We start from the raw sequence: 72,089 nt of genomic DNA, 5'->3' as shown, positions 1-72,089 counted from the left end.
ATGCCTCTGTTCGCACTTTAGTGCCTCTATTTACACTTTACGATGCCTCTGATTGTACAATCGTACCTCTGTTTGCATTTCAGCGCCTCTATTACGCATTTATGATGCATTTGGTGTGGTGTAGTTACCCGAGTATTTAAGTCAAGTTACTATAGTTCATCAGGCTAAGTGTTAATTGATTTACAGCTTAATTACTTAATATTATTGCATATTTAAGACATTATTAAGTTATGAATGTTGGAATGAAATTCTTGCTTATATATGAGTGTGTGTGTGTGTGTGTGTGTGTGTGTGTGTGTGGACGGTTATATTGAGATAATTTGATTGATGGAATTGATTAATTCTTGGAAATGTGTTATTATGTTATATATGAACATATACTAATAAGGTGTGAACTTGTATCTAGTTATCAGGAGAAAGAAATTATCTTCTTGTTTAACTATCTTGGTTAAGGTAAGTTTAAATGGTGTTTAAACTGTGAACTTATTAAGCTTCTTAAGCTTACTTGTTTGTTTATGGTTCTTTTGTATTTATCATTTTGCTGATTGATCGGACGAATCAGTTTGGAGCTCACACTATCCAGCCATCTCGGTAACTTTTGTTTTCATTTTTGGATGTGGCAAGTATATAGGTGTTTTTTTGTTGATATGTAAATTGTTAAGTTATTTTGGTATATCTATTAATGTACATGGTTTTGGATGTGTACTTGTGTTAAATAGGTTGATCCTAAATGGTATATAATTTTGGTGATGATGTTTTGAAATGGTTGCTTGTTGAGTATACCCATGTTTTGGTCAATTAGATTTGTGGTTTTAGGCATGAATGGTTAATTAATGATTAAGTTTATTCCTTAATTGTAACCCTATTCTTGAATTGAATGGGTGTGTGAGTTGAGGTGCCTTTTGATGGCATATTGGTTAGATATAGGGTGGATGAATATTTGGCATGTATTTGGTGATTTGAATGTGCTTTTAACCATGTAAAATAGGCTAGTTATGGCATGTCTTGTTGTGCAAGATATGTTGCTTGAATTGGCTTGATATAGGGGTTAAAAATGGAGCACACAAGCTGTCACATGCCGTGTGCCACACACGGTCACCCACACAACCGTTTGTCTATATTGTTTTAGGTGTAGGTTTCACACGGTCTAAGACATGACATGCGACGTGGTCGTGTATCTCAAGTCAATTTGTGGCACAGTTTGGCACACGGTCGTGTGACCCTACTTCGAATACACACATGGTTTGGCACACGGTCATCTGGCACTATTTCAAATACCCACATGGGCGGACACACGGGTTGAGACACAGCCGTGTGACCCCTATTTTCAAATTTTTCAAATTTTTCTAAAATTTTCTGATTTGTTTCGATTTGATCCCAGATTGTTTCCAAATAGCTTTTAGGGCCCCGTAGGCTCAATTTAAGGCACATTATTGTATTTTTTCGATGATTAGGTTCAACTGTTATATGTTAGCATTTAATTTATATATTTTTTTCTATTATAAAGAAAATTGTTCTACTTTGATCAGTAATAATCTATAACCCTAATCTAGCAAAGGATATGAGATAAGGGTGTTACATAGTTTTTTTCTGACCAAATCTTATAATATTTTTCCATGGAGAGGCCTTCAGGAATACTTTATCCCTTACTTCAAAGGAAATTTCTTTCCTTTTTAAATCAACATATGATTTCCGCCAACCTTGTGCTTCTTTCAAATGATTGCGAATGATTTTAACGTTTTCCTCAGTTTTGAATACTAGGTCTGGTCCTACAATCTTCCTTTCGTTGAGTTCCGTCCAATAGGTAGGTGTCTTACACCTTTGAACATATAATGCTTCAAATGGAGACATTTTTAAACCAGCGTGATAATTGTTGTTGTAAGTGCATTCGACCAAAGGGATATACTTCTCTCAATTGATCCCAAAATCCATCACAGAGCTTCTTAGCATATCTTCTAACACTTGGATGACTCTTTCAAACTGCCATCAAAATGAGGGAGGAATGCAGTGCTAAATTTTAGTTTTGACCCCAAGGAATTCTATAGTTGATTCCAAAACCTTGAAGTGAATCTTGGATCTTTGTCAGACACTATAGGGAGCGTATTCTGTGTAGGCGTACTATCTCGACGATATACAACTCAGCCAACTTTTTCCAAGGAATAAGTAGTATTTACTGGTAGAAAATGTGTTGACTTTGTAAGCCAATTCACTACTATCCAAATAGGATTTGTCTTGGAGGGACTAAGAGGTAGCCCTGAAACAAAGTCCATAGTGATCCTATCTTATTTCTGTTCTGGAATTTCTAAAGAATATAGTTTTCCTGATGGGTCTTGATGTTTAGCCTTCACCCTTTGACAAGTCAGACACGTTGAAACATAATAGTAGTACGTTGAGCAAATTGCTTAGTGGTAAACTATGACTCAAATTAACATAAAATTGAATATACAAATGCATACACTTAAGTCAAGTTTATTTCATACGAAATTTCATGTCATTCATCTCAACTATTTCAAATTTTTAGTAACATATTCATATTTACTTAATTTCAAATATCATAATAAAAATCTTAGAGTTTATAAGTTCGATCTTGATCTATTAGTCCCCGGGGTTTGTTTTCAACTTAAATCGTATAGCATAGAATTTCATATTTCCAAAACATTTCATTTCATTACCATTTTATGATTCATGTATTTTTAACCCTATTAACCTAACACGAACTTGATGCGGATGCACAGATCCGTCACCAGGGTTTTTCAGCAATGATGACGCTAAAATAATATATACTTCCACTCTGAATTGCCCGATAACAAGGGTTTTTGCTCAACTTGATCAATCTGTCACCCCGGATTACCCGTCAATAATGACTCAAAGCATAACATCTACCACCTCAGATTTTCTAGCAATGATAATTTAACTCAGTACTCTAAACCTATAGCATGCCAACTATATCCGGCACAGTTCGAATAGTTAATAGGGTAACAAATTCCAATTTCATTATTTAATTCAATACATAATTTAACATACTATGGTCATCATCACTTTATCAATTCATACAATATAACAAGTTCCAATTCAATTTCATACCAATTGCATATTTCAAGCAAGACATAAAATTTTCTATTTTATTCAATTCAACCCCTAGTTTGGGATTTAATCCAATTCACATCAATTGTGCTCAAAAGGCCTATAACACCTGAATTTCTAATAACACGAAATTAGGAACAAATAAGGGACTAAATTGAAAGAAACTACAAGCTGGCAACCTAAATTGGAATAAAAAGGAAAGTTGGAAACCAAGTTGGACATGGTTGGGATCCAATTTCAATTCAGTTAAGGTGGAACCAACCGATTCCTTAGTAGGAAGCATAATAATTAGTGATGCATGACTCTTATGAGGTTGGAAGAAGTGCGGGAAGGGTTATAGATAGCTGGGAACGACTTCCCATGGATGATTTTCTTCCCAACCTTGTCTCAATTTCTCCCGTTCTTCATCTTCTTCTATAGCTCGAAGAAGTAGCCATGGAAGCTTCTGTATAAAGCAAACTTCATGAGGATGAAGCTAGAAAAGTAGGGAAAACAATAAGTGGGTAAGGTTCTTCAACTTTCTGTGTACATAAGAGTTAAGAAATGAAGTTATGGATTTCCAAAATTGTCTTAAGGGTTTTACATATTTCTAGAAAAATGGGTTAAGTTGATATATTGAGTATAACTCACGGTTTTTGGTTGGAATGCTTAGCTACTGTTAGGATAATGGAAGCTCTGACATTCAAGAAAGCTAAGTTATGGGAATGATAAGGAATCAGGTGAGTTCTTAAAACTCCAAACCTGTTGTTATGGTTACACTATTAAATATGCCATGTTTTCATGAGGATGATAATATGATAATATGGGCATGCATTACATGTCTGTAGGAAAAACCTTTATTGAATAGATGAAGTTAGGAAGGGAAATGGGGGAGAACCTTTAGTTACCGCCTTGGGCAAAGCTCTGGACCTTGTGAAGGGAACACTACGGTGTTTGAGCATCAAGTTTAGGTGGTGTAAATGAGGTTATTGGAGGAGGATTAAGGAAAGGAAATTATGTAATGGTATTTATAACGTCGGTGATATCAACCAGTCCTTTAAGGCGACACTGTGACGACTATATATGGCGTAATACCGTAGATGAAAGATGCTATGGCAGTCTGGTATGAAGTAAGTAGCGTAAGATCATGGATGAAAGATGTCATGCCGATATGATACACAATAATGATATTTGCATAAGACCATGGATGAAAGACACTATAGTAGCAAGGTAAATGATATAAGGTACGGTGTAAGACTATAGATAAAAAAATGCTATGGCAGCTAAATATGATAAGTAAGACCATTGATGAAAGACTCCATGGCATCCATAGAGAGATGGTGCATCGAGACAGTAAACACGAAACAAAGATAGTCTGCTAGGATAATAAACATAAAACAGAGATAATCTGTTAGGATAATAAACACGAGGTACGTCCACAAGGATACTAAATATGGGTAAGTATGCTGGGATAGGAGGAAAATATATCTATGAAGGGTATAAGTCCATAGTTTGGCTACGGCACCCTGTAAAGTCTGCCAAGACACACACACTAAAAGAAAACCTAGACCTCGAGTGTAGGGTATAAGTCTATACAACTAGTATGATAAACTTCGGAATAGGGGAAAGAGTTAAAAGAAAGTACAAGTAATGGCAAGCGAACTTTGAGGAATTCGCCAAAAGTAATGAAATCCAACAACGCATGACCGAATTCCCATGAGTGATGGGAAAAGATAAGTTATGCGGTAGCTATCCTAATAATGGAAATACAATAGGATAAACTATCCAAGGATCACAAGCAAGGATATGAAATGAAGAGCCACCAAGGAGAGCTCAATGAAGTTGTACATGAGAAGCATATCTCATAGGGATATTGGAGGATGTATTCCCAGGATAAGGGTTCTATCCGAGGGACAGAATGTCTGTTAAGACTATTCCTCATTGAGGAAAATCTAGTGCGGGTACATCACAGAAAAGGTAACTCTATAAGAAGGAAATGAGTAAGTAATAAGGAAGACTTGCATATTGCAAGAACGATAAACTATGGGTGTCCTGGAGGGGTGAGACCTGCTGAAGGTCAACACGTTATGGAAACATCAACAAGTCATTTGGGACTAGTGCATGGAAAGATAGAGTCCACCAACAACTAGTTCGATCATGAAAGTCCGCCAAGATAGGTAAGGCTTATGGATTATTAGGTGGAAAGACAAAATAGAGCTACAATAGAGGTACAAGAGGGGAAAATAGGCACACAGCCAAGTTAGATAAAGGACAACGTGTTGTATATAGTGCCTTAAGTGTAGTCTTTTTGTCAATATACACTTGTAATTTTTTTGAACAGATTGATTAATAAATTCATTAATTAAATTAATATACTTTGTATAATTTCCCTCACATGGTTTTTGCAAGCAAAGTAAAATGGAAGCAAATGTTGCTCATTGGTTGTTTAAATGTTAAACTAATACTAAGCGATATTATATGTTCAGATCATAGTATACAAAGAAAACTTGTATTACTAGACCAACCTAAACATGTCCTTAGTTTAACAAAAAATGAGCAAACCAATTAAAAGACTAATATGTCGTCTATCAAGTCCAATTAGGAGATGCCTTGTCTTGGGCATTAGAGTAAATGACTCCAAGAAGGTAGAGATATAGATGTGACTAAGTAACTAACAGTATGTCAGACAAGACCCAAGCAGAATAGATCCTGAATCTGTTTATGGATTTATTCACTTGTACGTTCACAGTGTGGCATACCTAAATCCTGAGTGGATTGCGGACTACGTATGCATGACTCATACACTTTGATCTATGTAAAAGCTCAAGTACAAATAGATAAGGAACTGAAAGCCAGTATGTTATGTGTACGACTTCTGTAGTATGTAGTGTCATTCAAAATAGTGAAATTCATAGCCCAAAACATGGGAAATGATATCCTCTCATTGGCCTTACATAGTTGATGAAAAGTAAACGTGGCCACAGGTCGTTCATCTTTGTGATGGATGACTTGATCACTGTTTGATAGTGATTGACTTTTCATGAAAGAATATGTAATGGCTACCATGAGATAAAATAGGATCATATTGGGAGAAAGAATATTATCCTAAAGTGTAACACCCTTAACCCGTATTAGTAGTTGGAACAAGGTTACGGAGTATTACCGGAGTTTACATTTCAGAACTATCAAAAATTTTAAAACATTTAATTCATATCATCAATCACATCAAAACCAATCAATATAATACATATTGTCCCTTATACGAGCCCTCAAGGCCCTAGAACCACATTAGAAACAAATCGGGACTAAATTAGAAACATATAGAAATTTTAGGGAAAAGATGAAAATTTACAAACTGCAGGGGTCACACGGCCGTGTGACTCACACGGCCAAGAGACACGCCCGTGTCTTAGGCCGTGTAGGCATTCGAAATAGGGACACACGGTGTAATGGCCTGAATTTTCAGTGATGTCGGAATGGTGATTCGAGATCACTAAATCTGACAAATGAGTAGAAAATATTATTAATTTAGTGAGAATAAGTAAATGTGAAGTTGGGAAAATTTTTGAAATAGTGAATAGTGTACTAGGAATAAATATTAAAATAATTAAAATCAAAAACGAGGTATCGAGACCTCAAAGATTTTAAACCGAGCCATAAGTATTTTTAGAAATATTTTTAGAGTGTCATTGAGTTGGTATTAAAGTTTCGTTAGAAAATTTTAACGTTTGGATAGTCAATTAACTAAAAAGGACTAAATTGAAAATAGTGTAAAATTTGTTAAATTGTGATTAAATAGCTTAAGGGCACGTTTGGTTCGCTGTATTGGATTAGAGGTGTATTGGATTAGAGGTGTAATAGAATAGAGGTGTAATGGAATAGAGGTGTAATAGCAAATCAACTGTTTGGTTGAATGTAATGGAATAGAGGCGTAATAGTAATCTTGTGTTTGGTTGAATGGAATAGAGATGTAATAGCATAATGGAAAAAACTAAAATGACTAGAATACCCTTAGCATAAATTTATTTTGGTAAATGATTATTGTTATTGTTATTTAAATTTTAATAAGATTATTATTATCAATAATAAATAATTTAATCATATTTAAACATAATTATTGTTAAATATATTATAATTAAAATATATAATTTAATAAAATTCTTAATAATCAATATTCTTATATGAATTTACTCAAATCATAATATATGATACTATAAAATATAAATTAACATAATTATTATTAAATATATTATAATTAAAATATATAATTTAATAAAATTCTTATATGAATTTACTCAAATCATAATATTTGATACTATAAAAGATAATTTGAAATAATTAATATTAAATATATTTTAATTAAAATATATGATTTAATAAAATTTAAAATAATTATAACTAATAAATTATCTTATATGAATTTGTATAATTTAAAATAATTATTATTACATATAATTTAATAATAATATATAATTTCATAAAATTCTTGATAATAAATTTTCTTATATGAATTTATATAATTTAAAATAATTAATATTAAATATAATTAATAATGATATATAATTTCATAAAATTGATTCTCTCCTATCCCATAAGTGAGTAAGAATTGAACTCTAAAAATAAATAAAAAACATAACCATATCGAATTATCATCAACAACTCGATTGAATTTACAACAATTACGAATTAAATGGAAGTACTGCCTCAATATCTCACTTCAACTAAAAATATAAAGCATTCAATAGAAGAAATTCAAGCCGATACAATATCTCTTTCACCCTGCTCTCAACTCCAATTGGCCTTCCATGAAACCAATTCTTCACTTCAAACAAAATAGCTCACCAATCTAGCAGGAAACGAATCGTCCAAAGTTGCCATTGAAAATAACCTCCAACTTCATGTGTCCATTCCACAAGTTAAGGGAAAAAGCAATCTCTGCCAATTCTGGATTTATATGATGCATTGATAAATCAGGAAAAAGAAGGCCATGAGGTAAGGTTGCTAAAAAATCACAATGAATCAAAAGTAATTTACCTCTCCATGAAGGCTAAATTACCAAGAGCACATGTTTCCTCTAAAGCACCAAAAACCAGAAGGCATATTTGTTGACAAGTTGCAGTACTGCCTCAAGATCTTAGTTCAACTACAATATAAAGCAAGCATTCAGCAGAAGAAATTAAAAGCTTACTTGTTCCTCGTTTTCTGTATAATGGTCTTTGCAAAGATCTGCCATTTATTCCCTCTACACTCTTTGCAAAGACCTTTGAGTTTTCATACTTGTGGAGTGCTTAGTTGTGGAAGCTGACCTAACTTTTTTTAGTTGATTCTTTCTCTCCAATAAGCTAATATTACATTGAATAAAGGTAGACAGAAATTAAAATCAAAGCATGAAATAGAAGAATAATAAAATTTCTAAGTGGAATGATTTAGAAAATTGAAGGCCTTTCTTATTCAGATCAAGACAGTAATATGACATCTAAGTTAAACAAAAGGCTAAAAACTGGTTTTCTAGAAACAAGCGCCTCATATTTGATGTTCTATACCACAACTATTACAAGTGTGAATGTCTCTTGGGACCACGGCATGCTAGGAAATCGATACAAAATCACTAGACACTAAGCTTGGAGGATAATAGATTGTATACACTAACGCAGCTTTAGAACCCAAATTAATGATTGGAATTAAAAGAAGGTGAACTAGGTAGGAGCCATAAATGACTTATGTCTATAATCACATCACATGGAAGCCATCACACAATCACATAATAATGCTATCTCAGGGCCTCCAATGTACATCCTAAAAGACCCCAGTTCAACAATAATAAATTTGGCAAAGAGAATGTTAAAGTGAAACTATTTAACTTGCAAGTTGTTCTTTTGTTGGCTAAGAGAATGACACCAATAAATAAATCAAAGATAAGAGGGAGATGGAGAATCAAATAGAAAAGGGGGATAGATAAGAATAAGAGATAATAAAAATTATCATAGTTCAACCCAAATTACAACCTTCAAGCATTAAGCATATCCAGATATATTGAAATCACAAGCTAAAAATAAGGGAAAGATCATTCTCACAATGGAACTTCCCAACCCAAATCCTTTTCTAGACAGAACATTTTGGTACTAAGATAATCTAGAAATCATTAAAAGTAAACACGGAAAATGCTTAATCGGGGAAGACTACATAAGAACACATTGTATCAAATAATTTATATGCAACTTGATTAAAGAAATCAAAAACTACTTACTTCTGGTGGTGCTGCACAAAGCATGTAGAAACAGTGATAATTTCTCTCGAGGATCGGACACTTGACAAACACGTGATCTTTCTAATAAGTCCTAATGGCGCCTCCGAAATCCTTCCTCCGGTCAAATTGAATCTCATAAACTTACCAAAACGACTACATCATTCAAAACATGCATGAAGATCCAAAAGGCCACCCAAAATCCCCTTGAACTCGGAGAATGGAACGATCGATGTAGCCCGCCTCTAGAACTTTGGGCGGTTGGTGTGTATGGCTCCAAACCAAATTCACCATTAAATTTGAGGTTCCTCATTAATTTGAATAGTCACGCTTCTCTTCAGCAGATTCGCCCCATACCCCTACATGTATGTAATTGTAACTTCCTCATTACCTTGTCAATACTAAAATGATTTTTCCCACCAACTTCATGCAAAAAGGAAGAAATTATGCATTCCATAAACTCAAAATTGAATATAAATCAAAAAGGAATAGAACATTTCCTTGATTAAAAGGTGATGGCAGCAATTAAAAGTACATTAACCTAAATCAAATTGCATAGAATCATAGAAACAATAGAAACATAAACAAATAAAATACATGTGGTAAATTAAAAGTGGAACAACAAGACTGCATGAGTAGATTAGGAAGGAGACGTTGGTCGATGCCTCAGAGAAGTCAAGGAGAGGCGGATCTCGCAATCCAGCAGATTGCAACCACTGTGCCATAACAAAGATCACCAAAGATCTCCACCCCGGGACCAAGATTGTTGAAGGACCCGCCACCTCCAAAGTGATCGTAAAACGCCGTCGCAGCAAAGATTGCTTTCTTTGATCCGCCACCCGTGTGGCATCTGCGATCGCCTTTATGAGCCAATTTTTAAAATTTGTTTATCAACGCTACCATAAGAAAAGAGATCAAATTTCGTAAATAATAATAACAACAACAAGAATACAAAGAAAATAAGAATATAACTAAAAATTACTTACGAGGTGGAGAAAATCCAAAATTCAAGAAGATGTAAATGTATTTCTTGAAAATGCAATTTCAATAATTCATGAAAATTTCTTAAACCTATCCAAGAAAAAAAATTACTCAAATTCACGCATTAAAATTATATAAAAAACAGTAGAAAAAACAAATAAAATTACCAGATAATGTTGAAAAAAAAAGACAAAAGGAAGACGGCGATTGAAGATCTCCGAACAGATCTGAGAGAGAAATAAAATTATAAAAGCAGAAAATAGTGTTTGATTTTATTTAATTTATTTGCTTTTTCCCTCAAGAAATTAAAAAAAATCAATGAGAACTGAAATCAAATAGAGGGAAAAATTAAGATTCTTTGTATATAAATACCAGTGCCATGCCATGCCCACCACACGTAAAAAAACCTATATAAAAAAGAGAGGTAAAAAAGAGAAGGAGAAGAGGCGATGAGAGTGGAGAAGAAAGCTAGAAGGAAGAAACAGAAGACGTGGATTTTGGGTAAAACAGCAAGCGTGAATGGGAGGGTAAAACAGGGATCAAAACTGAAGCAGCGCCTAAACTGAGCTCAAAGAAGGGATTAGAAATCGGTGGATTTCACCGATTAGATCAGTAATGGTTTAGCCCCGTAATAGCAATACATTGAACCAAACAACGGATTAGAGGCGTAATAAGTGGGGCCCACCGATTAGGGGTGTATTGGCTATGGCAATACACCCAACCAAACATAGTGTAAGTGATTAAAAAGGAGGGATTTAAAAGGCAATTAGGCCCAAACTATATGGTCTGGACGGTTGGGTAAGAAAAATCTGGAAAAGTGATGTAATAAGGGTAAAATTGGAAATTTTGTAAAAGTTAACAAATAAAAATCTCAATTAAAAGAGTTTCTAGGCAATTCTTCATAATTATCAGCCAAAAAAAGGCCATTGAAGAGTCCCTCCAAGCTGGTTTTCATATATTTGAATCATGTAAGTTTAATTCTTGATTATTTCTTCTAATTTTTGTGGTTTTGATACTTTTACAATTAGGTCCAACTAATTGTTTCATTAGTTATTGATCTTATGGATGATTTTGAAAGTTACCATTGATGAGTACTAAATTTTTATGATGAATAAACATGGAATTAAAGCTTTGATTTTGTTATATGACGATTCTATTAAAGTAATTTTGATAGAAATTGATTTTAAGGACCTAATTGTGAAAAAGTTGGGAATTAGGGTTTGGTGTTACGGTTTTGAATATGAAAGGCTATGTAGTAGTCTAAAATAGTTGGAAAAGGTGTTGATTGAGAAAAATTAGATCAATTGAGGGGTTAATTGAGTAGGGACCAAATTCTAAAAACTGTAAATTTTGGGGTAAAAGTGTAATTTCAAAAATTTAAGGGCATAAATTGTGAAATGGATTAGAATAGAATTATATGCTAATGAATGAATAAATTTGTATTTTAGATTGAGAACCCAAAGCAAGCCGAGGAAAAAAAAGTAGTTGATTAGTCCCTGAACTTTTACAAATTCTGCAAATCGACCCAGGTAAGTTCATATGGCTGAAATTTAATGATTAAATGTTAATTTCATGAATTATATAATGTATGATGAAATGTATTTATTGTTGAAATGAGAGTAAAAGAAAAATGCGAAAATCGAATAAATGATCAAATTAAGCGGAACGCCGGATTTGAGTACTTCTGATCAACAAATAAAGTGATAAGTAGTAGCTTTAGCTACACTTATCTGATCAAGTGACAAAGTAATAAGAGCTACACTTATCTGATCAAGAGGCAAAGTGATAAGTGGTAGCTTTAGCTACACTTATCTGATCAAGTGAAAAAGTGATAAGTGATATACTTATCTGATCAAGTGAAAAAGTGATAAGTGGTAGCTTAGCTACACTTATCTGATCAGGGACAAATGATAAGTGACCATACATAAGACCATAGTTATACTATGGCAAAGTGAAAGTGAAGTACTCAATTTTCCGTAACCGTTCCTTAATTTTGATCAAGGATGGTAAGTGACAAATGGGCCCAAAGGAATTATGGTAAAAGAATAAGTAGTAGTGAGTTTATACTAAGGAACTCACCAAAGGTTGTGGTTGACAGGTAAACTTAGTAATGGTGTATATTGTATAAGTGTACAAATGTTTGGTAAGATTTATGTTTTATGCCTATGAACTTCCTAAGCTTTTCTATAAGCTTACATGTGTGTGTTTATTGTTTTTTTTGTAGATTAACGTATTTATACATTCGAAGGATCGGATCTACATCGAGAATCACACTATCCAGATAAACTCCAGTAGATTTTGGTAAACAACGTTTTTGATTTATATGGCATGTATAGGAAATTGAAGTAAAAAAAGTAATAGAATGAATGACTAAGTATGCAAAGTAAATTTGAATGTTATGGTTGTGTTAGATATCGAAATATATACATGTTTTTAGTTTGAAATGGTTGATTGGTTGAACTTCATTAGTATTTAAATGAAGTAGATGAAATCTGGAATTGGTTGTGATTTGAAATTTGCGGGAAGGTTAGACAATTATAAAGGGTTATATTGAATTTTTTAAAATTGCAATGGAGCGATTCTTGGACAAGAAAGATTGATGTAACTTTGAAAAATCACCAAAAATAGTGGAAATAGAATTAGAAGTTGAGTGAGATATGAAATTAAATCTGAAATAGTATAATTTCACATGAAAGCAATATAGTAAGCAAAAGAGTTATATATTTTAGATATTTGAAATTTAGTGAGATAGGGTCGAATGATTTTGAAGTCCCTGTTTTGACTTTAGAAATTAATTAAAAATTGTAAAAAGGAATTATGAGTTATAATTTATATGTTTAAATTCCTTAATGAGTCTATCTTAAGTAGAAATAAGTGAAATCACCATATGAAGTCTTTACAATGATATAATTTAATTTTAGTGACAAGAGGTCAGGATAGTCGATTAGTGAAACGGGGGAGACTTCAACTAATAAACTTTACTAATTGGATAAACCAAAAATTCTGAAAAATTTATGGTGAATAGATATATGAGTCTTATTTCATGAAAAATTTACGGATCTAAATTTCAAGTTTCGTAGCTTGATTTATAATTATTTTAGTGACTTCTGCGCAGGTGGATAGCTTTATTTGTGAATGGTGAAATTAATTTTTAAAGTAAATTTTCATGCCCCGAACTTTTAAGTTAAGTCAAGTAATGCCTCATGCTCGACTCTGGCAACGGTCTCGGGTAAGGGATGTTACATTTTATTGGTATCAAAGCCCAGTTTAGCCGATTCTTGGAATATGTGTGAAGTGTAAAGTGTTTAGAAATACATGCCATATAAATCTGTGATAGTGTGATGTGTATGATCCGATCTAATCTTTGTTATTTTTATAGATATTCTTCGATTATAAAGATGTCAGATATACCTGAACGTGCTGAGCAAGAAGAAGTCAACAGTAGAATACAGAATTCTGAACAAAGAACAATCAGTGATGTTCCGATTTCCCAAATGCGAGAGCAAGAACTAAAGAATATGATTTATGGGATTATGAATCAGTGGTATACTGAAATGAGGCAAGAAAGAAATCAGGCTGAACCACCTCCTCCCCCTACTGCTCCATCGGTGGTACCCCTGGTTGCTCCTCCACCTCCTACAACGATTGAATCTAGTAAGCGTTCTCCATTGGAAATGCTTAGAAACCTTGGAGCCGAAGAATTTCGGGGAAGGATTGATGATGATCCTGTCAAAGCTGAATATTGGTTATAGAGTTTGATAAGAATTTTTAAAGAAATGGCTTGCTCACCAGATGATTATTTGAGATGTGCTGTGTCTCTGTTGAAGGAAGAAGCTTATAGTTGGTGGGAGACGATTGAGGCTGTGGTTCCGGCAGAGAAAATTTCTTGGGAATTTTTCCAAAATGAATTTAAGAAGAAATATGTGGGCAGACGATATTTGGATAAAAAGAAAAGGGAATTTCTCGACCTACGGCAGGGAAATAAATCAGTGGTTGAATATGAAAGAGAATTTGTCTACCTCAGCAAATATGCCCGAGACATTGTACCTACTGAAGAAGAAATGTGTATCCGGTTTGAAGAAAGGTTAAATGATGAAATTAGAATGATGATTGGGGGTAATGAAATACGAGAGTTCGTTGTTCTGTCAGATCGTGCTCAAAAGCTCGAAGAAGTATACAACAGAAAAATGCAGCCGGATCGAAAAAGTAAAGAGCCATTCGAAAGAGGTGCTTCTAAGTCATTTTCATATTTTCCAGTGAAGAAATCTAGAGAAGAAATTAGTCGAACTACATCAGTGTCGGGGAGATCGGGCAGAGATAGACCAAGACAATCTGATTTCAGGGTATTCAATAGACCTGCAGCAAGTGTGAGCAGTGTTCAGAATGCTTCCCGGCCTAAGTGTCAATATTGTGGAAGATATCATTTCGGAGAATGCAGGACTAAGATGGGGGCTTGTTATAAATGTGGGGCCACTGATCATCTTATTCGAGATTGTCCCACCGCAAAAAGATGAAGTGGAATGAAGGAGATCTGAGAACCATTCCCCAAAGAAGTAGACGTTCGGGCGAGAAGCGATTACTCTGAGGACTATCCGTTCGGGTACGAGGGAATCAGTTGGTCAATCAGAGAATAGAGCACCAGCACGTACCTACGCCATTCGAGCAAGGGAAGAAGCTACGGCTCCTGATGTAATTGCTGGTACTTTCTATCTTTATGATGTTATTGTTTATGCATTGATAGACCCTAGATCTACTCATTCATATATTTGCACTATGTTAGCATCTGAAAAGAAATTATCTGTTGAGTCCACTGAATTTGATATACAAGTCACAAATCCATTAGGTCAAAGTGTGATGGTTAATTTGATATGTCGTAATTGTCCGCTGAAAGTGAAAGGCTATGAATTCCCCGCTGATTTGATGTTGTTACCTTTTCGGGAATTTGACATTATTCTGGGAATGGACTGGTTAATGAAACATAATGCGGCAGTGAATTGTCGTGATAAGCAAATCAGCTTGAAATGTCAAACAGGAGATGTAATCTTAGTTGGGTCAGAAAATATGGGTAATACAGTCAGAATTATTTCAGTTCTCTCTGCTCAGAGATTATTATGCAAAGGCAACGAAGCATTCTTGGCCTATATCCTTGATACTCGGGGTTCTGATTTAAAGCCCGAACAAGTGCCAGTGGTGAATGAATTTCTTGACATGTTCCCTGAAGAGTTACCTGGTCTACCACCTGATAGAGAAGTTGAATTTGTAATTGATGTGATCTCCGGAACAACTCCTATATCAATGACACCGTACAGAATGGCTCCAGCCGAGTTAAAAGAGTTGAAGGCGCAGTTGCAGGAGTTATTAGATAAAGGGTTCATCAGACCGAGTATGTCGCCCTGGGGTGCACCTGTCTTGTTTGTGAAATAGAAGGACGGTTCTTTAAGACTGTGTATAGATTACATGCAGTTGAATAAGGTAACAATAAAGAATAAATATCCTTTGCCCCGTATTGATGATTTGTTTGATCAGTTGAAAGGTGCTGCAGTATTTTCCAAGATAGATCTTCGATCCGGGTATTATCAGTTGAAAGTTAAAGAGTTGATGTCAAAAGCGCCTTAGAACTCGATATGGTCATTATGAATTTTTGGTGATGCCATTTGGTTTAACCAATGCCCCTGCTGCTTTTATGGATTTGATGAATAGAATTTTTCAGTCATATTTGGATAGATTTGTGGTTGTGTTCATTGATGATATATTGATTTATTCAAAGACAGAGTCCGAACATGCACAACATTTAAGGATTGTACTACAGCTTTGCGGGAGAAACAGTTGTATGCGAAATTCAGCAAATGTGAATTTTGGCTCCATGAAGTTGCGTTTTTGGGTCATATTGTATCAGCTGATGGAATAAGAGTGGATCCAAGTAAGGTAGCGACAGTGGTAAATTGGAAAGCTCCGAAGAATGTTACTGAAGTGCGGAGTTTTCTAGGATTGGCAGGTTATTATCACCGATTCGTCAAAGATTTCTCAATGATTACCTTACCGTTGACTCGATTACTACAAAAGAATGTCGAATTTATATGGTCAGATGAATGTCAGCGGAGTTTCGATCAGTTGAAAAAGATGTTGACAGAGGCTCCAGTATTGACTCAACTAGAATCGGGTGTACCGTTTGTAGTCTATAGTGATGCGTCTCTAAATGGGTTGGGCTGTGTACTTATGCAGTCAGGCAAAGCGGTGGCATATGCTTCTCGACAACTGAAACCGCACGAGAAGAATTATCCTACACACGATTTAGAATTGGCAGCGATCGTGTTTGCTTTGAAAATATAGAGACACTACTTATATGGTGAGAAATGTTACGTGTATACTGATCATAAAAGCTTGAAGTATTTAATGACTCAGAAAGAGTTAAATTTAAGACAGAGACGATGGTTAGAGTTGTTGAAAGATTATGATCTTGTCATTGACTATCACCCAGGGAAAGCAAATGTCGTAGCAGATGCACTTAGTCGAAAATCATCATTATTTGCACTACGGGCATTGAATGCTCATTTATCTATTAATGAGGATGGTTCTGTACTAGCAGAATTAAAGGCTAAACCCGTGTTCTTTCAACGGATTCAGGAGTTACAGGATGATGACCCAAAATTGATGATAAAACGACAGATGATTCAAGATAAATTAAGCTCAGAATACTCCACTGATGAAAATGGTATGTTATATTATCGTAATAGAATGTGTTCCGAATAACTTAGACTTGAATAATGATATTTTATCAGAGGCTCACAGTAGTATGTGTTCTATTCACCCGGGTAGTACAAAAATGTATTGTGATTTGAAGAAAATGTATTGGTGGCCTGGAATGAAACGGGAAATCTGTGAGTATGTAGCAAGATGTTTGATTTGTCAACAGGTGAAAGCTGAAGATCAAGTGCCGACAGGGTTGTTACAACCCATTATGATTCCAGAGTGGAAATGGGAACAGGTCACGATGGATTTTGTATCTGGATTACCAGTAACTCCGAAGAAGAAAGATTCGATATGGGTGATTGTTGATCGGTTAACTAAGTCAAGACATTTTATTCCGGTCGAAGCGATTATCACCGAAAAGTTAGCGGAGTTATATGTGTCTGAGATAGTGAGGTTACATGAAGTGCCGATATCTATTATTTCAGATCGAGATCCGAGATTTACCTCGAGATTTTGGAGTAAATTACAGGAAGCTTTGGGCACCAAATTAAATTTCAAAGACTTTTCATCCCAGACATGCAGGCAATCAGAGGCGAGTGATTCAGATTTTAAAAGATATGTTAAGGTGTTGTATACTTGAGTTCGGCGGTAGCTGGGAAAGGTATTTACCTTTAGCCGAATTTGCTTATAATAATAGTTATCAAACTAGTATTAAAATGGCACCGTTTGAAGCTCTGTATGGAAGAAAGTGTAGAACTCCATTATATTGGTGCAATTAAGTGAACCAAAGCGGTGGGAGTGGACTTGATTCGGAAGCCAAGAAAAGTCCATATTATTCAAGATTGTTTAAAAGCTGCCTCCGATCGGCAAAAATCATATGCAGATTTGAAGAGAAGGGATATAGAGTTTAATGTGGGTGATCGTGTATTCTTAAAAGTGTCACCGTGGAAGAAAGTTTTGCTGTCCGTGAGAAGGGAAAACTCATTACGATTTATCGGGCCGTATGAAATCATTGAAAGAATCGGTCCAGTAGCTTATAGATTGGCTTTGCCCCCGGAGCTTGAAAAGATTCATGACGTGTTTCATGTGTCTATGTTGAGACGGTATAAATCAGATCCATCACATGTAATTCCTCATACTGAAATAGAACTCCAACCCGACATGACTTATTCAGAGGAACTGGTGAAAATTTTAGCACGGGAGGTTAAAGAGTTGAGGAATAAATGTGTACCACTAGTTAAGGTGTTATGGAATCGACATGGGTCTGAGGAGGCAACTTGGGAAATGGAGGAATTGATGAGATCTCAGTATCCAAATTTATTTACAGGTACGAAATTTCGGGGACGAAATTTCCTGAAAGGGGGGAGAGCTGTAATGGCCTGAATTTTCAGTGATGTCGGAATGGTGATTCGAGATCACTAAATCTGACAAATGAGTAGAAAATATTATTAATTTAGTGAGAATAAGTAAATGTGAAGTTGGGAAAATTTTTGAAATAGTGAATAGTGTACTAGGAATTAATATTAAAATAATTAAAATCGAAAACAAGGTATCGAGACCTCGAAGATTTTAAACCGAGCCATAAGTATTTTTAGAAATATTTTTAGACTGTCATTGAGTTGGTATTAAATTTTCGTTAGAAAATTTTAACGTTTGGATAGTCAATTAACTAAAAAGGACTAAATTGAAAATAGTGTAAAATTTGTTAAATTGTGATTAAATAACTTAAGTGATTAAAAAGGTGGGATTTAAAAGGCAATTAGGCCCAAACTATATGGTCTGGACGGTTGGGCAAGAAAAATCTGGAAAAGTGATGTAATAAGGGTAAAATTGGAAATTTTGTAAAAGTTAACAAATAAAAATCTCAATTAAAAGAGTTTCTAGGCAATTCTTCATAATTATCAGCCAAAAAAATGCCATTGAAGAGTCCCTCCAAGCTGGTTTTTCATATATTTGAATCATGTAAGTTTAATTCTTGATTATTTCTTCTAATTTTTGTGGTTTTGATACTTTTACAATTAGGTCCAACTAATTGTTTCATTAGTTATTGATCTTATGGCTGATTTTGAAAGTTACCATTGATGAGTACTAAATTTTTATGATGAATAAACATGGAATTAAAGCTTTGATTTTGCTATATGATGATTCTATTAAAGTAATTTTGATAGAAATTGATTTTAGGGACCTAATTGTGAAAAAGTTGGGAATTAGGGTTTGGTGTTGCGGTTTTGAATATGAAAGGCTACGTAGTAGTCTAAAATAGTTGGAAAAGGTGTTGATTGAGAAAAATTAGATCAATTGAGGGGTTAATTGAGTAGGGACCAAATTGTAAAAACTATAAATTTTAGGGTAAAAGTGTAATTTCGAAAATTTAAGGGCATAAATTGTGAAATGGATTAGAATAGAATTATATGCTGATGAATGAATAAATTTGTATTTTAGATTGAGAACCCGAAGCAAGCCGAGGAAAAGAAAAAGTAGTTGATTAGTCCCGGAACTTTTACAAATTCTGCAAATCGACCCAGGTAAGTTCATATGGCTGAAATTTAATGATTAAATGTTAATTTCATGAATTATATAATGTATGATGAAATGTATTTATTGTTGAAATGAGAATAAAATAAAAATGCGAAAATCGAATAAATGATCAAAATAAACGGAACGCCGGATTTGAGTACTTCTGATCAACAGATAAAGTGATAAGTTTAAGGGTATTTTGGTAATCTTTCATTTTCCTCGATTTTTCACCCGATCTTGATCTAAATTAATAATTTCATTCAATATATTAATTTCAAAAGTAAAACATTTCACTTCATACAATTTGGTCATTATTGACATTTTTACAAAATTACCCCTAAAGTTTTACTTTTATTCAATTTAGTCCCTAAGCCCAAAACATGCAAATTAACCATTTTTACCCAAAATTATGCTGAGTTGAATGTTCATGGTATCCAAATAAGCCCATTCATGCAACAATTTCACATTAAATCCTTGTACTTCTATTAATTTAACAAATTAATCCTTAATCAAAAATTTTCATCAAAATCACTTAACAAAATACTTTTAAATATAAATCAGCATTCCAAATTCATCATCTAACATCAAAAATCACAAGATTCATTAATGGAAACATTTAAAATCTTTAACAGTTTCAAAATCAAAGGTACAGGCTACCTGGACCTAGTTGCAAGGATCTCAAAAACATAAAAATTACAAGAAACTGATAGTTTAGGGGCTTACATGCAAGGAATTTGCTTAAGAAAAATTTTCAAGCTTCCATGGCTCTTCCTTGCTGTAAATTTCGGTTGAAATATGAAACAAAAAGATGACCACTTTTTTTATTTATTTAATATATCTTTAATTGCCTAATTACCAAATTACCCTTACCTAACTTTAAAATTTTCATAATTGTCAAGCCATGCACATCCACCAACTCATTTAATGGTCTAATTACCATAAAAGGACCTCCACTTTAAAGTTCTATAGCTATTTAATGCCTTTAGCTTATAAAACACAACTTTTGCACTTTACGCGATTTAGTCCTTTTTGCTTAATTAATTATCGAAACGATAAAATTTTTCAACAAAACTTTCATAACATATTAATTACACTCTGTAAATATTTATAAAAATATTTAAGGCTCAATTTATAGAAACGAGGTCCTAATACCTTAATTTCTAAAGCCACTTAACCCTAGGGTCATACCACTTGAACTTAATAAATTGCTTATAAAACAAAAGTCACAATATCAAAAAAAACTTTTTAAAATTGCAATTAACTCATAAATATTAAATATAATATTTACTAACTTAATCGTCGGATTTGGTGGCCCCAAAACCACTATTTCTGACACCACTGAAAAACGGGCTGTTACACAAAGAAATCAAAGGTATCCTATGAGGGTAACACACTTATGACAAGTTCATTGGACGAGCATTGAGTAGTTGCTTTCGTAATGGTATGTCGTTGGGGAGAGCTCAATCATGATACTATTGTGGAATGACTTTGTAACTAACTAGGTTTATAATTAATAGACGAAAATTCAAAAATTAATTATAAATCAATTAATAGGTGAAAAGTCGAAAATTTATTATAAATCATTTGAGTCTCAACTACATATGTTCAATCAGCTCCTTTGCTAGCTCATTGAAACTAGAAATGAATTGCGTGTTTGAATAGAAATGAACAAAATGAATTGGAAAAGAGAAATAGGAAACATTTAACAATGATTATGGTTTTCTCCAAAATTGAGAAATGGAATCATTTGGAAATGAATGTAGGTTTCAAAAAATGGAAATGAAAATAAAAAATTTTCATTTTCAATCCTATATGAATTACTTAAAAAATGATATGAATAATGAGTTTATGTTTTTGGAACTCATGAAGTCTGAAAATGAAAATAAATCATCCGATCATAGTGAACATGTTGAGTTGTGAAATATTAAACATATTTTCTCGAAATTTTACTAGAGGCAAAATCGTCAAAACTTTTGTTGTGGGTAAAATAGGAATGAGAAATTTTTTTATATATTAATATTAAAGTTTATTTTGGGAAATAGAAAAACTGAATCTGGTTGGATCACATTACAGTGTACTGGGTCAAAAAAGCTTAGGAAGTACTCATAATTGGACTCGATATGAGAGAGGCCCAAAAACCTATCATGGACATTAAGGGGTCGGCAGCCCTTGTAGGAATAAACCACTAGAACTCAACAAGGGTTTTATCTCCTCTTCCTATAAATAGATGATACCGTTAGAGCTATTAAACAACTTTGAGAGATTTTTATTCTGTCAAAAAAATAGAGAGAATTTATTTTCAACTATTACATATATTTTTCCGTAATAACAATTCTACTGGTTTCTATTAATAAGAGAAAATTTTTGTTTTCACCCTAAATGAAGAGAACTTTTCTAGTTCTGTGTTTCGATTCAATCGGTTCAAGCCCACATTTGAAGCAGTTCGTGGAATGAGAATAGCGAAGACCATTTGGTTGAAAGCCAGGAACAACGAACGTTCGCTAAGCCAAAAACACAAGTACAAATTTGGTCAAGGTTTATTGTTTTAAATATAACAAACTAGGTTGATTTTCAAAATTTTAATTTTTCGATGTGCAAGAAAATCGTTTTCAAACTGAGATTTTTCCAACACAACGAACACTTTGCGTAAGGGGAAAAGTGAAAGGAAGGAAAGATAAGAGGTAAGGATAAGTTTCGCTGATATGGCGAAGTACTTAGGATATGGCCGAGTGAAGCTGTAAGGCATGGAAGATCGGGTGGAGTTCGCCACCCCAATAAAGAACACTCGCCTTGGGCGAGCAGGGAGCATTTATGTTTAGTTATTTTTCATTATTTACCCTCGTGTGAAAGGGTTTATATATGATGAGCGAAAGAACTTACTAAGTTCAATCGAACTTATCAATGGTTGGCTTATGTTCGCAGGACTTGCGAGGTTGATCGAGGACTTGGAGGAGGGACCAAGCTAGATGTTTCTGAGAGCGAGGATCGCTGTTGGATCAAGTCATACACATAAGAAGGGGGTACTATTGGAAGCTTCGCCTCAAGATTTATATTTAGAGAAGCCAAATAGCATACTTAGAATCTGGATCTTTAGGGTAGATAGTCCTTAGCTAATTGTTAGGAATTTCTCTATATACAGTTAGATTTGAGACAGAATTCGTAAGGGTTTAAAAAATTAGTGGCTAAGGCCTTAGTTGTAAGAACTCATATTATTGATTTATTTATTAGATTAAATTACTTTAGTCTATTTATAGTAGCTAAGTTAGTAAAAATCAAGTATAGGTCATTTGTGACGCTTCATACCCGGATTCGGAGGATGGGTTGGGCGAAGGGTGTTACAAGGCCATTGACACTCACCTCTAGTTCCATGTAATGCAAAATGATGTATACATGCAACAATTAAATAGTTCACAAATCATAGAATTACAAATCAAAAATTTCGAGTCATTGGTCGATGGCTTTAGCTTTTTCTTTCCCTCTCAAGGAATCCGGATCAACATTAGCTATGGATTAACATAAACATACATCACCATCAATATTCAACCAAATTCACAATCAATTATTATTTTATATAAACTTTACAATTTATTTAATTTAGTCCCTAAAACTGAGACTAACATAACTTTTAATCTAAAACTCCAAACTGAAATTCAATTTTGCTATTGTCTATTAGGGACCTCCTATTTCTTATTTCTCTTGCCAATTTTTCATTTTATTTAGTTTAGTTCCTAATGCACAAAACTATTAATAACTTCACAATTTAGTCTTTTTTCACATCTAGGCTTAAAATCTATCAATTTAATACCTAAAACTTTCAATTCTCAATTATGACAACTTTCAAAACTTTATCAGTTTTATAAATTGATACATGGGTTAGCTAGAGTAAGCTCCATGATCTCAAAAACATAAAAATTACAAAAAGAAATAACTAAAGACTTACTTGAATTTTAAAGCTAAAAGCTTAACCCTAAAGGATATGCCATCCCCCTTCTCTTCTTCGTTCTTGTTCGGTTTGTGCAAAAGAAATTATGACAAAATTTCATTGATTGTCTTTTATACAAGGTTTATCTTGTAATTAACTTTTATTAAGCTAGTTAATTTTAATCATTTGTTTTATTAACCATCCATTACACCATCGTCCCCTATCATGAATTCTATCATGCTCTAATTACAATTTTGGACATTTAGTTAATTGTAATTTAGGTCCTCAAGTTATTTTTTTAATTAAAAATCTACAGCGATTAGACTTTACAATTTAGCTCCTGGATCCTAATTAAAGACAATTTCAACTAAATTACTTATCCAAAATTCAATTCACTTGTATAATAGCTCCGTAAATATGTACTCAGTTTACGGAAATGGGGTCCCAAAATCGCATTTTTCGACACCACTAATTTTTGGGTCGTTACAATTCGGGTCAGGCTAATGCAAAATGTTAGGCTCATTGTCTAGGCCTGATCAATTTGTTGGGGAAACATTCATTTTAATGTATTTAGTGTATTTGATGTATTATATTTTTAAAATTTTTTATATAAAACTAATCTAAAAAAAATTAATACGGGTGGACTGGGTCAAACTCGAGTTTAACATTTTTAATTTAGGTCAGGCTTGAGTAGAATTTTAAACCAAGCCTAGGTTAAAAAATCCTACCGAGGCCAACCCGCTTAGAAAATGAGTCTTATATTTTGTGTAAGCTTATTTTTCGAGCTTATATTTTCACTCAAACCCTTTCATTTTTTTAGTAAGCTTCGAGCCTGAGTAAATGACCCGAATGACCTGAAGTCTAAATCCACTTATCCATTTTTTTAATCTTATTATTATCATTTTTAAAGAAATCAAGCCCAAATTTCTATTAAAGCAAAATCAACCCAAATCAATTCATTGTAACTCATTGACTGGAAAATCCCATGTTGCCTTTGGAAATCTCACGAATCTAAAAGGCATGGCAGTTTCTTTCATTATTTCCAATATCTAGGTTTGATTTATGTTCGAAAAAATCCATTTGTCATGAAGCACTTGGTGACTAGACGAAGAGAACCATCTCAATTTTGTCTAATTTTTCCTCAAATAGGAAGATTTTGATGTCACCTCTCCTCCTTCCAAAACCTAACCTCCTTCTCCTGGACAGACCTCCTCTATGCCCCACTCACTGGCAACCTCAAAACCCTCCTCATCCAAACAACCGGTCGCCCCCCCCCCCGCCAACTTCGACGGCGACAACATCACACACAACCCATCAACCAACTCCATCACGGGCTACTTTCTCCCCTTCAAACGCCACAATTTATAAAGAAATTTTTTATTATTTTTTATAAATAAAAATTCATAATAATACTGGTTCTGTAGCTTTTGTTGTTACGGAGATGCTGAAATGATGATAATATAAGGAAAAAAAATGGGTGGAGATGGAGTAGAAGATTATGACGATGTGCTTTTATTTTTTTGTTTTTGGTTAAAATGAAGTTGCTTTTGTTAGGAAGAAGAAACTTAAAGAATAATAATTTTTTAATTAAATGAATGTAGTAATTCCTCTTTATTTTTAATTAATTTTAAATATATTTTTAGATTCTTTTATAATTTGTAAATAATATTTAGAGAATGTCATCATAATTGACATGTGGTTTAATATCTACGCTTTACATGTATCAAATTTAATGCCGTTATAAAAGAATATAGAACAAAATTTCAAGTATCAACTTACAACCAAAAAAACCTATAAAAATTTGACAATTTGAGAGGCAAACTGAGTATTTAAGCCCAAAAAGGGTAAAACGAAAAGAGAAGCGCCAAAATGTAAGGATAGCAGGAATTAATAGAGGCATGCATTAGTAAAAATAATTGGTAAAAGGATAAACGAAAATGATCCTGAAATTAAACAATAGCATAGAAATTAATATTTTAAATGATATAATTTTTATACATGTTTGATAATCTAAAATAAAAATAATTTAATAAAAATTTTCTATAAAAATATAGAAATTAATAATTAGATAAGAGTTAGTTATCGAAGAATATTTTGAATTAATTCTATTTTATTTTATTTATTTTAATATTATATTATCTTATAAAAACTTTACGTTTAAAATTTTGTTTTTAAAATGAGCTGAAATATTTAAAATTAAAGATAAATGTAGAAATTATTTTTATAATTTAAAATATATATTTTTAAACAATTTAATTATATTATGCAATTAATTTTAAGTAATATATCAAGCAGTTTTATAACTTAAATTCAATGCTTAAATTTTTAAGGCTTATTTTTTAACATTTAATTTTTCAATTTATCAAATTATTCCTCAATTAGGAATTTTGGTAAAAAAATTAATTAGAAATAGTTGAAAGGTAAGAATAAGAGCCAAAATTTGCGGCGTATTGTTTCCCAATTTATAAGGCGGTGAGAAAAATATAATTGAAATTAACATAATTAAAATTTTACTTTTTGAAGTATGGAGTAAATATGTAGAAAGGAGGAGTTACCGGGATGAATTAATGGCATTATACTTAGTTTATGATATAAGATATTATTTCTTTTATTATTATTAATTTATTGTTACAATTTCCATAATATGGGGCATATTTGACAGTAATGAAAATAATGGTTAACAAAATTACGCCATATTATATTCTTTCCCTTTGAAAAAATTGTGGTTGAGAAAATAACCTCATTAAATTTTAAATGAAGTTTGACTCGAGAATTCCATGATTAAACGTGATTTGGTTATATTCAAAGAAGGTAATTGGCATATTTTTGGACTTCAAAATATCTTTAGCAATAATTGGCTGAGATGAAAATTTATTACCATTTGATGATAGTAGGCTAAAATCGTAAATATCATTCATTAAGATAAAAGAATATATATATATATATATATATATGCCATATTGCACTTAGAATCGAAATAGTAAAATTATTCCTATTCGTCCTCTACTTCCTATAATATAGGAAACTACTCCTAAAATAAATTATTTCATAATATTTATATCTTTCCATAATACTTACCTCAAGTTGGAGCATGTAAATCGTAAATGCCCAATTTGTTAAGACAATAATCAAATCGTTTCTTTTCCAAAGCCTTTGTAAATATATTTGCTAGTTGATCTGTATTGGAGACATATAAGAGAAATAAGACTTTCCTTAATTGCATCCTGAATAAAATGACAATCCACCTCAATATGCTTCTTATGTTTGTGATTAATAGGATTATGAATAATATGCAAAGCAAATTGACTATTACAAAACAAAAGGAATAGCTTTAGGGTGATGCACGCAAGACTGACTATTACAAAACAAAGGCCATAGAATGATACTTTGCTTCAATTGAGGATCGAGAGACAGTGTGCTGCTTCTTAGGTTTTTAGGAGATAGGCGACTTCCCAAGAAACACGATTCAGCTAGTTAGAGACCGTCGAGTGATGAGGCACACGACCCAATCTAAGTCACACCAGCCTTGTAAAGACAACTCACTATCTACATGGAGAAGGATACCCTAGCCTGCAACACCTTTTAAATAACGAGCTACTTGAATTGTCACTTCCCAATGTTCATGCTTAGGATGTTGCATAAATTGAGATAAACCATGCATAGAGTATACTAAATTTGGATGCATATAACTAAATATATAAGGCGACCCATCAATCGTCACTAAGATTCCAGATATGCAGTTAATTCTCCTGCAGCATGTACAAGTATGTGGTTTTGTTCAATCGGAGAGCCAACTAGTTTGGCTCCTAATAATCCTACCTAAGAAATAATATCAAGTGCATATTTATGTTGACACAAGAATAAACCTCGAGCACTACAAGCAACCTCAATACCCGAAACATACTTCAGTACTCCGAGATCCTTTATATGAAAACAATTATTGAGAAAAACCTTAAAAAACTTCAATACAACAGAAATTGAAAATATGCACACCACATATATATAATAATAGTAATTACATGTTATTATTTACTATCATAAAAGGTTAGCACAAATTAAAAGTGATCTAATTTAGTTAAGGTTTATTGGGTTTTAGTTATTAAATAAAGTATGGATCAAATATGTGTAGCTACTCTAGTAACTAATTTCTAATTAATGATGAGTGACTAAAATTAGGGTTAAAGTACAAAAATTATGTATATTAGGGTTATGATCTCCAAATTACACATACGTAACTTTTCTAATATCCTATCTTTAAAAAGAGAGACACCTTCTTTGATGGATTCAAGAACGTTTTAGCATCTAGTTTTCTTCTTAATTTATTCTTAATGATTTAACATGAGATATCCTAATTTGTTAAGTTTTATATAAGATATTATTTTACAGTTCTAACAAGTGACCAAAGAAATAAACCATAAAGGCTAAAATTATTATTATGCTAAAGTAAAATATCAAATTATTAGAGCTCCTTTTAGCATCTAGATAGCACTAGTTCAAATCTAATATCTCTTCTCTCCTCTGTTATAATAATAATAATAATAATAATAATAATAATAATAATAATAAAGTATCATATTTAATTATTATGTTAACACGATAATTCATTATCAATATCTTACTTATAGTACATATATTTATATAAATATTAAAAGAATAAATTCATTTGTGCAATATTTTTAACTGTTTTGCGGTGTAGAATTAATTGTTAGGTAAGGTGCAATTAATGATAAAATTAAGAAGAAAAGATTGTATGAAACTATGATTTTATATATTTTATTCTTTTAAAAATGAAAATTCAAGTTTTTCCTCCTAATATCTAACATTTTTAGTCGAATTTGAATTCTTTCAAAAGGAAAAAATTAAAAATTAAGAAAAAAATCTAATTTATTATTTTCTATTAAAATGAATAAAGATAATATAAAATCACATTTTCATACTAATTAAAATAGTTACCTAAATAAAACGACAAGGAAACTATTATTGTAAAACTAAATGTAGAGCACTGTACTGTATACACCTCACCACTTTTATTTTAAAACCAAACAATTTTAGTTTCGGCCATTTTGTATATGAATAAATTCACTTAATTTGTGACATAGGAAATCTACTTTTGCAGAGACAAAAACAATGGAAAAATATAAGAAGGCTTCAAAGCACATAGCAGTGCTGGCCTTCCCTTTCGGGACCCATGCAGCCCCTCTTCTCAGTATCATCCGTCGGCTATCGGAGGCTTCCCCAGCCTCCATGTTCTCTTTCCTGTGCACGGAACGATCAAACAGCTTAACGTTTCCCAAAGGTCATCAGAAGCATGACAGCATAAAGCCTTTCAATGTATGGGACGGATTGCCGGAGGGTTATACGCATTGCTTAAAGAGGAACCCTCATGAGCCGGTGGATTATTTCCTCAAGGCGGTGCCCCAGAATTTCAAGGATGCCGTAGAAGCACTTGTGGCGGAAACCGGTAGGCCGATTGATTGTTTGATAACAGATGCGTTTTACTATTTTGGGGCTGATATTGCAGATGAACTGAAAGTCCCTTGGGTAGCGCTTTGGACGGCTAGTCCTCGGGCTCTCTTCTCTCATGCTGAGACCGAGTTTTTTCGCCGCCACGTAGGGATCAATGGTAAGCATTTATATATTTTAAATTTAACTTAAACCTATAGCTGGTGTAATTTTAGTTTATAATTAAAGCTAGTAATATTATTAAGAGGCTTTTACATATACACACTAGATCTTTATATCCAGCTACGCCCAGTAAATTCAATTTTAAACGGAGAATACAAAAATAATAATTATTTAAATATTTTTATATTTTATATAAATACATTTTAGTAATTATAATACATTGAGATACAAGAAAAAGGCTATATGATAAATTTTAAAGTGGATATAAAACATAACATGAGAAATGAATATATAATTGGTCCAGCCTCTTTAAAATACATGGATCAATCTTTGAAATCAATAATCTAAATAATATTGAGTAACTTGCTCGTGATTGTATTGGTTACCTCGTTTAAATATATTATTTAAAAGTAGAAATTTTAAAGTGCACACCAATTCTTTGAATAAGTTTTTTTTTTAACTTTTGCTTGCCTCGGATTATATTTCAATTATTTATATTTGAAATGTTACATTTTTAGTGATTTACATTATCGTTTTGTTATTAAGTGGCTACTCTACCGTTAAATTCCGTTACCTCCATAACGACAATCCTACGTGACAGTCCATATGGGTTTTAAATGCCAACTTGGATGTTCAGTTGCTGGGATGAAAATAGGTTTTTAATTAAATAAATTTAATTTGGATTGCCACGTAGGACATCCAAGTTAGCATTTAAAACTCATTTGGACTGCCACATAGGACCGTCATTAGAGAGGTAACAGAGCTTAACGATAGAATAACCACTTCGTAACAAAACAATAACATAAGTGACTAAAATGTAACATTTCAAATAAAAGTGACTAAAATGTAAACTGGGGCAAAAAAAATGACTATTTTTAGAGTTTACCCTTATTTTTTTTTATCTTAGTTGTTTGATGACCTCGTGCATTGTACATTAAGGAAAAAAATATAGAAACGCAGTTAATGAATTTCGAATATGAGCTTTTAAACAAAAATGAAAGAAAAAGAAATTGCTAAATGAGTTTTATAAGGAAAAAATTATTCAGACAGTTGTTTCGAATAATCACTTAAATTGATATATAAGCATAAAAATATTGCAGCCTAGGATGATGAAGCATTTTGCCTAAGATTTCTTTTTATTTACTATTGCTGGGAGCTGAATGGAAATATATTCTCATAATTTATATCTCACCATGTACACTACTTTCTTGACTCTCTGATCACCAAATAGTTGAAATCGTAATGTTTAATTTGCAGATCCTTTGGACAAACCACTTGATTTTCTTCAAGGATTTGCTAGTATACGTGTTGCTGACTTACCCGATGGAGTAGTGAGAGGGAACTTTGATGCCTCCGTGCCAGTACTGTTGAATAAAATGGGACTAACACTGCCACGAGCCGCCGCAGTTGCTGCAAATTCATATGAGGACTTGGACAATGCAGTGGTGAACATGCTTAAATCAAGATACAAAAGGTTCCTCAACGTTGGCCCCTCCAATCTGATGAGCTCTTCCCCATTTGATGACAGGCACGGCTGCTTGGATTGGCTGGAGAGGCACCAGCCATTGTCGGTGGTATACATCAGCTTCGGGAGCGTCATAACACCACCACCCCACGAGATAGAAGCATTAACTCAAGTCCTGGAGGAAAGCAATTTCCCATTTCTTTGGTCTTTCAGGGGAGATGTTGAGAAGCAATTGCCGCCAGGGTTCCCCAAAAGAACCAGCTCCAAAGGAAAGCTAGTTCCCTGGGCTCCTCAGCAGAAAATATTAGAGCACCCATCTGTCGGGGTTTTTGTAAGTCACGGTGGATGGAATTCAATCTTGGAAAGTATTAGCGGAGGTGTGCCCATGGTTTTCAGGCCATTTTTTGGTGACCAAAAACTGAATACTCGAACTGTTGAGGCAATATGGGGATTTGGGCTGGGATTAGAGGGCGGAACGCTAACTAAGGAAGCCACAACCAATGCCTTGAACTTCATATTGTCCACCGAAGAAGGCAAGAAAATGAGACAGAAAGTTGGCGTCCAGAAAGAGCTTGCTTACAAGGCTGTACAGCCCAATGGCAGCTCTATTGAAAATTTCAAAACGCTGGTAGGAGTTGTCACCTGTCACCATTACTTGCCATGAATGTTCTCAGCCAACAGTTTGATACAAGTGCTTGCATGATTAAAATCTCTGGGCTAGCTCCATTTCAGAATCAAAGATGAGTAGCATGATTTTAGGTTTTCCAAAACTAGAGTCCTCCTTATATTTCTTAGTGTTTGTCGTTTAAGAGGTCTGCATATTATGGCATGAATTTCATTTTACATTATTTAAGATTTTGAATTTGTTTTGGTTGTTGAAGTATAGCTGCTTTCTTATTTTAGTACACTTTTTTTTTTTATCTTAAGATAAAAGAATTATTCGGCAATAATTTTGGATCCAAAAGTTAACGATTTTAAAAAAATGATAAATTCAACTAACTAGAATATGTCACGTGTGCCAATAATTTAACCTTGATGATGTGATTGTTGGTTGACCAACATTGAAAACACTTTTCTCATAAAAAAAAAAAATTTAAATGTGCTTTTCAAGCCAAAATCCAGGCTCAACATATAATTTTTTAAGACCAATTAACTTATCAAACCAACTTTCAAATCAAACTGAAAGATTGAAAAATTTTAACATTTCATTTATTAAAAACCAGTTTGAGTGTCAAATTATCATATTCAAATTAAATTATATAAACAATTTATATTAATTTCTTAAAAATATTAAAATTTATATATTATATATCATAATATTAACAATGAATTATCATATATTTTTTATAATTTTTTTTTTATAAGTAGACCTACTCATGGGCCAGGCCACCCGTCCAAGCCTAAAGACCTGTTTGAAAAATGAGAGGATTTGAGTAAAAATACAAGACACAGAAAATGAGCTTTGGTAAAATTTAAGGCCCGTTTTCTCTATGGGTCGGGCCTTGGGCAATATTTTTTGACCTAAGCCCAACCCAGCCCGAATATATTATATTATAAAAAATAATTATATTAATTATATATGTTAATTAATAATTATATATATAATTATATTTATATTAAATCACTAACCCAATAACAATTAAACCCATTACCCAAAACCTAAAAAAAACTTACAAATAACCCAACCCAAATTATAAAATTTTATAAATTTATTTAATACAATAAAACATTTATTATATTTACTTATGATTTTAATATAATAAAACATTTATTATATTTATGGTAATGATTTTTAATACAAATACTTTTTAATGTGTTAGAAAACTTTTATTTTAGTGTTTTTTAGTGCATTTATTGTATTATATTTTTAAAAAATTATTTTAAAATAAAACTAATCTAAAAAAGTCAAATATGGGCGAGCTGAGTCAGCCCTGAGTTTACCTTTCTTAAATTGGGTCGGGTTTAGGCAAAAAAGCAAGCCCATTTTTCGGGCTGGGCTTGAAACATATATGAAGAATCAGATCAAATTGGATCACCTTTATATAACCCCTTGAATTGTGGATGTTGGATTGAATTGGAACATTCATTGCTTAACTGCCAAGAGTCCATGTTTACCTTGTACTTTATAATTATATTGTATTTAGCTTATAACGTGGTTGTTTAATAGGGATTGATATAGATCTTTTTATGTTAGCAAGTCTCGAAACATTATATATAATTAAGAGGCTTCAATAGATTATAGTACAAAGATAATTAAGCACTTAATTTGTTCTTGCGAGGAACTTTATTTTATGAGTGCATATTGATAGCAAAACCTTTTGTGTTGTGGTTTTGCTTGCTCAATTCACACGGGTAAATTTAATGGTAAAAATATCAATCTTCAAGGTGCAAAAGTTAAAAAAAAATTCATTGATATGTGATAGATTAAGATCACTTGATTTGACACCAATTATTGTACCATATTACCTAGTGCCTGTCAATCCATATGCTAATGTGAGAGAATGATTTTCATCAATAAATCATAATTTCATATATAATTTAATCAAGTTAAACTTTTCAATCTTAATTAAATTGCTTAGTACTTTGAATGTACATATAATCCTAATTTTCTTCCATAACTTGACATATAATGTGACACTTCTACTTGTAGGAATGTCATCTTAAAGTTACATGTGATTAGAGATAAAATCTTGGCCCGTGACATAAATATGGACCAATCAATGTGCTATTATCTCTAAATATGAACAAGTTCCTTCAACTTTCACTACACCAAAATAGGGATTTAGCGGCGCTTTTTTAGGCCTTTAGCGGCGCTTTTTAGCGTCGCAAAAACTTTTAGCGGCGCTTTGTAAAGCGCCACAAATAACGCCGCTATTGACCACGTCGTTAACTTTAGCGGCGTTTGTGACTTGAGCGCCGCTAAAAGTCAAGCTCTTTAGCGGCGTTTGTGACTTAAGCGCGCTAAAGTCAAGCTCTTTAGCGGCACTTTACCATAAAACGCCGCTAAAGAGCTTGACTTTTAGCGGCGCTTCCACTACAAACGCCGCAAAATACATTAGCCTATAGCGGCGCTTGATTTACAAACGCCACTAAAGACCTTGACCTTTAGCGACGCTTCAATCACAAACGCCGCTAAATGCCCTAACTTTTAGCGGCGATTTCTTGCAAACGCCGCAAAAAGACCTTGACTTTTAGCGACGCTTTTCATAAAAACGCCACTAAATGCATTACCCTTTAGCGGCACTTTTCCCACAAACGCCGCTAAATTGAGCAACTTTATAAAAGAACATTTTCTATATTTTTAGACCTCCTGTAACAACAAATCAGAAGAAACTAAAATCTAAACCAACCGAAAGCAATAAATCTATATAATATTTAAAATTAAATGAATAATATATAATAAATATCAATAAATATAATAAAATTCATATTATTCTTACAAATATGTTAAAAGGTAAAATGATAATATAAAGTTAGAATGATAAAAAAATTTACACGATAGTCTAAGACGACGGTGGTTGCGACTGTTGAAACATCTTCATCATATTCTGAAGCTGCTGCTGGAGTTCATCGTACTTTCTAGTCTGCTCTGCTTCCCTCTCTGCCGCTTCTGTTTTTAGCTGTATCTGGAGCTCTTCGTACTTCCGTTGAACCTCAACTTCTCTCGCTGCTGCCTCCGCTTTAAGTTGTGTAATTTGCTCAACTGTTGTCGCTTGCATCTGAGCCATCTGGTCTCTTAACCTCTGGACTTCAGCTTGAGCCTGACTCCCCGAAGGCATGTATTGTTGCGAGCTGGATCCAAAATATTGGGTTGGGCTAACAAAATATCCTTGAAATTGAACCCGACCGTACCTTTCAGGACCCAAAACATCAGTGATAATACGGTTATCAATGTCTTCAATATGAACAGAACTATCACTGGAAGCAATCGCTTCGTACTCCGCTTTTTTATCCTTTAGTTTATCCTACAACAATAAATCACATAGTTAGGAACGCAATATATATTAAAAAAACAAATGCAACATAACTTAACAAAATTTGCATTACAAGAAATGAAATAAACCATTAGAAAATATACACTGTAAAATATTAAAACAAGTCAAATTGTATTAAGCAAACGTACCAGAATTTCTGCAGCTTCAGGAGTCATAGGGTTCACATCTTTCTTCCTTTGTGTAATGTCAAAAAGTTGAAGGCGTCCAACTTTCTGACCGGACGACAGTTCCTATAATACAGTAGTAAAAATATTATTTGATAGAAAGTAATAAAAATCTGACAGAATTACAAAGTTCAAAATACCTTAGAGTGAGCTACACAAGCAAAACTTTTAGACCCAGCTGTGTGAGTTATGTATAATATTATGTAACTTATTATGTTATTATGTAAGTTATGTATTATGTAAGTTATGTAAGTTATGTAAGTTAAGTATTATATAAGTTATGCAAGTCCGACAAGTTAATGTATAATATTAATTCATTTAGTTATGTGAGTTATGTATAATATTATGTAACTTATTATGTTATTATGTAAGTTATGTATTATGTAAGTTAAGTAAGTTATGTAAGTTAAGTATTAAATAAGTTATGCAAGTCCGACAAGTTAATGTATAATATTAATTCATTTAGTTATGTGAGTTATGTATAATATTATGTAACTTATTATGTTATTATGTAAGTTATGTATTATGTAAGTTAAGTATTATATAAGTTATGCAAGTCCGACAAGTTAATGTATAATATAAATTGATTTAGTTATGTGAGTTATGCAAGTTGTTATATAAGTTTCTATATAAGTTACGTAACTTATTATGTAATAAGTTATGTATTATGTAAGTTTATATATAAGTTGTTATATAATTTTAATTATGTAACTTATGATATCATTGATATTTAGAAAATTTGAATTATATATGTAACTTATGATTGATATTTGAATTATGTAACATTTACAATTCTTTCTAAAATTATAAAATTTATTATTGAAAATATAGATGTTAATATTTAGAAAATAACATTTACAATAATTTCTAAAATTATAAAATTTATTATTGAAAATATAGATGTTAATATTTAGAAAATAACATTTACAATAATTTCTAAAATTATAAAATTTATTATTGAAAATATATATGTTAATATTTAGAAAAATAACATGTACAATTAGTTTTAAAAATATAAAATTTATTATTGAAAATATATATGTTAATATTTAGAAAATAACATGTACAATTAATTTTAAAATATAAAATTTATTATTAACAATATTTAAATATAGCTTATATAATAAATTAATATATGTATAATATTTAAAATATAGTAATACTTATTTAAGTTATCAAATTATGTCCCAAATTTATTACGTTTTTCCACGAATGCTTGTGTGATTTTCTAATATAAAAGCATAAAACCCTCGACAATTTAAAGTTGCATGCTTTTATATTTTATTTCTATAAGTTTACTACCATTTCTTTATTTTATAAGTAATCATTGATTTTCAGAGTGTAATTACAATTGTAAATCATATATATTACTATCAACAACAATAATTCTAATTTAACTTGAGTACCTTTTAATAGTTCGAGACCAATAAGACATTATGTTTCAAAAATATTAACTTGAGTACCTTTTAATATTCATATGTTATAAATCCATTTTAAAAATAACTAGTATTAATTAATAAAATTTGCATTGGCAAAAGGAACTATTAGCACATAAACATAGTCCACCTGTTTAAAACCATTTGGGGATTTGCATAATACATGTCGCAACGGCTATATCAGTACCTCGAAAAGCACCACGCATAACTGACGCTGATACATTACAACAGAAGAATGAAACATTTACCTTCCACACCAAAGAATAGACAACTTATGCAGCGAAACAGGCAGCAATCTAGCCCGAAGAAATTGACCTTTCACACCAAAGAATAGCGTTCTCCTTCCAACACAGCAAGCTAAGCACAACAACGCAAACATGAATTATGAACATAGTACTGTAAACTACAAACAGGATATAAACAAACAAGATGTTTCCTTAATGTAATGCACTGGATTAAGCATTTCTATATTATTTGACTGCATATGACTAATGAATTTTGTCATCTAACTATATATATTCAACTCTATTTTAGGGAGGGAGAGCTGAAGGAGGACCATGACCAGATTTATTTTTATTTTATTTCATTTAAGCTATATATATATATATTAATTATGCTATATTATTGGTGATCACAACAAGAAACCAAATTTCCAATAATTTCGGTCAAGACTTCACTAAAAACGTCGCTTCTAGGTCTCTCAAGTCAAATTTAACAACAGCATAAATGATAGGCACTTACATCAATTTCAATTAATTAACTACTCCATACTATACGAATTGTAACTATAATTACAAAATTTAAATTTTAAAATTTAAATTTAAAGTTTCAAACTTATGAACAAAATTAGTACAAACAGTTCATGGCACCAAGGGATGAACAAACAAATTTCAAACTTATGAACATATAAAACGCATATAATACAACTATGCATATAAAACGCAGTTCAAGTGAATCCAGTACTACAAGCCTGCAAATCCTGTAATACAAACAGTTTCAAACTTATGAACAAAATTAGTAACAAAATTATGAACAAATAGCATTACAAGCCTGCAAAATCATTTTCTATAATACAACAGGATAGTCAAAATTATGAACAAAATTATGTTTCAAACTTTTTTTTTAAAATACAAACAGCAAAGAAACCAATAATGAACTAAATCATGCAACGGGTATAGATAAAATTGTAAGAACAAATTCCCAATTTTTTCTGTCCCAAACACGATACTGAAAAATTGTCTAAAACCCATCAACAATTTGCGAATTCAGTCCTCAATGAAGGTGTAAAACTATGTAGCACAGGATGCAAGACAAACGGAACCTTAACAAACTTTTTTACTGCAGGAGAGAAAGAGGAAAACCTTATATTTTGTTGTACCCTAGCGACGGCAGAGGACTGCGGCAGCACAGGACAGTGACGGTCGACGGTTGACGAGCGACAACAGGAGGGTCGGTGAGCAATGTAGCAGAAATGGTTCGGGGCAGCCTAGGGTTCTAGAATTGGGGGATTTTTGGGGGAAAATTCGGGGGGAATTTTTGGGATAATTTGGGGGGAATTTCGGCTAAGTGTTGGGAAAAAATTGATATACCAGAATGAACTATTGCGGCATTTGTAACATAGCGCCACTAAAGCTGTTAATGAAGCAGATAAAACGACACCGTTTTATTAAAACTGTGAAGAAACATTGCGGCATTTTCAATATAGCGCCGCTAAATCCTTCCTTTAGTGGCGTTTGTACACTTACGCCACCAAAGCCATTCAATTCCAAAACAAAACTACACCGTTTTCTCCGATTAATTAATAACTTTTTGCGGCGTTTTTGCTTAAAACGCCGCTAAATCTCACATCTTTTATTTATTTATTTATTTTATCTTTAATTAATTGTATCTTTTAATTACTAAGTATAATTAAAGTTTATCAATTCTTTTGACAATTTCAATACAATAAAAATAAAAAATTATTAATTATTAAAACATTTGTACACTACTAAAAGTTTACTTATATATATCTAATTAAATTATAATATTTTAGAGTAAATGGTTTAAGGTTTAATACATTTAGATAATATTACGTCTTATGCATGTATACATATAATTTAACCATTCAATTATACATGCATATATATATAAAGTTATCTATACACCTATCTCTTAATTAAATAATATAAACTATGCATCCAAATCCCATTGTTCATCCAAGAAGGCTGAACCAGATTTTGTAAAGTACTGACCAAAAATTGGAGGAAAACAAAACCACGCAACTGGGCGATAAGACGTAATATTATATACTCATAATTTAAATATATTAAATTAATTTATTGTAATATAAATTATCAAAACTAATTAATATAAGCAACCATCCCTAACTTGAGTACCTAACCCCTAAATCCCAGACCTCAAACCCTAAATACATAACCCCTAAGTCCTTAACCCCTAAACCTTAATCCCAAACCCCAAACCCCAAACCCCAACTCACAAACCCCAAACCCTAAACTACCAACCCCAAATCCCAAATCCTTGACCCCTAACCCCTAACCCTAGACCGTAACCCTAGACCCTAACCCCCAACCCCTAAACCTTAATCCCAAACCCTAATCCATACCTGGTACTCCTTAAAATACCATCCAAATTTTTTTCCCTAAATCTTTAATAATCATAAAATATATTTAAAATCGACTAAACAATAATTAATATTTAATAATTTTGTATAAAGTACCAATACACAATATTAATCTTTATAAATTTTTTTATATAAAGTTACCAATCATTAATATATTTTTTTTATTTCTAATTAAAAAATTCTCTATTTAACTACTTTATTATACTTTTAATTTATCAAATAGATAAATGAAAACACAAAGGACGAACAACGACTATATATATATATGTATGAGATTTTTTTTAATATTGAAGTGATAACAAAAGGAATGATAGTGAGTTAGGTATCATGCATATATTTTAATTTGAATGAATTCAATTCAAATTCACAAACCTATTTAAGTTACTAATTACATTGCAACCTTGAATTTAAATTAAATAATATTATATATCCATCAATTTTTAATCCTAATAAAAACATATCTTTAAAATTGTAACCCTTTTTGGATATTCATATCCACAATAACCACAATTTTAATTTAAATTAATAGTTCTATATACATTAAATTAATAATCATGATATTAATTCAACATGATTATAATTAATTAGATTAAACGTAAAACCCTAAATTACCTAATACTGATCAGTAAGTAATTCAATTTTTAAAATTTATAATCATACTATCTATTTTAGGATAAAATGCTTTTTACCGGCGCTTTTCAACAAACGCCGCTAAATAGACTAATTTTCCGGCGCTTACCAATAAACGCCGCAAAAAACCCAACCTTAGCGGCGCTTTAAAACCAAACGCTGCTAAATACCTTAACATTAGTGGCGATTGACCAAAACACGCCACTATCAACCCCAACCAATAGCGGCGCTAGGATAGAAACGCCGCTAAATACCTTAACATTAGTGGCGATTGACCAAAACACGCCACTATCACCCCCAACCAATAACGGCACATACATAAAAACGCCAGGAAAATTCACAACATTAGCGGCGCTAGGATAGAAACGCCGCTAAGTACCTTAATATTAGTGGCGATTTACCAGAAAACGCCACTATCACCACCAACCGATAGCAGCGCTAAGAGAAAAACGCTGCAAATACCTTAACACTAGCGGTGATTGACCAAAAACGCCACTAAAACCTCCACCATTAGCGGCACAAATGTAAAAGCGCCGGTAAAGGTAAGAGCATTCGTGACGCTACACTAGAAAACGCCGATAAATATCGTAACATTACTGGCGGTTTCTCACAAACGCCACTAAAAGACCCACCATTAGCGGCGTACACTCAAAAACGTCGTTAAAGGTCTCAGCATTACCGGCGCTAACAATGAAACGCCACTAAAGCCCTTCGAAGACCACAAAAACGACGTAGTACCGTTTTTTTAAGGCGTTTTATGTGGAAACGCCGCTACTGCATATTTTTTTGCGGCGTTCTCTTGAAAACGCTGCTAAAGATCAGTTTTTACCGACGTTTCTTATTAAGCACCGCTAATTCTCTATTTTTTTCGGCGTTTATTCGAAAAACGCCACTAAAACTGCCGCTAAAACCCAATTTTGGTGTAGTGTTTAGTATAGGTTGACAAGGCTAATTATCAATTTGAGTAGCTATTTGAGAAGTTGGATGGCAGATTTGAGAAGCTGGAAGGAGATTTGATGGCAGATTTTAGAAAGTTGGAAGGGAGATTTGAGGAAATAGATGGGGAGTTCAATACTCTGAAGGAGGAACTGAGTCTCGTAGGATCTAAGTTTGATTCAATAATAAAGTAAAGTCTGTTGGTTGAGTATGTTGGTTTGAAGCAGCCTCACCTTATGATGAGTTGTCTGTTGTTGAATCAAAGAAAGCTTCCAATGATACGGCTGTTGTCGATTCAACTGACATCGATTTTGATGATAACATTTTTTTTCTTAACTTTAGGACTGTTTAAATAAGTGGCAGAGCCAAGAGGCTGGCAGGTGCTCCAGCCTCTTAAAATGAAAAAAAAAATTCATTTAGGTCTTTTATAATTTATAAAATTTTAAATTAGTAATGATAAAATTACACTTTGGCCCTAAAAATGATAAAAATTGATTTAATTCTTTAAAAATGATAAGGATAGAGACTATTAAAATAATAAAATTACATTTCTACTATCGTAAAAACATACAATTTAATTCTAACTCCTAAAAATTTTTTTTACCTCCGCAACTCATTTAAATACTTTTGAAACTCATGCATAAACTTGTTTTTTGGTTTATATGGAGCTGTATAAAACCTATTGTTTTTCATGCAAACTTTAGCTTTAAGTGGCATGTTATGTATAGTCGGACCCCAATTATTGTGTTTCTTTACATAGTAATATCGTTGATTCAATTATTTTATTTTGTCTCGAATATTCCTTGATTGCAATTTATAGTGGAAGGTTGAATATTAATAATTCCTTTTACGGTAGCTCAGGGTACTTAAATGATTTATTCAGTATTTTCTGTGGAATTTTCTCTCCATTGATGTTCAAGTTTAGTAGCTTTAATGATCCTCCCCTTTGAATTTTAAGAATGGTGTTCTTTCCTTTATGAGATGTTAAGTTCACAAGCTAACCCATAAATGTCAATATAGTAATATAATAAAAACCTAAAAGATATTTTTATCAATTCAATTTTCTTTAAACTCAAGCTTTTATATATATATATATATATATATATTATAGATATTTGTTATATTAAAATTTTTCACCTAGGTGCTCCATAAATCTAGTCTATAATATATATAATCACGAGTTCAAAAACCCTTTTAAACCGATAAGAGTAGTCTTTATTTTCTATTAGATTATTAAATTCACATTTAAAATTAAAAATTGAAGTAAAATAGAATTTGTGATCATCATATATTTAAAAATATTATAATTTACAATTATTAGTTAAAAATGTTGTGCTAATTTTAAAATGGAGTGATCATTTGAATAGAACTCTAAGCATAAAATATAGGGAAAAATTTATAATTATAATTATTAGTTAAAAATTGTGATGTAAAATTTTTTTGTTAATTTTATTGATGTAAAATAGAATTATTACTTGAATAGAATTCTAAGCATCTTAATTATAACTTAATTAATATATTAGAGTTAATTATGTTAATCATCTATTGTGGGTCATTCTTTCGAATATGATATTAGTAGCTAGACCTATCCATTGGCGGTCGGGCTTGACAAAATTTTATGCTCGTTTGATAGGCTTGGACCCGACTCAAAAAATGGGCCTAAAATTTTGTCCAAGCCTGGTCCAAATAAAAATGCTAAAACTCGGGCTTGGCCCACCCATATTAAATTTTTTATATAACTTTTTAAAAATATATATATAATCATAAAAAAACACTAAAAACATAAAAATAGATGTTTCCCAATAAATTGAAAATAAATTTAAAAAAATCTTTACACTTAAATAACAGTAACATAGGTGCAACTTAACAAATAAATATTTCTAAAATAGTAGCAAAATTAATAATAAAATAAGAGAGATACAATATCCAAACAATAACAACAAAATTGTAGCAACATAATAGTAAAATGACATCAAAACAGTGAGAAAACAGTAGGAAAATAACAAGAAAATAACAGTTTTTTTTCTTTTTGTAAATTCAGGTCGGGTTGGGCTCAAGCCAAAAAAGCCTTCCTCGAGGCCCGACTCGTTTTCTAAACGAGCCTTATATTTTTGCTCAAGTCCATTTTTCATACCTATATTTTTATCTAGACCGTCTCACTTTTCGAACAAACTTTCAAGTCAGATTGAATGACTCAGCCCATGAACAGGTCTAATATAGTCTCGCATTGTAAATTCAATATTCAATTTTTCATCATTTTCATCTATTCAAGAAATCAAAATTATCTCAGTTTCTTTCCACTCATTTCTGCAAAATTTTCAATATATGATGTGTTTCGATCCATTCTTTAACAAATATAATTATCAAGTCATTTGAATATTTTAAAATTTTTATGCTAAAAACTACATCATTGTTAAAAGTACATTGTTTTCTTTATATATATATATATATATATATATATATATATTACAATTTATATGGAAAATATAATAAAACAAAGTGATATAGAATGGACAAGAGAGAAAAAGACAAATAAAAAGATGATTCAACTTTAGATGGGATACAATAAGCTTGTTCATGCCCTCTAATTTTAGGACCTAGTCACTATAGGTTACAACCATATAATAAAGATAATTAAGGTACCCTATAAATTCTTTAGGGGTTACAAGAGTTACAAAAGAATGAAATTGGGGGTTTTGGGAGTTATATAGGCATCCATTTATCAATAGATTTACAACGCTCCCCCTTGGATGTCTGATAATGAAAATTTGTCTCGTTAAAACCTTATTAGGAAAAATCCCATGGGATAAAAACCTAATGAAAGAAAAAGAGTACACAATCTTCTATTACAAGTTGTCTCGTTAAAAACCTTTATTAGGAAAACCTAATGTGACAAAACGTTGATTAAAAGAAAAGAGTACAACATGTTTTAGACTCTCCCTAATGGCAACATCACATTACATCTTAGAGTCGACGCATTCAATCTTGTATACTAGTCTTTCAAACTAAAATGAATTTGTTGAACTTTTATATTACCTTTCTTCTCAAGATTATGACTGAAGAATAATTTTGGTGAAATATGTTTTTGTCACTTTTGATGTAACCACCCTTAAATTGAGTTATACATACTGTATTATCTTCGTATAAGATAGTTGACATCTTTTCCTGTAAAGGCAAATTACATATCTTTTGGATATGTTGGGTCAATAACCTTAGCCAAACACACTCTCGGCTTGCCCCATGCATTGTAATTATTTTTGCACGATTTGAAGATGCAACAGCTAATGTTTGCTTTGTTGAACGTCATGATGTGGCAGTACCTCCACATGTAAATAAATATCCCATTTGAGATCGCCCTTTATATGGATTCGGTAAATATTCAACATTAGCATAGCCGACTAATAAGGATTCTGAACCAATTGAATAAAATAACCCCATATCAATGGTCCCTTTGAGATATATAAATACATGTTTATTTCCATTCCAATGTCCACATGTTAGAGAAGAACTAAATCTTGCTAACAAGTTTATAGTGAAAGCTATATTAGGTTTTGTGTTGTTTGCAAGATACATCAATGCCCCTATGACACTTAGATATGGTGCTTCAACACCAAGAAACTCTTCATCATTCTTGCAATGACGAAATTGATCTTTATTCATCTAACGATCGTACAACCATTGGAGTACTCAATAGATGTGATTTATCCATGTAAAATTTCTTTAAGATCTTTTTCGTATAAGTTGATTGATGGACACAAATTCCATCTTTTAAATGCCTGATCTACAGGCTAAGACAAAATTTAGTTTTTTCAAGATCTTTTATCTCAAATTCTTTCTTTAAAAAATTTACTGCATTTTGAAACTCTTTAGGAGTTCCAATAATATTTATATCACTAACATAAACAACAATTATCATAAGACTTGATTTAAACCTTTTTTATACAAATACATGGATAAATTAGATCATTTTTATAACATTCTTTCAGCAAATATTCACTAAGATGGTTGTACCACATACGTTTAGATTGTTTTAATCCATATAAAATTTTCTTTAATTTAATTGAGAAATTTTCCCGAGAAACTCTACATTAGGGATTTTCATATAAATTTCTGTAACAGCTCGATTTTCAGTGGTGACGGAACAGTGGTTCAGGACCACAAATTTCTGTCATGTCTACTAGTAATTATTATTTTTAAAATATTTATGGAGTCATGTATTAAAATTTGGTCAACAAATTTTAACATTTAGATAGCTAATAAAGGAAAAATGACTAAATTGTAAAATGTGCAAAATTTGTTTATTAAGGCATTAAGTGATCAAATGGTTTAATTATTAGTTGAGAAAGGACCTATGTGATGATTAGCCCTTAATTAATGTGGTGGGATGACATTAGTGAAGAAAAAGATAAAAATATTAAGTAATTTAATGGCAAAATTTTAAATAATTTGAAATTAGGTAAAACAAATAAAAAAACTAATTCAATTCCTATTCATTTTCTTCAACCTTGGTCGAATTCACCATTAGGGAGAGCTTCAAGCTTCGGTTCTTTCATCCTTGTGCATGTGAGCTTAATTCTCATATATTTCTTGTAATTTTTATGTTTTTGAGATCGTTGCAACTAGGTCCAGCTAGGTCGTATCTTCGTTTTTGAATCTGTTAAAAATTTTTGAAGTTTCCATTGATGAATCTTGAATTTTGTAATGAATACCATGTATTTGGAGCTTTGATTGTGTTGTTTGATGATTTTGTAAAGTGATTTTTGTTAGATTTTGATTTTAGGATTAAATTGTGAAAATGTCAAAATTTTAGGGTTTGATAGTGAATTTAATGTTTATTAGGGACTTTTAAGGGCCTAGTATATTTTAATGGAATGTTTACATGAGAAAAATGGTTAATTTGATGAATTTGGGTTAAAGGATTAAATTGCAAAATTGTAAAGGTTTAGGGTTATTGTGTAATTTCAAAAATAAAAGGGTATTAATTGTAAATGGATTGAAATGTGAAATTTAAGCTGATAATTGAAAATTTTTATATTTTAGATCAAGATTCCATAGATATTCATGGAAAAGGAAAAATTACGAAATAGTCCATAAACTTCTGCAACTATTACAATTTAGTCCAGGTAAGTTCGTACAATTTAAAATTTAAAATCTATATGAGTTATTGAATAGAATAACATGGTACAACATATATATATATTCAATTGTTGATAATAAATGATTATTTGGGATATATTATTGAATTTGATGTTCGAATTGGATATAACGCGGGATAGAGTACAATTGTAATTTGGCGTGTTATGTGGAATTGGAGTGGAGATTGTAATTTGGCGTGTTATGGGGAATTGGAGTGGAGATGGTTTTGGAGTGATGTATATACATATTACCCGAGTAAACCAAGGTTTAGCATGTGTTGCGAACTCTTGTGTTATACTCTATATTTGGTGTGTTTCTGTTGGTCTAGCTCTTATGAGCATTGGTGTGTTTTGGAGGGATTTTCTCCTGTGAGCATATGGTGTGTTTTTTTTGGACTGACGATGTACTCCTATTCGTAAGTCGTTCTTCGAATTGAAAATCTCGGTAAGGCAATTTTTTAATGAATTTGATGGATTTGCTACACATTTGAGTATTAAATTGAATGTATGTGATTTATGGGTTGAGATTGTGGATGACAGGGAAACTTTGTGGTTAAATTATTATTGTTTGAATTGTTATATTTACTTTGATAAGGTTTACCGTTTAATACGTCGAACTTACTAAGCTTCATTGTGCTTACTTGTGTTATTTAATGTTCATGTAGATACTCAGAAGGTTGGACGATCGGATCGGCACTCAAGTCACACTATCCAGCTTATTTTAGTAGTTTTTGGAACGTTCTTTTCAGTTTATATGGCATGTAATAGGCATGTATGTTGTTATAAATGTTTTGGATGTGTATAATGTTAAGTATGACCTTTTGGTGTAAATAGTTTACTTATATGATACATGTGAATGAGTTTAGTTCCAATGACAATATGAAGGACATGAATTAATGATATGTTGTGATTGAGGTACCTATGAAAGGTACATTGGTTAGATGTTAGGTTGGATGAATGGATAAGTTATGTTTGAAGTTGTATTTTGATATAAAATTGTATATACTTGTGGTACCAATGAGGGTACATTGGTTAGGCACTTAATAGGTTGATTTTGGTATGTTTTTGGCTTAGTTAATGTCATTTTGAATAGGTATTTTGGTTGGTATTTGAGTTTTTTAGGGTCTAACTAAGCTTGAAATGGTAAACTTGATGTTTAGGTTCATTTTGGGTCCACACGGCCTGAGGCACAAATGTGTGACTCAGCTGTATGTAACACATGGCCTGACGACATGATCGTGTGTCTTAGCCATGTGAGTCACACGGCTGTATGACCCCTGCAGTCAAATTTTTCTAAGTTTTTCTTAAACTTTCCAAATGTTTCCAATTTACTCCCGGATTGTTTTTAAAGTAATTTTAGGGCCTCGAGGGCTCGATTAAGGGACGATATAAGTATGATTGAATGTAATTAGAATATGTTTGCATTGATGTATGAATTAAATGATTTAATGTTCCATTTGTACGGTAATGCTCTGTAACCCTATTCTGGCGACAGATACGGGTTAGGGGTGTTTCAATTTCACTATCAAGTATACCGTACAAATAGTATGTAACAATATCCTTTAGATGCATGTCAAGTTTTTCATGTACTTCCAAACCAATAAGATATCTAAACGTGATTACATCCACCGTAGGAGAATACGTCTCTTCGTAACCAATATTGGGTCTTTGTGAAAACCCTTGTGCTACAAGTCGTACTTTATATCTTACGGCTTCATTTTTTTTATTTCGTGTTCATACAAATACCAATTTATATCCTACCGGCTTTACATATTTAAGTGTTTGGACTACAAATCCAAAAACTTCACATTTAGAAAGTGAATTCAATTATACTTGAATTGCGTCTTTCCATTTTGGCCAATCTAATCTATTTCTATATTTCTCAATAGATTTATGCTCAGGATTCTTATTTTCTTTTACTATTTCAATAGCAACATTATAAGAAAAATTTTTGTTGACAACTATATTTTTCTGGTTCCATTTTTTATTCCTAAAGTAACATACCTTATCGAGATCTCTTCATTTCCACTATTTTCAGGTACCTGAACCTCTTCTTTTTTCATTAGTTATATATTTGGCTTCTTCTTAGGCACTTGCATCCACAATATGACCATCTTCAATATTTGCTCCTTTCCTTTTACGAGGATTTTTTTATCTTTGGAACCAACTAGTCTTCCACACGTCAGGCGTGGATTACTTTCTTTTGCACTAACAGTTTACCCTATTAGGACATCAATTCGTATTAGAGCATTTTCAGCTGGTATGAGAGATTTTTTAATTCTCTTTAGGTCAGTTAATGAATCTGGAAATTTACTTATAAAATGAATTATCTAGTGAACTTCTGGTTCACGTTGCTTCGTATAAGAATCTTAGATACTGATAATTCATTCTAACTTTTTTATTCATCCATATTTTTATTCTCTCCCCCTAATGTTGAGAAAACTATCTCATAATTTATGACAACTTATGTCATAAGTAAATCTCCAATTAATATCTCAAAAATATTTATTAATAAAAGGAGATTTATATCAATGTACATTTCCAACCTCCTATGAGGACTCATTCATCTTTATGTGTTGTGGTGGAGCAATTGGAACGTATATCGCACATCTGAAAATTCTAAGATGGAAAATATTTGGCTTCTGACCAAAATCCAATTGTAATGGGGAGTATTTATTATAGCTTGTTGGCCTGATGCGCACAAGTGTTGCTACATGCAAAATATCATATCCCCGAGCTGTAATAGAGAGTTTTGTTCTCATAAGTAATAATTTAGCTATTAGTTGGAGACATTAAAGTTTATCTAAACTATTTTGTGTGTGAACATGACCTACATAATGTTCAATTTTTATCCCAAATAATCATTAAAAGCTTGGGATGTAAACTCACCACCATTAGCAAGATGAATTGTTTTAATTGCGTAATCTAAAATTAATTATTTAAATAAGTAATCTCGCAAATGGCAGCTCGCGAGTTGATAACATGTGATTATTTTGTAGATGCATCTACCAAAATAATATAATATCAAAACCATCCACATGGTGGATGAATGGGCCCACATTCATTTTAGAAATGCAAGACATTACATCTCAACTTTAGGTAGTTAGTTTCTAATAATAAATTTTCATTGAGAACAAACAACACATGAGAATTCTTTTAAATTAAAAAATCTTTTGGTTATTTACTGAATGTCTATATGAACTTTCAATTAATTTTTGCATCATATATGATCCAAGATGGTCTAATCAATTATGGCAACACTAGTGAACGTTTTGTCACTATCTTATGTGTAAATCATATAAATGTAATGTATTCCTTGGGAATACAAATACATGAGTATCTTATGTCTTTTTGTAGATGATTTTAATGTAAAACAAAAGATTTTCTTCTTCTCGATCTAAAATAATAATATTATGTTCTATAATATTTTGCATCACAAGGAGGTGCAACAGTAGCTCTTCAAGAGATTTTACAATTTGATGTAATACCTTAATGAATGTGTAACTTATTTTAAATACTATACAATTTTGAAATTCTTTTCAACATGAATGATAAAATTGTGGATCCTTAAAACTTTATTTATTCATATGAAAGAAAATGTATATTTGTATAAAGAATAAGTATAAATAAAATATATGTTAAACATAACAAAGAATAAATTCATGTTACTACTCAATCATTGTAACAAACATGCGGTTAGATAATTTTTATATACCATAACATAATAAAATATAAAATATTATAAGGTCATAATAAGATATTAAAGTTGTAGCTATAAAGGTTTAAAATTAAAATTTTGACCTTTACCTTTTATAACATAATTTCAATTCAAGTTTTATTATCATGCATTATAGAGTATCTTTTTTCTATAAAATTTACAAAATTTAATGTTTTTGACATGCTATAGTCATGTACTTGATGCAATCATATTTATTATCATGCTTATTAGTATATCGTTGTTTTAGCCTTATACTTTTCCACAACTAGTAGAATTATAATGTTAATATAAATTAAGAAGATAATTTTATTGTCATTCCTTTTAATTTTGTATCCATTGTGACATTTACTTGAAAAATGTCTAAACCAATGAGAGGTCCATAATGTTATTAACTCAACAAAAGAAATATAATTTGTATAAAATTATGTGCAATATTCGCTTCAGTAATATGTAAAAATTTCAAATATCCAAATTTATTTCCATGATCAAAAGTGATCAAATCATCAAATAATCTTTGAGTATCACAAATTTTTTGTCGCTATTTTGAAAACTTCAGTGATTCTCTTATTTAAATTTGTCATTCCACTTTATAGTAGAGACAAAAAAATTATAATCATTATAACTATGGTGATTATTATACCGTACTAGTCTATCAAAGACCACACTTATAATCACAGTTATAACTTTGTCCTTTTAAGATTGATTATGTAATGCTACTTTCACATCAAGGAATGAAGCATATCGAAGATAATTTTTTTCATTATCATAATTTTCTTTCAAAACTAAGCCATAATTTTAAAGAATCTTTTACATGCTTTCTTAGTGAGACTATAATTAAAAAATTCATGATTAATATCACTATACGGATCTCAAGCATAGACTTGAACGCAAACTAATCATTGCATATAATACACATTTACTATAGATGAGAGGATATAAAATAATCATATATTTTAATCAAAATGAAAACTAAATCAATCAATTCTATAGAAATAACAAAGAAAAACATATACCCACATAGAAAGCCCAACAATTAAACTTGAGAAGGGATTGATAAATTCATAGAGATGCAAATAGAAAATTATAAATTTAACTTCTTAATAAAAATCGAATCAAAATCTGAAAAAAAAATTTTGATTGGACTTGAGTAATTGTGAATGAGAAGTAAAGACTATGAGAATTCTTTGTAGTAAAAGAAGAGTGATCATCCCCAATCAAATCTCAAGTAGGCACTCACGATTTTTTATCCAAACAATTAAATTTTAATGCTTGGAGTCCAACAAAATTTTAACGCAAAATAAAAATCTATTACTCTTGAATAAAATCGTGTTGATAACGTATAACAAAACAAAGAAAAATATAAAATAAACAAGAGAGAAAAATACAAAAATAAAAAGATGATTCAACTTTCACATGGGATACAATAAACTTTGTACATGCCCTCTATTTATAGTGCCTTAATCACTGTAGATTACAAACATATAATAAAGATAATTAAAATAAATTCTTTAAGGATTATAAGAGTTAAAAAAATGAAAATGAGGATTTTGAGAGTTATAAGACATCTATTTATCAATAGATTTACATCAGAAAAGTAGTAAATTAACATGTCAAAAGAAGAGTGGACTACTAAAAATACATCAATTTATCAATAAGTTAATAATACATCATTTTTATGATTTTAATTACCGTATTTCAATTATTGTCTTGATTTAGGACAGGTACAACGATGCCGACTGAAAAGTCCGCAAAATACATTGCTTTATAAATATGTCATTATAACGTCTCTATGCAAATAATGATTAAAATTACTCATATACTTCTGTACTGATAGTAATACTAATATCAACCGAAGTAAGATTCAGTACAATAATATTGACTGAACCATAAATGAAATGACAAAAGCAAGTATTAAGCTGATAACGGTTTCGAATTCAATCTTGAACATCCCCTACCCATTCCCTTTATTAAAAAGAATCTAGCACAATGTTTCAGTTAATCAAAATTAATGAACAAAGATATAGTAGATTAATTACAGAAACAGGAACTCGTGTGCAATGCTGAACTGAGAACCCAATTTTTACACCATCTAACCTTTTAATAATGATGATAATAATAGTAATATAATAATAACAAAATTTGATCCTAATTTATCTTAAGCATGCAAGTGCCATGCATTATTACTTACCATAAGCTTTACATAAATATATTCAAAAACAGAACAGAGATGCATTCACTTGTAGTACTGCCATCGTGATTGCGTTTAAACTAGCAAATTCCTGATTGCTCAATTTGAAGCCTGTTAAAAATGATGAGAAACCATTTTTGTGCAAAAGATTTATATAAGATTAAAACCTGTTGAAACTCGCATCAAATCCCAGTTCTAACTTTCATGGCTCCCCTATCCTATTTGTACCAATCATGTAGCCTCCCTGAGGGTGAGTACAAACCCAACCTTGGGTGTCTACATTTGCACTCTTGAAACAACTTGTTGCAGTACTACAAGAGATCCATTACAGCAGAACCAAAGGCATACGTATCGTATCTTAGTGTAGTGTATTATTAGACTAACCGGTAGATGACCAAAGCTGCAGTAACTGGATGCCTTACTTTTGTTTTCCACCGTATGATATGATGATGGCCTACTTCAGGATTGCCTTTATTTTACGTTTATAGCAGCAGCCATGCTCCTCAGCCTCTGAGATATTTCTGAAAATGGAGGCCTCTCTGCAGCATCAGAGGCCCAACACTTTTCCATCAATGCCTTCCATTCGGGATCGCACCATGATGGTATTTTTGGACGTAATGTGTTGTTTACAATTCCCCCTGTATATTAAAAGAAATATATATATATATATACGCACAAAGGGAGATCGCAGTTAAGAAAATAATAATGGTCTGTTAACAAGATGAGTTCACATCTAAAACTATAACCGGAGAGTAGAGTCCAAAAACATGCATACTATTAGTAGAATAGTGAATACTTAAACCAGAAAAGATCCTTTTAAACTTTATTACAAACTAGAAGTCCTGAGTCCATAACTCATCTATATGACAATTGATTCCTTTTTCATTTCAAATAGCAAACATAGTACTTATTTCAGAAGTAATCACAGATAAAGATCCATTCATAGGTCAATACTGAATTATTTTATGAAGGAACTACATCAAACCAGACCTACAAGCAAAAGAAAACAAAAAAAGAAAAGAAAAAAGTCCCTTTTCTCTATCAGAAAGTAATTGCTTATTAATCAGTGGGATAGTTCCTCCATGAACAGTCAATGACAATAACATTTGAAGTGTGAACCATGCTCCGTTAATGCTAGAACTGTTGAAACTTGGATGTTATGCATAACTTTTAAGTACCAAAAATTCAGATAGTATGAAAGAAACAAAACAACCCAGAATAAAAATATTCAGGTCATTTTTCTACTTGTTGAAGATCCAATTCTAGTTGGTAGTCACAAATACACGCGTTTCTATTACGACTCTTGCAAATTCCAAGTCAAGAGACAATTACATCATCTAATTTTGTCCCAGAAAAGACAACTTTAGCCCAAGGCATACGCGGTGCAGTGCCCTATCCTCAAAGGAACTGATGTTTTAGCTAGAGATTACAAATGTGCTAAAAAAGTAAAAAACTTTTCCCAACATAAATTAAGAATTCTCCAAATATCTTACTTTCTAATTTTACTTCATCTTCTCCAGCTATCAAATGAAGGTTGATAAACAAAATTAAACTGTACACTGAGAGAGAGAGAGAGAGAGAGAGAGAGAGAGAGAAATCCTAGTTAGCAATATTATAAAAAATAATAATCATTGCTACAGTGCTTGGCACGATTATGAGTGTCAGGCAAAGAACCCGCACTGAAAAAGGAATCTTCAGTTCTTTCTCGTAGCAAAAGTGTATATTGATAGACATGTCCAATATATGTATCAGATTGCAAGTGTAAAGTGAAGAGCTGAAGCAACAAAGATTCTGAGCAGAATGTATGGAAGACTTGTAGAAAACACTCACAACAAAAAAATCCAATTTATGATACTTACCAATTATAGAAGCACAATGCATATCTGCATAAGGTTCTTCACCAGTCAGCAACTCCCACATAACAATGCCGAAAGAGTAGACATCAATCTGAAGAACATAAATTGATGGGAATAAATAAAATAAGTCTCTGGCCAAATAAAAAGAAAAAATAGGCACAAAAAATGCCCTAAGAAGCAAAAGAAACATGTTTAAAATAGCTGTATCCTCATATTTGCTAAAGTCTGTATAATATTACCTTTTCAGATACCATGTTACTTTTACCACTCAAAAGCTCAGGTGCCATCCAGGGTAGAGTTCCACGAACACCTCCCGAAACTAATGTATGTTGTCTGACCTTTGACAAGCCCAAATCACCAATCTAAATGCATATGCAAGTAATGCATCAGTTCCAACTCTGCTGGACGCTCCCCCAAACACACACAGACACACAAATTGAAATCCAACTTAAAGTTTTGAGGTCCAGAAGCAATTTGTAAGACAGCATACCTTGCACACTGGACGCTGTGGATCTCTCATATTTACCAACAGATTTTCACATTTCAAATCAAAATGTACAATGTTTTTTCCATGCAAATACTCCATTCCAAATGCAGCATCCATGGCTATGATGAGTCTCTTACGACGATCAATAGTCCTGCGCAATAACATATGTCGCACATTATTTAGGAAAATATTACATGCTGGCTTGTTTAGTCTACTGTGAAACAAATTAACTGCATGCTAAGGCAAATAACAACAATTCTAGTACAAACTTCAGAGAAGATGCTCAAAAGGCAACCTAACCACATAGCTATTAAGGGCTATAAGTGACTAGAAGATTACATCAGGTGAGATATGTGTTTGGATTCAAGCGCAATGATGACGGGAAGAATAGTACAAAGAGAACATGACCACTAAGGACGTTAGATTAAACCTTGTAAATTATAAAAATGAAATAACTTATGTACCATTTATAAAATCAATAAATTATTATAATTATATTTATGTTAAATAATATTTTTATCAATAACTAACTAAAAGTTCATTAAAATTTTAGTGATATATCAAATAATATTTTATTTTTATTATTGATGTGTTTATTCATGTTTTATTTAAATGAAAACTGAAAAATAAGTGATAAAGATATTTTCCATCAATATTTAAAATTAATTTTATAAAGCATTTAGCAAAAGAACATTATTTCTAAAAAGGAAAAAACAAGTATAAATGAAATATTATTTTAAAAATTATTAAAGTCATTTTAATCTTAAAATTTTAAATATAAAGATAAATTGAAATAAAAATACAATGGTTATGGCTCAAGAAAATATATAAAAGGGATAGAAATGTAACAAGAGAGATGCAGTGAGCCACTGCACCCTTCCCTCGGCAGTGGAAATTTCAATCTCCACACGACATTTCAATCCCATTGCACCATACCTCTGTTATCCAAACAGCAAATCACAGTGCAATTGCACTAAAAAGGAGTCTAAAGCACTGCACAGTAACAACTTTTGAAACCAAATGGGACCCGACATGGTTACCTGTCCTTCTTCTGTAAAAACTGCTTCAAGGATCCATTAACCATGAATTCAGTAACAGTAGCTAAGGATCCATCAGGACCATCACGAACTATGCCATAGAAAGAAACAACATTCGGATGATGTAATGAACTCAATATCAAAGCTTCTTTCCAGAAATCTGCAATCTATGGCAGCATACAAATAGAGATTGCTATCAATTGAATTATGAGAAGCATAGAAGTATTATAAATCATTAGAGCCCTTAAAAGTAAATCCATCAGAGGGACTGACTAGAACCCAACAATTGAACCATGTCCACCAAATGAAGGGAATTAAATCCAAAACCCAGGTGTGAGAGAAAATACAAAGATATAAAAGGCAAATAGCAAAAAAGCTGGTCTACCTGAAACATATGGTAGGACAATCATAAATATGGGCAACAAGGAACTCTTACTTTAGTAAATAACAAAATCTCTCAACCAGGATCCCCAAAGAGGTAAGAGAAAAGGTAGGCAATGGGCAGGATTTGATCTCTAGAGTTCATTACTGCTAAGTTATTACTTGAGACCTTTTAATGATGTCATAAGTAGAAACTGAAATTTCCAAGATTCAATTCACCAGCTGAATTGCTTCCATTTAATCACAACATTTATAAAGAATTTTCCTGGCTTTTTCCTTTTGCTAAAGATCAAAGCTTTATAGGCCATTACATTGCTAAGTGCAGGCACTAAAAAAACCAAACATACGCAACATGTTTTTTTTCTTTTCTAAATGTTGTTAAGCACTTTCATGTGAAACAGCATAGCAGTTCATTCTTCACATTGTACAAGCACCTTTTTTTTTACTCAATTGTCAAAAGCCGAATATAATTAAAAACCAAAGCATCCATGACCTATAAAACACATCAGTTGAAGCATTTGTAATCCTTTTAACTATCAAGCAGCCTTGTGTAAGCACTGCAAGGGTATGCAAGCAAAGCCATAAAAGGAAAAGTGCTAACAGTTATTACCAATCGTTCTCTTTCAGAAGGCTTCCCTGCAAAGCAGCTGGCTTTAATTCTCTTGATTGCTACATCAGAACCTTTCCATTTCCCATGATAAACTGCCCCATATGTTCCAGAGCCTAATTGTCGGATCTCCTCTAGATCATCGTTCTTTATCGTCTGAAGGTAAAATGCAAATATCATCAGAAACAAAATGGCAATAAAATATGTGTAAACAAAATAAAAAGTTCAATGATCTTTAAGAAATAATAGAGAAAGAAATTAAAGTTAATATGATGAAAAAAAAAAAAAACAGTAACCTGTAAGCCTCGTGCAATAGCTTCAGCCTCGGCCTTTGTCGGCTCAATTTTGGACGGGGATATGTTGTCATTATCAGGATCCAGTTCCAACTCACCCTGGGCATTCTAGTGTACAAAGATATGTTAGAAAGATTAAAATATAATATTGCAAGATGTTCTATAAGAATTTTTTTTCTTGAATCTCACCACTGATTCTGATTCATTTTCAGCCACTTCTCCTTGAACTGCTTCATGCTTCATAGAAGCACCCTCTTGAACTTTGACTTTTACTTCTTCAACCTCTTCTAAAGCTGCTTTTTTAACTGAAGCAACAAACTGTGGTATGAAACTCAAATGGTTTACAGATAGCTTTGAATTTTCCGCAGCACTAGGATCTTTTTCACCAGGTTTTGCCTGCTCACCATCCTCTTCAGCAAATTTTTTGCAACTTGAAATGCTAGTCTCAACCAATGCTGTTTTAGATTCATTTTCAGTAATTTTGTTTTGCTCTGTGCAGAGAATACTTGGAACCTCAAAATTTTCCACCTTCACTGCATTATTTGCTTCTTTATCTTCCATGGCAACAATTTTCTCCTCAGTCCTCAATGCCCAAGTGGCATTAGAATTATCTAGTGATCTAGGATTGTTACTGGAAACATGTTTATCATGAATTAAAGTTGTAGGTTGTTCTGGAGACTGAACAGGTTCTGGGGAAAGGGCAACATTTAGCATGTCTTGTGGGGATCGAATTGGTTCCATAGTGATAGAGCATTGAGTTTTCAGATCATGAGGACTAATGTTCATCTTAAGAGTATGAGCATAAGCATTGTCTGGAACACCAGTCGCATTAAAACCCAGCATCTTTTGTGAAGACTCAACCCAAGGATTTTGACCATCTGTTACACAATGTATTGAACTACCTTCGACCACACCTTTCAAAATTGCTGGGTTACATGCACCATTTACCTGTTCGGGTAAGCCAGATGTTTCATAAGCAGGGGCACCCTGAGTTGGGTTCTGAACATTTCTCCACACAGACTGCCCATGTAAATGTCCCTGTGGCACTTGGTAAACATTATCTCCACCATAAGGGTAAGGATAATTCCCATAGCGGACTCCACGTTCTTCAGGAGGAATGTGAAGGTGGGGTGAAGCAACCACAGCTTGATCGTGAAACACTTCGTTCCCCAATTCAGATACAGTTTGGTGATGAACATAATTTGAAGGCAAATGATGGCCATCAGCTAAACTAGCGTGCCCAAGAGGTAAATTCATGCCAGCACCATCATGAACATAGTGGTCATTCAATCTTCCAGCTCCAGGTACGTGATTTCTAGCTTCCTCAACACAAGGATTCAATTGGTTCTGCAAAACCCGTCCTCTATCATGACTATGTGTTTCACCATAAGCAGAACGTGGATCAGTGTGATCCTTGGAATAAAACCCATGCTGCAATTTTCCATCTGCATTCAGCATGAAAGCTTCATGGTTTGGTGGGCATTCCGGACATGGACTATTAACCTGAGGAACTCCATTTCCCATGATAGAATGTTCCAAAAGTGGCGTTTGATTTCTGCTGAAAGTAGCCCTGCAGTGCTCACAGATGTGGTTCCCCTCATAAACACTATGACCATGAAGTATATTACTGGGAAAACCAGCAGGCTTATTACCAGGTATAGCTGCAGTTGGCATCCATATTACATTATCTGAAAACTGCGGCTGGTGCTCATATTGGGGATGATGACTTAATTGCTGCCTCACATATTCCTCAGGCAATCTGTCCAGGCATTTGTCTGCTAATTCTGGAAACGGTACTCGGTAACGAGATGAAGAGGGTGAAGGCGGAAACTCTGATAGCGTTCTGGGATCATGGTGCCCATGATGCCTAGGAGAATAGTAAGCAGGACTCCATGTACCTTCCATTTCATTGTACCTCTGAGGAACTGGTGGCAGTAGTTGCCCGGATCCCATTTGAGGAATATTAAGATGATGCAAGTTATAAGGCGGCACCAACATCTCAGCATTCCTCTGGCTATGAAGGCTACCATCAACACTCACACCGTTAAAGAATTGTTCAGCTAAATGAATATCATCAGAAACTGGAGCCATCACAGGAGAGTCGCACTTCTTAAAATCAGAACCCTCATTTAAACTGTTCAAAGCATCCACATACCTCCTCTCAGTCTCCCTCTCATCCCCATCAACATAGTGTGATGAACCTTCTCGGTCAGGATGAGAAAATAGAAAAATCCTAAGCCTAGTGAACCCATCGCCTGCACCCAACTTCTCATACTCCTCCATCATGTTAGTCACATCATCATCATTCACAACTGACACTAAAGCATCAAGATCCTCATCAGGCTGCTGATATTTCAAAACCGCTGCTGCATCATAAAGCTCCCTCATCTTATTCATCAACTCCTCATAACTAATATCTCTCGGCAGACTTACAATTCGCGTTTCTCCACCAACATACCTCAATTTCCCATCTTGTGGTCGAGGCAAAATGCTACCTAAGAAGCTACACAAGAATTTTAGACGCGGGGGATCATCATTGGAACTAGGGGTGGAAGAAGCCAGGGCAGACACCGGGGTTGATGAAGGTGAATCCATCAAATACACAGCTTGATTATTATGCTGCTGTTGATGATCAACTATTCCCTTATTACACATGGGAAGGTTTTCGCTTTTCAGCTCACACCATGTAAAACATAATCGAAACTCTACCAATTTGTCAACCAAATTTCCAAGTTCACTAATTTTAATACCAGCAACAGATTGATTCTCCACCTGGTAACTCAAAAAGAGTGCCAGAAATCATCAAATCTCTCAGATTCTCAACACAAAAGGAAAAAACTAAATTGAATTCAACTGAGCAAACAAAAAAATCTATCACCGACCAAATTCATCAACAACAGCTTAAACAAGCCCCAGCAAAATTTAACAGTTTCCAGATTCAATAAGAAAAACCCGAAATCAGATTTAGTCAGAAAAAAGAAAGAGTACCTGAAAAATGGGGATTGTAGGGGAAAAAACTTATTTATTTAATGTTTTCTCTCTCTGCTTGATTGGGTGAGGCTTTCTGTATATTTATGAAAGGAATGAACGAGAATATGGGCTAATCTAAAAATTCAAGAAGAATTGGAGAAATTGAAGGTAAAGAAGAAGGAGAAGAAGAAGAGGAGGAGAGGCATAGCCCAAACGCAAATGGAATTTTTTTGGAATGATACCATGCCATGCCAAGGCTGTACGCCAGGTAACGTCCCACGTGGCACAACCATCTCTTCACTCACCCTTTTCTTTCTCCCTTCTTTTCCCCTATTTATTATCTCCTCCCTCGACCCGTGTGCTATCGAATCATTATTTTTAATTTTTTCCGCTAAACTACGCAAATAATAATCTAATTATTAGAAAGTTTCTTATTAATTCACTTGATTTTAAAAAGTTAAAAATTAGTCCACTATTATTTTTTAAAATTTTTATCTATTAAATCATTTACACCTTTTTGGTTCTTTGATTGGCCATCATGAAAGAGTTTTTCTTGTTGGGTTATTGAAAAAAATCCAACACCTTAAAATTCGGGTATGACATTTAGTATTTTTCCAAGATTGAATACCGAGAAAGTTTGAGAAAGTTGGAAAATGAGTTAGATAACGAATTTTTGTGAAAGGGAAATTAATATTGGAGATGGAAATCAATGAAAACTATTGTCGATGCGAGAATGTGGTCAAAAAAACTAAATTGGAAATTCTAAAAAGTTAGAGGACTAAAGTAAAAATTTGACCAAAATTAGAAATGTGACTTATTATTAATTTATTGACGTGATAAAAATCACTTTTGGACCAAATAAAAAAATTTCAAAATATAAAGACTAAAGTACGAATTTTCTCATTTTATAGAGAGAAAAGTGTAGTTTTACTATAGACTTTATAAAGAATTAAATGTGAATTATGAAATTTGAGGGATTAAGTGCCTAATTTTGTGAAGAAATTGTATTAAAGGTAAAAATTGGGGAAAATGAGAATTTTGCCACATAGGGAATTTTGGGTATTTCTCAAGAATTAAATGTTGAATATATTATTTTGATATATGGAATTTGTAACATCCTTTTCCTAACTCGGTCGCCGAGTTCGAGCTACAGAATGTCACATCTGTTATCTGAGCAACTATCGTAAATAAATCATTCAATCATATCATAAACACATTCACATTATGATATACAATTGAATCCAAGCTTTAGTCAAAGCTTAAGAAAGCTCCTTTGTCGACCCAAGCATGAAATAGTAACAAATTTTTAAGTATTGAAAATTCAGGGTCGACGTCGTGAAGTCACCTCCTCCATGTCATGACGTTGCCAAATAATTTGTCACTTCATGACCTCAAGCCACCTGGTGTCGCGACGTGGCTCATCGTCGATCGATGTTGCGACGATGAATGTTTCTCGTTGAGACATGGACTCTGTATTTAGTAAAAATGAACCATTTGGTATCCATTTCAAAACTCTCAACTAAACCTATTAAACCATTTGATCACTTAAAAACATGCCAAATACATATATTTCCTACTAAAACATGTCATTTACCAATTCAAAACAAGGTCAATTCAAAATGAGTTCAACTATTACATATCAACCAAATGTATTCCAAACCAACTAACCAAATACCAAACTTATATATGCCAAATTCATATTCAAACAGGCCTAATAGTTCAAGCATCATTGTTCATGTCCTTAACAAGTGAATCATCACATTGCTTACCATTCAAACCTAAACAATTCAATGTCATTTCAACTAACAATTTGGCTATGAAACTCTAAGCATTAACAACATTACACCTTCCCAAAACATGTCATTTCAAACACCATACATTTCTCAAACATATCAACCAAAAATATGTCATTTCAACTAGGCACCAACCGTTGACAAATCATGCATTTCAACCATATATCAAGAAAATATTTAAACTTCAATTCAAACATACTAGGTAATGGTAAAACAAGCTTACACAAGTATACATATTCCCATATAGATACATACACTTCAAGACACCTAAATACATGTCACAACCCCAGAATTAAAATGATAAAAAGCTATTGATTCAAAAACAGGTTAGTGTGAGCTTCAATGTCGATTTGAATTGACTTGTTCCGCAAAATGATCTACAAGAAAAGGGAAAACAACAGGGTAAGCATATACGATGCTTAGTAAGTTGTATAGAAACTAAAACTTACCTTGATTAATTAAACATAACAATTATTCAATAAGTTATCAAATTAACTTTCCTTGGCACCTAAATACATATCTATACATGTAACAATATTTCAAACCGAAAATGTTAGATACGATCTCAGATCATAATACCGCCAACATTTAAAACATAATTGTCGAAACCATTTTTTATTTTGAAAAACGGGTTCGACTTGGATTTTGAAAAAAAAATGAAAATGGGAGTCGCCACCGATCCTTTTTATTTAGGTGTGATCGGGTCACCTCAAAAAGTGGTTATTTTTAATAAGCAATTTGACTTTATTAACACAACGATTTTGGTCCACGAAATTCAGAAAAACGGGTTCGGGAGTCGGTTACGTACGAGGAAGGATTAGCACCCTCGTAACGCCCAAAAATTGGTACCTAATTAATTAATTAATGTCTTAATGTCGAAAATTGAAAACTTTGAAGAGATTTAAAATACGATCTTTTGTTTTTTTTTAAACTTATTTAAAAAAAGTTACTCGATAAGACCCTCTCATTTTGAAAAGAGAAAATGTCACACCCAATGAGTTAGGGCATGACATTTCACTTCATCAAAAACGAGCTTGTCAAAAAAAAACTCGTGCAATAAAATTTAAAAGGATATTCAATTGTTTAAGTCAGATGAAGAAATCACAGCCCAATACGTTAGGGCACAATTTCTCAAAATTCTAAACATTGAATATTACCTTTATTATTTTTAGAAAAAAAATCCTCATCTCGAGAAAACAACGTGTCATATCCAATGCGTTAGGACACAACGTATTAAATTCTCGATAATGAGCTTTTTATTTATGTTTTGATTAAAGAGCATTCTCGATTATTCAGATTCAACGAAAGAGTTGGAACCTAATACATTAGGGCTCAATCTTCTCAAGATTCCAAATACTGAAATCTTGCCTTTATTTTTCAAAATTTTCTCTTTATACAATTTGGGTAACAATTATATAATGGAGTAACAATTGTGATAATATAAATATAAATAGCATGATCAAGAACAAAATAAAAATAAAAATAATGAAAAGATAAATAAAAAACAAATCAATCATGTATACACAATATCAAGTAAATAAAAAATAAAACCGAAACATTTAAAGAATATAATAATGGTAATAATGGTCATGTGAATAAATAAATAAATAAACATCAAGTAAAGCAATAATAATTACAAAGAAAATAGATAAAAATTATAAAATATAAAATATATATATGTACATATAAGAAAAATATATATGTATATGAATTATAAAAATAAAAAAATATATAAATATACATATTTTAATATGTAAAAAATATAAGTATATATATATAATTATGAAACATAGAAAATATATAAAAGTATGTGTATATATATATTTATAAAAATTAAAAAATGTATGCGTATATGTATATATTATAAAACATATGTATGTATACATGCATATATATAACAAAATTTGAAATTTAAAGGCCTAAAAAGTAAATAATAATGATACAAGATTAATGATGCCACTAATAGTATTAATAATATTAAAATAATTAATTTAATAAAAAATAACAAATAGAGGTTAAATAGCATCAATAATAAAAGACCAATGAATTTAAAACAAAGAGTATAAAATAAAAAATAAGGCAAAATAAAATGTAAACTAATTTGAAAATAATGAATTTGAAAATGAATAAAAGGAAAAAGAGATTTGAAATCAACAATATACAAATCAACAAATAAATTATACACAAATCAACAAAATAAGAACAAGCCACAGAAAATAAGAAAGCAAGAGAGAGAGGAATTTGAGTGAATACTCTTAAGAATTATTATTACTCCCCACGTCCTCCCTTTACAATGAAGGGAGAGGCCTCTATTTATAGTTAAGCCTCCCCAAATCCAACGGTACAGATCAATTACATCAACGACTAAGATTAAAGGGTATCTACAAATTAAATCTCTAAGATTACAAAATCATATCTTCTAAGATTGCATATCATATCTAAGATTGCATATATCATATCTAAGATTGCATATCATATCTAAGATTGCATATCCTTGAAGATTATGTTTCCATAAGCTTGTAGATGGACTTCAACCTTTTCAAGTAATGGGCCATTCCGATCGGGCCAAATGATATAATTTTGTACTAGACTTAGACTTTGTTTTATTATTTTGGGTTTTTTTTGTGAGCCCGAACTAAAATTTGGTATTACAATAATCACATAACAATCTATATATCAAATTTCATCAATGCCGTTTCATTTTCAATTCATAATCTAAATTCAATTTCCAATCATTTAAACATCGCCAAGTGTTATAATAAAACAGACTCAGATACACGGAAATATAATCCGCACACAAACTGATATTGTATCGAGGTTATCAGTCTAGGCTAAACGAACAATAAATATAAACTGAGAATCTGCAACAAATACGGGATCTCATATAACCATGTAAATCTCTGATTGTTTCCATAATTAACCCTAATGGCATGCCATATGTATCTTAATCATTTACTAAGTTCATATGGGCTTTATTATTGTAATCATACCATTTCAATCCCTATAACAGTATATACATGTCATACCAATCTTATAAACATTCCATGTCCATTTTGGTACCTTGTACATATTCATAAATACTATATTTTTTTCATACTTTGCAAATTTAGTTTAATTGATGCCAAAAATACCAAATTCAGGAAGCACGTATAATTGAACTTGATACAGGAGAGACCCAAAACCCCTCATAATATGTATGAGGGGCAACAACCCTAGTGTATGTAACTAGGGTTAGCCGCCCTCTCTCCTAATTCAACTAGGGGATTGGTTTTTCTATTAAATAAATATTATTTGTATTCTTCTAATTCAATTGAGGTTCATCTATCTCTCTTATAAATAGATGACACTAGTAGGGCAAAAAACACACAACTTTGAGGTATTTTTATTTTGCCTAAAAATAGTGAGAATTTATGTCTGAGTATAAATTCTATTTTTTGGGAATAACAATTTTATCGGTTTCTATAAGAGAGAAAGATAGAGAGAGAGATTTACTTTCTAACTGAAAGTAAGAAAACTATTGTTGGTTCTATATTTGATTCATAATTTTTCGAGCCCACACTCGAAGCAATTCATGGTATGAAAATTGCAGAGAAGGTCGTCCGGTTGAAGACTAAGAACGTCAAGGATTCGTTTCGCACAAATAATAGGTACTTTTCGGGAAAAGTTTATTATTATAAATATCACAAATCAGATTGGTTTTTAAAATTTTATTTTTCCACTGTGCAAAAAAATCGTTGTCGAACTAAATTTTTTCCAACAACCTTAACATCTTTGAGTAAATAAAAGAACTTATTGCTATCAAGTCAACCATGAAGCTTCCCTTCATTACGATCGAATGTATGATTATTAGGCTCATCACAAACCATAGTTATCTTGGCAATCATATTTTTCATGTCACACCCCAAGTCTGGCAGATCCAAGAATAAGGTGTTTAGTTGTGAAATCATTTGTTTAGCTTAGTGTAATCCACCATGTTAGGTCTTTTGGTGAGTTGAAACGTGGCGTATAGTACCCGTTATTGAGTAAATAAAGGTTTTAGGTTATTCTATTATCTAAGAGAAGGATATGCCAAGCAAAGTATAAGCCAGACGAAAGTTACTGCCAAATGTTTAGTATGCCTAATTTGTTTGAATACTATACTAGTTGGGTTGTAAAGTGACCTGGTTAGGAACCAATTGGATTGACTAGTCAAATATCATTTGTGTAGGATTTTAATTTATGTTTCTCTCAAAATCTGTAGGCCATTTAGAAGGACAAATTTTGAATTAAGTGACACTTGTTAAGTTCCACTAAATGGGATTAGGTTATATATATGTGTAAGAAGGATTCGTGAGAAAGGTTTTTCCTTCTTCAATATTACTCTTTCCTTCTTTTTCATAAGTCTGATCATATCTCTTCCTCATTAAGTTGGAAGCTAAGGTTCTTGGTTTAATCAGTGGTCATTCCATCTCCGATAGTGTAAAAGGGTAACGGGGTAAGTTTAAAAGAACTTAGTGAGTTCCATAGAAATCTTAAGCAAAAAAAAAGGAACCACTCAACATTACAGAGTACTCCCACTGGCGTATACAGAACTCAGACAGACTCAGTACACCAATAGTGTGTCACATAGGCGAATACTATATGCCTACACATCATAAATTAATCATTCCATTTTTATGCCAGCCACATACCTAGAGTTTAAAGTCAAATTCATATAAGATGTTTCTGTTTCATTCATATATATTCTCTCATTATAGCTCCCATTTCAGAATCATTCAGCAGTGTTTTCAATTGTGTTACGCCAATCTGGTTTGCAATATATATCTGCCCTACCGGAGGTTACACAAAAAAATTCTTTAACTCCATTTTAGTAGATCAATTCATATCTGATCATTCATTTCAGAAGCAGATGGTAGTGGCTTAACATGAAAATGACCTATACTTCTTATCCTAGACATACAGAACCCAGACTAATGACTCTGGATAGACAATCATTATTCACACTCACATACACTGATCATCCTTTACATAGTAAGAGTACTTACATACAATATTATAAAGTAAAGATAATCACAACACATGAAAGTAAGAAGGAACTCACTACAAAAAATAACAAAGTCAAAATAACAGGTCATTTGCTTTTGTCACTCGGACCTTCTAAAGTGTCGTGAGCTAAAAAGATGGTTATTTAAATATATCAGATTACTACTTCATCGAATTTAAACATGCATGCACAAAACATTAACACTTAACCCAGAACTAGGAAGTTTCCTTCCTTGCTCTAAACTCTAAATTATATGGAATTTTTTATAGCTGTTTATATCACTTTTTTACTTAGAATTTCTGTTAATCTCGAGCATTTGATATATAATTGGATGATTTTCATTCATATTAAAACATTAGACATAAATTAAGTGAATTTTTCAATTTTATAAAAATAATTATTAATTTTGCATAATTTTATTATTTTATGTTGGATGTTAATTTTACTCAAAATATTGTAGATGGACTGTTGAATCAATCAAACATGGGAGCTTATCACACATAAACATAAGTTAAATTGTACATCATGTGCATGGTAAGCTCATTAAATTGGACCTAATAACCAAGCAAGCTAACTTGGAAGATGATTGTTTAAAAGGATTGAGTCTGCTATGAATTAGCTGTCAATAATTGTCGAACAAGGGGGAGAATGGCCCAAATTTAGAAAAGGCATATGAGTAGCCCAAAATCAACTTTTGGAAGATTTATTTGGAGGTCCTTGCACTTATGAAAGAATCATAAATCATCTCTCAACTAATACCCAAGAAATCGTTCAATCCCTTGCATGATTCATCAATGAAATCAAGCATGAATCAAACAACCATCAACATCCCTTTCCACACTTCAAGGCCGACAAAGAAAAAGAGAGAACCAAGGGATTTTCAAGATATTTTTAACAAACTCCTATGCCTTCCCTCTACTATAAACACCAAACCTCACTTCTCATTCCATCACTCACTAATCCATCAACACTAATCCCTCATCACTCATTCATCTTTTCTTCCCATTTTTTCACGTATAAGCTTTCCTATTTCCCCATCTTCTTTAGCTAGCATTTTCCTTTGAGGAAAACCACTTTTGTCTGGCCACCTTGAGGAGCAATTTGCAATTACAAGAATGGAAAAAGCCACCACGATTGGTCTTCGGAAAACTACCAAAATTATCAACAGTTTTTTCTCCTTAATTTTATTTTTATTCAAAATATTTGCAAATTTTTTTGATGTTTTTCCATTGACAATGATGACTTAATTTTGTTTTAGCTAGAATAATTACATTAATTTGATAATGTTCATTTTGATTCACACTTATGATGTTTTGTGCCTCAGTCATTCATGCTTCCAATTAAAATCATTATGTATTTCATGCATTAAGATATGTTTGAATGCATTAGAATTAGTTAGTCAATCCTAATCGATGATAACTAATGGAAACGATAATTGGAAGATGCATGCTTAATTTATATTCTAATCATAATACATTAGGGGTTCGTAATAGACTAAGAGAACTTATTACCTTGCATAACTTTAGGTTTATGTGATTAAATTGTTTCAAACCTAATCTGTCCTTGTTATTTCACATAAATTCTAAGGAATCCTTAGTTAAATTATGACATTGGATTATGCATATCATTCTAAGTATAAGATTTGGTTGAACTTATATGAGATTCCCAGTTAATGAAAGATCGAGTTGCCATGAAATATTTTCCGAACATTGTTAAACATGATGAAAATGAATTGAGTCAAGTGTTGTAATTGTTCTAGCTTATTCATGTTATTATTGTTGAACTTGTAAAATTGCTGCTAAACCATCACCCTGCATTTCATTTCATATAATTTTCATTTGGGTTAATTTGCATCTAGTTAATTAATTCAATTTTAACATCTATCACTTCAAAATTATTGAGTTTTTCTTACCAACTTGTAAATTCATAATTTGCAATTATTTGATTAACAGATACAGTCCCTGTGGAGACAATAACTCTTTTACTTACTTATTACTTGATAACGACTGTGTATACTTGCAAAAATCCACGCGTTACAAGTTTTTTGCGCTGTTGCCGAGAACTGTTAATTTAATCATTATTTGTGAAATTATTTCTTGCAATTTGATTTATGTATTTTTATTTAATTAATTTTTTATTCTTTATTTTTTGTAATTTCTTTTTAGGAGTTTATGAGCATAGATCAAATCACTGATCTAATTCTTATAGACCTTAAAATCGAGCAGACATTTCGACAAAAAAGATGAGAAAGATTAGCCCAAAGACAAGCCACGAAGATGGCCCATGAAAATCAAAATGATGTTCAAGGGAATGGAGCCGCTAATGTTCATAATCCAATCCTTATTGCTGATGATAGGGATCGAGCTATAAGATAGTATGATGCGCCCCTTTTTAAAGAACTTAATCCGGGAATTAAAAGACCAAAGATCGAGACATTGCGGTTTGAATTGAAGCCTGTGATGTTCTAGATGCTTCAAACGATGGGCCAATTTAGTGGAATGCCTATAGAAGATCTACACCTTAACCTTTGACTATTCATGGAGGTAAGCTATTCCTGTAAGGTAGTCGGTGTAATTGAAGACGCATTGAGATTAAAGTTGTTTCTGTACTCATTGCGAGATCCAGTACGAGAATGACTTAATTCGTTGCCACTACATTCAATTTCAACATGGCAAGAATTAGCTGAACGCTTTTTAGTAAAGTATTTCCCAACTAGAAAAAATGCAAAGTTACGGAATGAGATCGCCACTTTTTGGCAAATGGATGATGAGTCTCCTTACGAGGCAAGGGAAAGATTCAAGGAGTTACTTCGTAGATGCCCTCACCATGGGATCCTACATTGCATCAAGTTGGAGACATTTTATATTGGTCTCAACACACACACAAGGTTGGTGGTAAATACTTCTGCGAATGGTGTTCTCTTATTGAAGTCTTATAATGAAGCTTGCAGGATCATTGAGAGAATAGCTAGTTACAACTACCAGTGGCCGACAAATTGAGCATCTTTAAGAAGACGAGTAGCCAGAGTGCATGAAGTAGATGCCCTTGCTTCACTCTCAGCTCATGTATATTTTATATCTTCAATGTTGAAACGGTTTACTACTAACGCTTTAGATCATGTTACAGCTCAGCCACTGAGTCAATTTGATGTTGTTTCCTATGTATATTGTGGGGAAAGTCATTCTTTCAAGAATTATCCGTCAAATCCTGAGTTAGTTTATTATGTAGGGAATCAATACCATAATAGAAGTGGACAAGGACCATAGTCTAACTTTTATAATCCTTCATGGTGAAACCATCCAAATTTTTCTTGAAGTAACCAATGAGTTGGACCGAACAACAACTACATGCAGCATAGACCCAATCAACCTCAAGGGTTCAATCAACAAGTTCAGAAACCACTGCAAGCTGAATCAACTAATAGCTTGGGAAATTTTTTGAAGGCATACATGGCGAAGAATGATACCTTAATCCAAAGCCAATCAGCAACACTAAAAAATCTGGTGAACCAAGTAGGTCAGTTAGCTACAGAGCTTCATAATAGACCACAAGGAGCCTTGCCTAGTGACTCGAAAAATCCAAGGAATTTGGGTAAGGAACATTGCAAGGTAGTTCTTTACGAAGTGGAAAGACTTTGGAACCTAAGGTAGTTGAGGTTGAAGAATAACCTGTCAAGGAAAAGGAAAATCAACCGACATTGAGATCCCAGCACCAAAAAAGCTAGATGTTGAAAAGTCTGAAGAGGTAAAATCTAAACTAGTAAATTTTGATAAGCTAACACCTTCTTCAGGTGTAGATTTAATTCCTCAAAAAAATTGTTTGGTTCAAGCCAAAGTTCCATTACCTCCGTATCCACAAAGAATCAAGCAACAAAAACAAGAGGTGTAATTAAAGAAGTTCTTAAATGTTCTAATAGAGCTTCACATCAATATACCACTGGTAGAAGCTTTAGAAAAAATTCTCAATTATGTCAAGTTCATGAAGGACATTCTGTCTAAGAAGAGAAGGCTTAGTGAGTTTGAGACTATAGCATTAACGTAGGAGTGCAATGTGTTTGGTACAGAACAAACTACCTCCGAAAATGAATGACCCTAAAAGCTTTACTATACCCTGTAATATTGGAGAATCTTACTGTGGTAAGGCTTTATGTGGTCTTGGAGCGAGAATCAATTTAATGCCAAAATCTAGTTTCAAAGTGTTGGGAATAGGTGAAGTGCGCTCTACAACTGTGACACTCCAATTGACAGATCAATCTTTGGCATGCCAAGAAGGAAAGATCGAGGATGTTTTAGAATGTGTAGATAAGTTTATTTTTCTTGCTAATTTTATTGTCTTAGATTTTGAAGCAGATAAGGAAGTGACGATCATACTAGGGAGACCTTTCTTAGCCATGGAAGAACATTAATAGACGTGCAAAAAGGTGAACTTACTATGAGGGTTCAAGACGATCATGTAACATTTAATGTTCTTAAAGCGATGAAATTTTTTGATTTGATGGAGGAATGTTCAGTGATGGAGGAGCAAGAAACCTTAGTTTCTATGGATTGGGAGAATAATTTTGTAGAGGACCCATTAAAGAACACCTTAGGACTTGAGCCATTGGAAGATGAAGAAGGTAATGAAAGTGTTAGAGATTGATCCGATTAAGCAACAAGTAACAAAAGTAGCGGAATAAATTGAAAAATTAAACACACAAATTTAACGTGGAAAAACCCCTCCAAATAGGATAAAAAACCACAGGCAAAGATAATTTTACTATAATGGCAAAAAAATGAAGAGTACAAAAGATGGAGATAAAACTAAACCCCAAAAACCCCATAACAAAGAACCCTCAAAACATAAACACAAAATTCTCTAAATGTGTTATAAGTTATAATCTCTAATGGATGTATTTTCTAAGGTTGTAAAAGAGCCTATTTATAGGCTAAATTCATAGGTCAAATAATAATAAAATAATCTAGACTAATCAGAGTTTGATTGAAACAAATAAACAAAGTTTAACTGAAAGATTATTTCTCAAATTTGACTGAAATAGGAGTCATACTCAACAAATCTCCACCTTGACTCATATTTCGACAATGCCATCTTTACCAAAGCCCGCCACGGGCCTATCTTGAACTATGCAGGGAACTAATTGAGTCGAATCTGTGCTTAGAAACTGGAAGACTTCTAGCCTTCGACTTGTACATTGCCAAATTAAAACTAACCCGAGTCTAATTTTCACGAATATAGTGCCCTAACTTTTCAAAACCTACATCCAAAAGAGAACCTCTCTTCAACGAAACGGTCGTACATTTTCCCTCCTATGACCAAGTTGCCTTCTCTCCAAATGAGTTGACTTCAACTCCGTAATGGATGAGGGACGCCCGATTTCACCGGTCACTGTAGAACCTTCCAAAATATTAAGGTTGTCGGTTCTTTTACCTTTTAACAAAATGAGAGCTCTACGAGATACTTTAATGTTGCTCGACTAGATGTTGATTCTGCATCCTTTCAAGTCTAAAATACTCAAGGAGATGAGATTGTTTCGTAAATAAGGTACATACCTGACATCTGAGAGTGTCCTAATCGTCGCATCGCGTATCCTATTTTTAACAGTAGCAATACCAATTATCTTACTAGATGAATCGTTTCTCATGCACACAACTCCACCTTCAACCGAATTGTATGTGAAGAACCATTTTTGATTGGGATACATGTGGAAAGAACATCCCGAATCTAGGATCCACTTGGGCGTAAGCTTGGAGTTATCACTCATTGAAACTAACAAGAAATCATCACCGCTTTCATTGATCAAATTAGCACCAACTACATCTTCCTCGTTACTCTCAGCAGCTCTTTTATTTCGCAGTTTATAATAATCTGCTTTGACGTGACCTAACTTTTTACAATAGTGACACCTTTTGTCTCGTTTCTTTAATGCTATCAAAACGGAAGCTTGCCTATCTGCCTTGCTATCCAAATGAAGCTCATTGTCGAGTTTGTCTCTACTCAATAAATGACCCGTCACATCTTCGAATGAGAGTTTGTCTCTGCCATAAATCAGGGTCTCCTTGAAAGACTTGTATGAATGGGGTAAAGAGCACAATAATAGCATATCTTGATCTTCATCATCAATATAAACCTCAACATTCTTTAAATCATTTAAAAGAGTAATGAATTGACTGATGTGATCTCTAAGAAGCTCACCTTCGTTCCTACGAAACGTAAATAGACGTTGTTTTAACACTAAACGGTTAGCTAGAGACTTAGTCGTATGAAGAGTTTCTAACCTTTTCCATAAGGCGGATGAGGTATTCTCCATCAATACCTT

The 72,089-nt window shown here is 32.4% G+C and overlaps 3 protein-coding genes and 1 non-coding gene across 4 annotated transcripts; 1 reads left to right on the top strand and 3 right to left on the bottom strand.

Annotated features, from left to right (window-relative positions):
* Positions 1-28,522: 28,522 nt before the first annotated feature.
* Positions 28,523-31,326, top strand: LOC105793581 (flavonoid 3-O-glucosyltransferase). Its single transcript, XM_012622469.2, has 2 exons — positions 28,523-29,040; positions 30,300-31,326. The coding sequence occupies exons 1-2, from the start codon at positions 28,545-28,547 to the stop codon at positions 31,169-31,171; spliced, it is 1,368 nt and encodes a 455-aa protein (XP_012477923.1). The 5' UTR covers positions 28,523-28,544; the 3' UTR covers positions 31,172-31,326.
* A 2,678-nt stretch (positions 31,327-34,004) lies between these two features.
* LOC128042868 (uncharacterized) lies at positions 34,005-34,728 on the bottom strand. Its single transcript, XM_052634165.1, has 2 exons — positions 34,631-34,728; positions 34,005-34,472 (listed from the first exon to the last, which is right to left on the bottom strand). The coding sequence occupies exons 1-2, from the start codon at positions 34,655-34,657 to the stop codon at positions 34,011-34,013; spliced, it is 489 nt and encodes a 162-aa protein (XP_052490125.1). The 5' UTR covers positions 34,658-34,728; the 3' UTR covers positions 34,005-34,010.
* Positions 34,729-51,074: 16,346 nt separating this feature from the next.
* Positions 51,075-59,282, bottom strand: LOC105790952 (uncharacterized). Its single transcript, XM_012618772.2, has 9 exons — positions 58,979-59,282; positions 56,180-58,762; positions 55,994-56,098; positions 55,701-55,853; positions 54,713-54,876; positions 53,676-53,823; positions 53,425-53,547; positions 53,189-53,276; positions 51,075-51,967 (listed from the first exon to the last, which is right to left on the bottom strand). The coding sequence occupies exons 2-9, from the start codon at positions 58,643-58,645 to the stop codon at positions 51,801-51,803; spliced, it is 3,414 nt and encodes a 1,137-aa protein (XP_012474226.1). The 5' UTR covers positions 58,646-58,762; positions 58,979-59,282; the 3' UTR covers positions 51,075-51,800.
* Positions 59,283-68,501: 9,219 nt separating this feature from the next.
* LOC128032195 (small nucleolar RNA R71) lies at positions 68,502-68,609 on the bottom strand. Its single transcript, XR_008188323.1, has one exon. It is a non-coding gene; the product is annotated as a small nucleolar RNA R71 (small nucleolar RNA).
* Positions 68,610-72,089: the final 3,480 nt, after the last annotated feature.

Source organism: Gossypium raimondii, chromosome 8, assembly GCF_025698545.1.
Source record: "Gossypium raimondii isolate GPD5lz chromosome 8, ASM2569854v1, whole genome shotgun sequence".
NCBI classification, from domain to species: domain Eukaryota; kingdom Viridiplantae; phylum Streptophyta; class Magnoliopsida; order Malvales; family Malvaceae; genus Gossypium; species Gossypium raimondii.
This window is presented reverse-complemented; position numbering and strand designations above follow the sequence as displayed.

Coding starts and splice junctions, on each gene's coding strand:
- LOC105793581 (XM_012622469.2), top strand. CDS start 28,545: ATGGAAAAATATAAGAAGGCTTCAAAGCACATAGCAGTGCTGGCCTTC. Junction 29,041..30,299: donor CCGCCACGTAGGGATCAATG/GTAAGCATTTAT, acceptor TTTAATTTGCAG/ATCCTTTGGACAAACCACTT.
- LOC128042868 (XM_052634165.1), bottom strand. CDS start 34,657: ATGACTCCTGAAGCTGCAGAAATTCTG. Junction 34,473..34,630: donor CTGAAGCTGCAGAAATTCTG/GTACGTTTGCTT, acceptor TTATTGTTGTAG/GATAAACTAAAGGATAAAAA.
- LOC105790952 (XM_012618772.2), bottom strand. CDS start 58,645: ATGTGTAATAAGGGAATAGTTGATCATCAACAGCAGCATAATAATCAA. Junction 55,854..55,993: donor CTATTGCACGAGGCTTACAG/GTTACTGTTTTT, acceptor TTTTACCTTCAG/ACGATAAAGAACGATGATCT. Junction 53,824..54,712: donor TTTTTACAGAAGAAGGACAG/GTAACCATGTCG, acceptor GTTATTGCGCAG/GACTATTGATCGTCGTAAGA.